General features: G+C 36.0%; 2 protein-coding genes across 2 annotated transcripts; both read left to right on the top strand.

The window, feature by feature from the left end:
- Window positions 1–37,198: 37,198 nt before the first annotated feature.
- On the top strand, window positions 37,199–42,658 carry LOC110442606 (orexin receptor type 2-like). The gene is made up of 3 exons (XM_021486289.1): window positions 37,199–37,371; window positions 39,448–39,542; window positions 40,265–42,658. The coding sequence occupies exons 2-3, from the start codon at window positions 39,491–39,493 to the stop codon at window positions 41,659–41,661; spliced, it is 1,449 nt and encodes a 482-aa protein (XP_021341964.1). The 5' UTR covers window positions 37,199–37,371; window positions 39,448–39,490; the 3' UTR covers window positions 41,662–42,658.
- A 13,975-nt stretch (window positions 42,659–56,633) lies between these two features.
- LOC110442602 (prolactin-releasing peptide receptor-like) lies at window positions 56,634–58,823 on the top strand. The gene is made up of 2 exons (XM_021486284.1): window positions 56,634–57,072; window positions 57,548–58,823. Exons 1-2 carry the CDS (start codon window positions 57,065–57,067, stop codon window positions 58,764–58,766), a joined length of 1,227 nt encoding a protein of 408 aa, XP_021341959.1. The 5' UTR covers window positions 56,634–57,064; the 3' UTR covers window positions 58,767–58,823.
- The last annotated feature ends 13,266 nt before the right edge of the window (window positions 58,824–72,089 follow it).

Genomic DNA, 72,089 nt, shown 5'->3' with positions numbered 1-72,089 from the left:
AATGACATCTATATGCTTCGATGTTTAAAGAGTTTTAAAACATATCTGGTGAACCTTACTATGATTTTCATAATCTCAAATTTGTCATCCACATAAACATACGCCCTTGTTACATCAATAGCATGTTTTAACTTTAAGTGACGAGAATAAGATCTGATATGATAATTGTCAAATATTTTCTTCTTAATTCTTAATGTGGTTGTTATGGCTGTAGTTTGCAAGGAATCTGAATGACATCTATGTGCTTCGATGTTTAAAGAGCTTTACAACATATCAGGTGAAACTTACTATGATTTTCATGTCCTCAAATTTATCATCCACATAAAAATACGCCCTTGTTACATCAATAGCATGTTTTAACTTTAAGTGACGAGAATAAGATCTGATATGATAATTGTCAAATATGTTCTTTTTAATGTGGTTGTTATGGCTGTAGTTTGCAAGGAATCTGAATGACATCTATATGCTTCGATGTTTAAAGAGCTTTACAACATATCAGGTGAATCTAACTATGACGATGCAGTCACGTTTTCAGACATTTGTTAGCTGAAACTCAAATTTCATCTTCACTGACATATATATCAAATTTGAGTGTCACCACAGGTAAATTTCCAAGTCATTCCACTTCATAAAGGTGGAGCAATGACTGACATTTTTAATTATAGACCAGTGTCTATTTTACCAGTTTTATCAAAATTTTGAGAAAGACATATTCATAATAGTTTTTCTAAGTATATTAATGAGCATAATCTTCTTGTTTCCTCACAGTCAGGGTTCCGTAAGCATCATTCTTGCGAGACTGCCTTACTCAGTATTGTTAATAAGTGGGAAAAGAAAATTGACAAAGGAAATGTCAATGGTGTTATTTTTATAGATTTAAAAAAAGCATTTGACATGGTAGATCATGATATTTTAATTCAAAAGTTAGCCATATATCAATGTGACAAATTATCTTTGAGCTTGTTTCAATCTTATCTCTCTCATCGGTTTCAAAAAGTGACAGTATCTAATCATATTTCTAAGAGTAATCAAATTACTCATGGTGTTCCAAAGGGTTCCATAATAGGTCCCCTGATGTTTCTTATTTTTATCAATGATTTACCTCTTGGGCTAAAATCAGGTACAGATATGTATGCTGATGACTCGACTCTGAGTGCATCTGGAAGTTCTATTTCTATTGTACAGGATGAGTTACAAACTGATCTGAGTAAAGTCCAAGACTGGTGTAATGAGAATAAAATGATTCTAAATAGGAATAAAACGAAATGTATGGTTATTGCCACAAAACAGAAACTTAACAGAATAGATGATGCTCTAAGCCTAATATTAGATCAGGAATGTATTGAACAAGTAAAGAGTGAAAAACTCCTTGGTGTAAAAATTGACAACAGTTTATCTTGGTTAGATCACATAGCATCTGTTGTTTCAAAGATTAACAGTGGTTTNCTTCATGTACGGTAGCACAGTATGGAGCGGATGCTCTTTAAATCTTCTGCAAAAACTGTCAAAAGCGCAGAAACAAGCTGCAAGATTACTGTTGGATGCTCCATTTGATACACCATCACTAGAAATGTTTTCTTCATTAAGGTGGTTACCAATTGGCGAATATTTGAAATTCAAAAGAGGTGTTATGGTGACAAATGTATAAATAATCTAGTTCCAGGATATCTTTCTGATCAATTTAATTTGTCTTCCAACAGCTTTTGCTACATTAGCTTTTGCTACATTAGCATATATGTAAATTAGAAAATTTGTCTTTTAATGAAAACCATAATGGGTTAAGCACTGAATATATTTCGTTGCTTCTGTGATAATATTATTGTAATTGTATTGAACGACCGTTTGAATTATGAAATAACTGTGATATGAATTGCTGTTTTAGACCAACAATTATGTCTTAGTAGCAATGGTGATAATTATTTTATGTACATTTATTTGCTGTGATACTACTTTGTCTTTTTACTAACCAATTTACTAACGCAAACAAATGATGCCGAAATACAAAATATGTGGGATTATTCCGTCAGAATAAAAAACGGCCAAGAAAAAAAGGAATGTTATTATCGCCAATATATTACCGAACATGCGGGAAAATTCATCGTCAAAGTCAATCTTATTTGTTTTAAATGCCGGAAGACTGCAGCACAAAGTAAGGAGCGCAATACCCGTGTAAGACATGCTATTCGAAAATTATGTGTAATTTTACCATTTCAAGCTGCAGGAAAACGAAATCGAGATGTGTGTTTTGTACGATAGTGTGTTACATACAGCATAACGCGAAACAAGAATTGTGTGGAGTCTTTATCGTAAAACGCATGTATTAATAGTTATGGCCTTACGTTCGACTGTTAACAATAAACTATTCTCAGACACGGGATTCTATGGTGACTTATATAGGACATTTCGTCTTTACGCTAAGTCGCCTGCGAAATAACGCCAAGAGAAAAAACGAAATAACAAAAAAACGAAAACCCACCAAACCTAAATAACGAAATAACGCCAAAGCGCCAAGCTAAATTCAATATACATGTACATATAGATGTAAATTGAAGAATCTCGTCGGTATCACCTTGGACAGATTTTGAGTACAATTTAGTTTTTAGGTTTTTTCAATGTTAATCGTTTTTTAATATATAAAGCATTACTTGTACAATGGAAACATAGTAAATTTGATGCTAATAATTATTTCACTATGATTAACAATACAGTCAAACCTCACTCCGGACATTAACTCGAGTTGACATTTCCTGTTGTCTGCAATATTAGTGAGGAAATATAGACAACACGAAACTTTTGGATCCCACCGTTGTTTCCGGGATGAGTTCCTATTTCAATGTTAATGAAACTCGGTGTGAATGCTGTCATTGGCACCCCCTGGGACCCTATACCCGAAAATTGTCGGGGGGGGGGGAGCGAAAGTAAAGTTGGACAGTTATTCGTTATTCCGAATAACGAATGACGAAACTGTCCAACTTTACCTTGCCCGAGACCTTGGGTCGTAAGTTTATCCGTCAGCAGTAGACATCCATCACGGAAGTTTTGTTCACATTGTATGAAAATGTATTCCTATAATATAATATATAAATAATAAAATCCGAGATATGATTCAATAGTACATTTAGTATTTTCAGCACGCTTATGTGGTTATCTATTATGTTCGGTATGATAGCTCAATGCAGTGAGAAAAAAATTAGGTGACAGTTAACACCGTGTGTAATATATGATACATTTTTTTGTATATACATGTTTATAATTCCTAACTACATTTATATGTAATACGAGTAATTCTTATATGTAACCCATGTGCTGTGTGCCGCTTTGATCAAAACAGATAAATAACTGATAGATGTAATTGTTTCAAACTTAATTATAAAGTTGATCATCTGACGGGAAAATAACGTCGTGTTTCTTTCTCAGGCTCAAGTGTCGCCTGGTCAAATTTCGCACCATACCTGCCTCTCTACAGCAAATGAGTACGCGACATCTAGCCGGAGTTCTGAATGACTGAAGCAGAGGATTTTTTTTTACAATTGTGTCATTTCACTTCGGTAAAAGAAGTTATTAATTGCTCATATGGGAGAGAAATATGATTCTTAGTCTCCTCACCCGTGATAAGTCATGTTTTATTCTGACTTTACACCCTCGTGAAAAAGGATCAATTTCGGGAGTAACACAATCATTTTCCCTACCACAAGGATTTGTTTTATTTTTTCTTCTTCCTTCTGTTTTCATCACGACTGTCCTGTGTATTTTATGTTTCCGTGACTTTGGAACTCGTCTATATTGGCAAAGAACTGTATGCATTATACAAAATGTATATATATGTTTATATATCTGGATGCAGGTCAGAGAATTGGGTTAGCCACCTGTATTGACAAAAAAATAATTCAAAATAGCTTTGAATAATTACATCAACACTGATCTTGCCTTATTTCAATGAAGCTCCCTAAATAATGTCTTTAATAGAGACTCGTTATTGGATCCGGAGTTCGTACGTTTAGTAAAGCTCTCCTATGGAAATGTTACGAGGAGATCCACATACAGAATTAAGTTCGTTTCACATATTACCGTCTACTATTTTGGAAAACATGCTTGTTAAATGTTGTTTAGTAAACGATGTTAGCTTTTGTTTTCAAATTCTCATGAGTGTAAGAGCTTCCACGGCACGCTTCATAGTCAAAATGCAAGTCAACCAAATCAGTGGAAACCTTCATCTCGTCAATATAAGCAATAGATATATGTGTTATATAAAAATTATATGATTTCTGCAGGCATGTCAGATTACATGTACCTCTGTATTCAGTCGACTGTTGGGTTAGTCACTTGTATTGAAAACAAGTTAATTCAAAATAGCCTTGAATAATTTCATCAGCACTGACTTTGTGTAAAAGTTTACCGCCAATGGTTTGAAAGAATATAACGCTATAGTGCTAATCTGCAGCGGTATTGATGAAAGTTTAAACTTCTACCTTTCGTTCCTGTTCATTGAAGTTGTAGAAAGATTTGGCTTTATTTGGGTCAGTTGTGTTTCACTTGAATGACATACCCGCTTAATCTCTTAATCTGATCATGTATTGACTGTATTCAGGTATTTAACCTTTCTGTGCTCATACATAAATAGTTGAATTCCTGTTCTTGTATGACGCCCCTACTTCGTACAATTTCTGGATGTTGTTTATGTTTTAACATGTGGAGTTCCCAACATTTCCGCTATTATCCAGGAGGGATCTTAGCACTGTTAGTATTTTTACAGGAAGAAAAACACGTACATATAGGTTTTATCTCGTCTGGTGATTTCCATTTTTCCATTTTTGTTGTTGATTCCGGTATTAGCGAAGTAAGTTTAAGTAAGCCTATTATGTGTGATGATATATTCCAAGATTTTGTTTTCTTGTTCAATAAATACTGATTCAACGATGATTCTGCCCTCCAGTATTTATAAACTGGTATGTGTAGTAAAGTGGAGACAGTGGAACTTAAACCATTAAAAAAAAGTCCCACAAAAGGACAGGATTCAATCCTTCAATAAACTCAACAAAGTTTGCGTTGCAGATAAAACGCATGTACAAATGATCAGAACACTAAATAATTGATATAGGCTCATAACAATACATAAATGGAACGAAACTAATATGTGTATATATTCGAAACTCGTTTGTGCTTTATCTAGAGCTGGTGTAGAATTTATGACCTGTCATTTTGTTTATAGTATAATTGATTTTAAGAAATACGTAAGGCTATTAATGTCTCACACACTTACTGGGCTATATCAAGACTACATACTTGGTTCACCATTGTTGAAGGTATTTTATCGTACAAAGTGTAATGAAGTAAGATAGTTAAAAAACTCAATTCATTAATTATAATTTTACATACAGTTGTGGGATCGCACAACGTACGTCACACGATGTGCGGTGTGCGCACGATGTGTGAACGGTGTGTGTGAACGGTGTGTGCACGATGGGCGAACGATAAAAAGCTGGACGATCATTGCTTGCGCACATCTGTGCGCACGATGGACGGACGTTGTGCGATAACTGTAAATGGTGTAAATTGAGGAATGCCTTAGCAATTTATACGATTTCGTGTTTAAACATATAAACTTGATGTTAACGTGTATGTTTCTATATTCTAGCAACATCTATAAACTTATCTTTCTGTCCATACATTCTTGTATTTAGAAATAGTGTTTTCTGTGTTTTTTAACAAACTTAATCGACACATGTAAAATTACAACACAATCCCGTATACAGGTAAACATAACCACTTTGTACATGTACCTTGACCGTAGTTTTCTCCCTGCCTGGGGCACTTACGTAACTCGTCGGGTAAGGCCGGGGGCTGAAAATCCAGGTAAAGGGGAGCTATAGGCAAACGAATGCAAATAACAATTACTATTCATTACGGTCAAACGGTATCGCATACTCCGAACACTCATCAAATTGTTATTTACCTGTTCTGTTACCTTGGAGCCGAACCCATTCTTGACAGCCTAACGGTCGCTGTAATACTGTGTAACACGCATTGTGAAATAGTGGAGTCTGTCCCGTAGCTCTCAATTCACTCTGAAGGTAAAGTGAGAGACAGGATGGAATCTGCCCCATAGCTCTCAATTCACTCTGAAGGTAAAGTGAGGGACAGGGTGGAGTCTACCCAATAGCTCTCAATTCACTCTGAAGATAAACTGAGGGACAGGGTGGAGTCTACCCCATAGCTCTCAATTCACTCTGAAGGTAAACTGAGGGACAGGGTGGAGTCTACCCAATAGCTCTCAATTCACTCTGAAGGTAAACTGAGGGACAGGATGGCGTCTGTCCCATAGCTCTCACTTCACTCTGAGGGTAAAGTGAGAGACAGGATGGAGTTTGTCCCATAGCTCTTAATTCTCTCTGAGGGTAAAGTGAGGGAAAGGACGGAGTCTGCCCCATAGCTCTCAATTCGCTCTGAAGGTAAAGTGAGGGAAAGGACGGAGTCTGTCCCATAGATCTCAATTCACTCTGAAGGCAAAGTGGGGGAAAGGATGGGGTCTGTCCCATAGCTCTCAATGCACTCTGAAGGTAAAGTGAGTGACAGGATGGAGTCTGTCCCTTAGCTCTCAATTCACTCTGTAGGTAAAGTGAGGGACAGGGTGGATTCTACCCAATAGCTCTCAATTCCCTCTGAAGGTAAACTGAGGGACAGGATGGCGTCTGTCCCATAGCTCTCAAATCACTCTGAAGGTAAAGTGAGTGACATGATGGAGTCTACCCCATAGCTCTCAATGCACTCTGAAGGTAAAGTGACAGACACGCTGGTGTCTGCCCCATAGCTCTCAATTCGCTCTGAAGGTAAAGTGAGGGACATGGTGGAGTCTACCCAATAGCCCTCAATTCACTCTGAAGATACCCTGAGGGACAGAGTGGAGGCTACCCCATAGCTCTCAATTCCCTCTGAAGGTAAACTGAGGGACAGGATGGCGTCTGTCCCATAGCTCTCACTTCACTCTGAGGGTAAAGTGAGGTCCAGGATGGAGTCTGCCCCATATCTCTTAATTCACTCTGAGGGTAAAGCGAGGGACAGGATGGAGTCTACCCCATAGCTCTCAATTCCCTCTGAAGGTAAACTGAGGGACAGGGTGGAGTCTACCCAATAGCCCTCAATTCACTCTGAAGATAAAGTGAGGGAAAGGACGGAGTCTGCCCCATAGCTCTCAATTCCCTCTGAAGGTAAACTGAGGGACAGGATGGCGTCTGTCCCATAGCTCTCAACTCACTCTGAAGGTAAAGTGGGGGACAGGATGGAGTCTGTCACATAGCTCTCAATTCACTCCGAAGGTAAAGTGGGGGAAAGATGGAGTCTGTCCCATAACTCTTAATTCACTCTGAGGGTAAAGTGAGAGACAGGATGGAATCTGCCCCATAGCTCTCCATTCACTCTGAAGGTAAAGGGAGAGACAGGGTGGAGTCTGCCCCATAGCTCTCAATACACTCTGAAGGTAAAGTGGGAGAAGGGATGGAGTCTGTCCCATAGCTCTTAATTCCCTCTGAGGGTAAAGTGAGGGAGAGGATGGAGTCTGTCCCATATAGCTCTCAATTCACTCTGGAGGTAAAGTGGGGGAAAGGATTGAGTCTGTCCCATAGCTCTAAATTCACTCTGAAGGTAAAGGGAGAGACAGGGTGGAGTCTGCCCAATAGCTCTCAATTCCCTCTGAAGGTAAACTGAGGGACAGGATGGCGTCTGTCCCATAGCTATCAATTCACTCTGAGGGTAAAGTGAGAGACAGGATGGAATCTGCCCCATAGCTCTCCATTCACTCTGAAGGTAAAGTTAGGGAAAGGATGGAGTCTGTCCCCTAGCTCTTAATTCACTCTGAGGGTAAAGTGAGAGACAGGATGGAGTCTTTCCCATAGCTCTCAATTCACGCTGAAGGTAAAGTGAGAGACAGGCTGGAATCTGCCCCATAGCTCTCCATTCACTCTGAAGGTAAAGTTGGGGAAAGGATGGAGTCTGTCCCATGGCTCTTAATTCACTCTGAGGGCAAAGTGAGAGACAGGGAGGAGTCTGTCCCATAGCTCTCAAATCACTCTGAAGGTAAAGTGAAAGACAGGATGGAGTCTGTCCCCTAGCTCTCAATTCACTCTGCAGGTAAAGTGAGAGACAGGCTGGAATCTGCCCCATAGCTCTCAATTCGCTCTGAAGGAAAAGTGAGAGACAGGGTGGCGTCTGTCCCGTAACTCTTAATTCACTCTGAGGGCAAAGTGAGGGACAGGATGGAGTCTACCCCAGAGCTCTTAATTCACTCTGAAGGTGAAGTGAGGGACAGGGTGGAGTCGGTCCCATAGCTCTCAATTCTCTCTGAAGGTAAAGTGAGGGACATGGTGGAGTCTACCCAATAGCCCTCAATTCACTCTGAAGATACCCTGAGGGACAGAGTGGAGGCTACCCCATAGCTCTCAATTAACTCTGAAGGTAAACTGAGGGACAGGATGGCGTCTGTCCCATAGCTCTCAAATCACTCTGAAGGTAAAGTGAGGGACAGGGTGGAGTCGGTCCCATAACTCACAATTCACTCTGAGGGTAAAGTGAGAGACAGGATGGAGTCTGTACCATAGCTCTCAATTCACTATGAAGGTAAAGTGAGAGACAGGATGGAATCTGCCCCATAGCTCTCAATACACTCTGAAGGTAAAGTGAGGGACAGGGTGGAGTCTGTCCCATAACTCACAATTCACTCTGAGGGTAAAGTGAGGGACAGGATGGAGTCTGTCCCATAGCTCTTAATTCACTCTGAAGGTAAAGTGAGGGACAGGGGGGAGTCTGTCCCATAACTCACAATTCACTCTGAGGGTAAAGTTAGGGACAGGATGGAGTCTGTCCCATAGCTCTTAATTCACTCTGAAGGTAAAGTGAGGGACAGGATGGAGTCTGACCCATAGCTCTCAATTCACTCTGAGGGTAAAGTGTGGGAAAGGATGGAGTCTGCCCCATAGCTCTTAATTCACACTGAGGGTAAAGTGGGGGAAAGGATGGAGTCTGCCCCATAGCTCTCATTTTTTGTGTGTTTCATAATGTTTACATACAGTTGTGAAATGAGGATTAAAGTGAGAGACAGAATGGAGTATGTCTCATAGGTCTTATTTCACTGTCATTCCCTTTATAATGGTCTTACTGTCATAACATGTATAATTATTTCATTATCATTCGTTTCATAATGATTATTTATTTCGTAATTGTAGAACATGTATAACTGATACAATATCACCGTAACACATTGACTTTAGCATTATGCTAATTCCGACATTTTTGTCTGTCAAATCACTGACATTCCTGGCTAAAATAAACATTATTGGATATATATATTGGTCAAATTCCTCAGCAATGTTGTTTCTAAAATTACAATGTCTTTAATCCCTTCTGAACCCCTTTTCCAATTTGTCATATCATGTTCGTTGGCTGAAGGCCTAAAGAGTATCAGCATCCACATCTTAATGGCGCATAGGATCAAAGTTAGTGACGTGTGTATTGTGACAGTATTTGATTAATGTAATACCCTACAGTTACCGTAAAGTTGTTTATGGCCCGTGTTGTTGATATTGAATGTATACAAATTACTACGTAAAGAGATATTTTGTCCATTTAAATGTTTATATATCTATAGGTCAATCGATGTTATTGTCTATATAACTACGTTCGTGACATTTCACACCTGACTAATTTAATGGCTATTGTAACAGTTTCATATTGTTTATGGTTAATGAAATAACAAACAAATAGGAAACATCAATGCTGCTAAATACCATCTATTCTGATCATGTTCGAGTATGTTCTCACTTAACTTATCTAGGTATTTTCAAATCGTAAGTATACTCTATTTTTGATAACACCTTTACGGAGAGGTTAACACTCATAAATAATTTTACTTGTCTTCCGTTCCGCCCATTGATGTGTTAAATAATAACAAAAACACACATACTACAACAAATTACTACATTTAAATGTAAGTAAAGAACATGAACCCATGTACCATGAGAATAATTAGTTTATGCTTAACACAGGGCATACACGTTGTGTGAAACGAGACTATTTATATCAAAGATTACATCCCTACATTGAGCAACGTATGACTGTATTTAATGAAAGGTAGCCAAATGCCTCAACTGTGAAAGTGTGTGAGACAGCATATGACAATGTATATTTCATAAACGTTGGTTCAATTTCTGCACTAAGCAAGCATATAGCAACATAGCGCTATTGATTATTTCAAAATAAGAGGTTAAAGTTCATGATGGCATGTGACAGTGTTTATTTCATAATGTATCGTTGTATATTTTATAGATTGGCTGTATCATGTTACATGAAATGCACATGCCCATCAGGAAAATATTCAGTAGTAAAATCGTTTAAACATTAGACTAGACACGTCACTGTATTTGGATAGGAGAAAACAATGACCACTCGTGTCATATCAAACTCATAAAATAATCTTCAAAATCACGTGTCTTACAGTAACATACTTAATTACGTTTTATAAATCAAACATAAGATTTCATAGCGAAAACTAAATGTATATGTTTCTTATGTGATAAATAACTTTTTTTTTGTATCATTCTCCCAAACAAACCAATACGAGTGCATGGATTTATATGGTAAATAACAATGAGCGTTGTTAAGAGTGACATCTATGATGCCCTAACGTATTCTTTTTGTCACGTTGTGATACAGAATTTCTTGAGTAATATCCTTTGTAGGGCAATTGATGAAACCTATGTCTTTATACTCACAGAAAGAAAGACGTAATAAAGAGAATATTCTTAGTTTCCTGATGAAAAAGAGTTATTTTGAACACCATTCAAAAATATCAGAATAACTCACTCATGAAATATCACTGTTATCATCGATGACCGAGGTGTCGAGTAAATATTTTATTTTCAAATTATCTGGTGATCTGTCAGGTTAATCTAATGTCTGACTATTGTTATGTTACAGGACAGCCAGTGTGTTTCTTGTCGTTTGTTTACGATGCTAAACATGAAGGTTTGGACAAGTATTGCATGACGTCTGCGTAGAAACGTAACAACTACTTGAATTCTAATCTCTTCGACTCATTCCATTAGCTGATGATTTCGTCACAGTATATAATAACGCCGCTATCTGCCACCAAAGAGATCAACCTAGAAGGTGTTAGCGAGGTAAAACACCAGTACGGCCGTCCAATGACAGGTATCCACCAATAACAGTTGGACCACAGAATCCGTGAACTTTTCGACACAATCTGCTATGCATGGGAAAAAACAATAATGTCGAGATGTTATCATTATATGGCTGTCTTCTCTACGATCGAATGCATTTTCGTGTATGACATCATTTAGGAAACAACACCTGTCACCTGAAATCTGTTTCTCAGCCGTGTTGTCGTTGAGCGATTGACACGAACTTGATATACGATTTCACTAACGAACATGTCAGAGTCCAATTTTCCCATGGTATATTTGTATTTGTACAGATCATTTCTTCCTGTGTACCAGAATTCCGTGAATGTTTAATTTTGTTTATGATTTCTACAGATATGAAACAAGGAAGCACCTATTTAAGACGTGTAGTTAAGACGTATATAACAACAATATATACGACTAAACAACTTCTGAATCAATAAAGTGCATAAGGACAAAAATAAGCGCTAAATGAAAGTTGCAATGTTTGGGGGTAAAATGTTGTTTAACTTATTTTGTTCAGTAATGTCAATTTTGCTAAATAATTATTAGACATGAAACAAAAAATATGGTATAACAAACAATTTCACGTTTGCATTTTCTCAGTGAGAATTAGATTGAACAAGGACGATAATTTATTCAAGTATCGAACTGCATTTTTCACACATACGTACTGTACATGCATGTTTGCCAACTTATACAGGAAAAAATGTTTTTATTCGAACGTTTTAAAACATGAAAAATGTTCTTAATCAAAAAGACATCCATCATCGCCCTAGATGATTAAAGAAAATTAAGTAAGACCAAGCATAGATTCAAACAAATGAAATATTTACTGTAGTGTAGATATACTTGTCATTTCAAATACCGGATTTCAAAAGTGCTGCGAAACAGAACAGAACTTTAACCCAATCAGCTTTGAAAATGATTAGGTTATTCAGTACCACTTTACATGTTATGGTATTTAGAAGTTGTTTTGCTTTTGTAACTTTGAAGTTGGTCAAAATTGTTCTTCAAAAAACCTTTTTAACACTTCTTATCATCAAGCTAAATTTGTAAAAGGTCATGGTTATAGGTTTTTGGTTTTCCAGAATAATTACGAAATGAAACTACATGTAAAAGAGAAAAACGCGGACAGTAATACACAGCAGTACTAGCGATAAAGGTATTTATAATAAACAGATATGTTCAAAACAAACGATCATTGTCATTAGACTGGTGTTTTCCCTCATTCCATGTGTATCCTTTCCAGATGAGTTGGTATATAAGTGTGAAACATACAACTATTCCTTGTTAATATTGCAAAGTAAATTATGGCCCATCAATTATGTATTATCTTACATAATCACTATCGGTCTTTACAGCTAGGGTCACATCTAATTTCTGAAATGTGACAAGAACTGTGTTGATAGTTGTGTCATGTGGCCATATTAAGAGATTTACATTGTTGGAGTCAGCCATTTACTCGGCGGTTTACAATTTTATTTAAGGATTAACTTGAATTTTTTTTTCATGTTATGGAGATATAACACAAAAAAACGGAGTGTACTCTATGATGAGAGCACACTCCGGTTTTTTGTGTTATAGCTCCATAACATGAAAAATATATTCAAGTTAATCCTTATAATTTAATCTACTATACACAATCCCTGTGGAAACCCACTTTTATTGACGGACTCTTTTCTCTTCGATATTATTGCGCTGCAGTATCAGCCAATACAAAAGCGACGTTACAAACGGCGACGTCTTTTTTACGTTATGGGCTGATAACATACATTTTTAAGCCAATGAAAATGCTTGTTACAAGCAAGATTAAATTATATATCTATATACTATGCCGTGACCACATAACGCCAAACTCAATGAAAAAGTAATAAAGTGGATGTCAAGTTAAGTAATATATTTTAAATTCATATACGTACATTTGTATGGGCGGATTGGTCGAGTGGTTAACACTTCGGCCTTCAACGCAGGCGGCCGTGGTTCGATCCCCGAAGTCGTCGCACGCATGGGATAACAGAGAAAGTGTTTTTCTCCTGCCCACACAACTCCAACAACCCAGGTGGAGTATAAAATGGTCTGGGGTGGATGTTACGTGAAGCGGACGTAAAACCCATCAATCAAATGTTGCGGTATCTGTGATGTAGCATTCAAGTGAGGTGGCACTAGAAGAGATGCCGTTGGAAGCACGGTCCCACTTCAAACAGAACAAAATACATCTCCAGCACACACGCAGGCATACACACATAGGGAGATATTAGCCAGGTGGCATAGGACTAGTAGTTAGCGCCTGGTAAGGCAGCTCCTACGAATTCCTCAAAAATTGTATATGTTAATTGTATTACTTATATATCTATGTACTGTAAATCGCTTTAGAGTGGCTTATATTAGCTAGATAGGGCGCTATATCAAATGTTGTATATTATTATTATAAGTGCATTTTATTTCGTCACCAATGAATACGCCAAACAACATCAATTAATTATAATCACAGAAGTTTATTTGGCAACTTTCTACATACAATATACATAGATATGACATTAACATATATACATACAATATACATAGATATGACATTAACATGTATTTGCTGTTAATTTCTCGTAACAAGTGTAATGGTATTTTATAATACCATATTCTCAATATTAAGGTACACAACATTCTCACGAATAACAAGCAACTTTAACACAATCAGGAGAACGATTTAGGAAAAGTTTTCTGAATGCATCCTTACATTATAGTGTGTATTTCTGGCTTATAGTGTACTAGGTCCTATTGACATAGATCGAATGCCTGGCTAATACATACCAGTTTGTACGGATTACCAACATATTAGAGCAAATGACTGACAGACATACTTTTCTGTTCATGGCATACAAGTTAGTATGGCTACATATCATAAACATACAAAGTAAGACTAGTTAGGTATCAAGCCGAATGATTGGCTATAATAATGCATATCAAGACTGGCTAACAGGTGTCCAACACGGAGTTTGCATGACTGTTCTTACAAACAGTTCGTATGGCTGACTATATAGCTAACACACTGTTGGTATGGCTGACTGTCATACTAGATCTTATGACTGGCTTAAATACAGATCGTATAAGCTTGGTAACCTACTATATCCCATGACTGGCTAATTTACAGCTAGTATGGCAGGCAAACATATTAGATCTCATGACTTGCTAATTTAAAGTTCAGATAAGCTTGCTTACATACTAGATCTTATGACTGTTTAATATACAGATGGTATGGCTGGCTAACATTCTAGATCTTATGACTTGCTAATATACAATTCGTATGGCAGGCTAACATACTAGATCTTATGACTTGCTAATATACAGTTTGTATTACTGGCTAACATATAAGATCTATATGGTTTGCTATATACAGTTTGTATTGCTGGCTAACATATAAGATCTATATGGTTTGCTAATATACAGTTGGTATGGCTGGCTAACATATAAAATCTATATGGTTTGCTATATACAGTTTGTATTGCTGGCTAACATATAAGATCTATATGGTTTGCTATATACAGTTTGTATGGCTGGCTAACATATAAGATCTATATGGTTTTCTAATATACAGTTTGTATGGCTGGCTAACATATAAAATCTATATGGTTTGCTAATATACAGTTTGTATGGCTGGCTAACATATAAGATCTATATGGTTTGCTAATATACAGTTTGTATGGCAGGCTAACATATAACATCTATATGGTTTGCTAATATACAGTTTGTATTGCTGGCTAACATATAATATCTATATGGTTTGCTAATATACAGTTTGTATTGTTGGCTATGTAACATTCAAGATCTTATGACTTGCTAACGTACAGATTCACTCTAAAGAACCAATTTTAGGCAATAAAAGAAATGACTAGCAATCAATATGATAAAGAATATTTCTTTAAAGCTTGTTTTTTTGACACCTTCAAATAAGTTATAAATTGCAAGTTTAATTTTTAAATTGGAATTATCTTAGTGTATTAAAATAGCTGATAAATCTTGATTTTCTTCATATTTTGGCAAATAATACAATGTTAAAAAGATATGCATCATGAAAAAAACCCGATTAAACAACACATGTGCAATGTGCCAGTACAACGAGCTATCAAGCATAACTTCTGAATTGCGGTTCATTGGTTTGGCTGAGGATATTAATAGTACAGCATGAAAAATGTGTTTACATTTTTGAGGTTAATATAACAAGGTGTATGATGATTCAATATCTTGGTAAATTCCTATTTCCTGGTTTGTGTTCGGATGCACATAATGACCCATAATGTTTAATGTGACATGCTTAATAATATCCTTGGTTGCTTAACTGGGAACAATACGATGATGTCACAGGAAAAGTATGATTACGTCACAAACTCATAGTAAATGTAAACCTGGTGTTGTTTTCCTTTGCTTTGGCCGTTCTAAATATTGAAATATGTGTTATTGTGCATGCTTTGGCTGATCACTTTATAAAATGTATATCAAATCCGTTTCCATTTATGTTCCACAATGAAGTTTTTTTCATAAACACTTTCTGTGCATGTAACGGAAATGCTTTTAAGATACTGTTTTTACTAGATTTGGTAAGTTTATGAAACTAAGCTGTGATAGAACTTTTATAAGACAATCTGTGAGACGATTTTAGTATGTATAGAACTCCTCTACTGTCCATATAACCCCATATCAATTACCAGAGCACAAAAAGAAGCGTAATTGTAAGCTTTACTGAGTAGAGGTTAAGAGTAGGGGTCAACTGAGTAGAGGTTAAGAGTAGGGGTCAACTGAGTAGAGGTTAAGAGTAGGGGTCAACTGAGTAGAGGTTAAGAGTAGGGGTCAACTGAGTAGAGGTTAAGAGTAGGGGTCAACTGAGTAGAGGTTAAGAGTAGGGGTCAACTGAGTAGAGGTTAAGAGTAGGGGTCAACTGAGTAGAGGTTAAGAGTAGGGGTCAACTGAGTAGAGGTTAAGAGTAGGGGTCAACTGAGTAGAGGTTAAGAGTAGGGGTCAACTGAGTAGAGGTTAAGAGTAGGGGTCAACTGAGTAGAGGTTAAGAGTAGGGGTCAACTGAGTAGAGGTTAAGAGTAGGGGTCAACTGAGTAGAGGTTAAGAGTAGGGGTCAACTGAGTAGAGGTTAAGAGTAGGGGTCAACTGAGTAGAGGTTAAGAGTAGGGGTCAACTGAGTAGAGGTTAAGAGTAGGGGTCAATTGAGTAGAGGTTAAGAGTAGGGGTCAACTACAACATCTAGCTTCACCACTAATGTTTCTGTTCACTATTTGGCAAACGTTAAGTAAACATAAAATTATATAAAAGATTAAACAAGTTAACAAACACTTAGAGGTACAAGTTTTGACATTTTTATACTAGCATGCCGCTAAAATTTCTGATGAAGAACTACTCCCCTCAAAATTCAAACAATAAAAAAATATCTAATTTGTACTGAAAAAATGTACCACGTATTTTCCTCCATTCATCAAACGCTTAAAAAGACAAATCAACAAAACCAAGCAAACACAACTATGGAGCATGAACGTAAAGGCTGGTTCACATATATAATACAATTACTAAAATATCATTCCTACACATAAATGTGGCCATCGCTATGTAATAAAAGACAGAATGTACAAAAATATTATCTCTATCAGGTTGATGTCACGAATGAAATATGCATGTCCTTTTCTTGCCTATTTTCTTGTTATATGTGTATAACAAATATTTCATCACAACAAACATTTGGCAATTTTTTTCAATTTAAAATTAATTGAATTAAATATGTTTCTATTAGCCCATCAAGCAGTCTGCCACTAATTACACTTTACAAAAATAAACAGAAGAATAACTATACATATATAATGTTACTGTATGATGTTCATATCATATACATGTATCATATAATTACTACTGTACATGTAGTGCAGATATTTTCAAATCGATGATACAGGGGACATAACTCTTGCAAAACACATTTTACTTTGGTTTAATATTAATTTTGAAGAGAGTAAATTAAAATGTGATTTAATCTTTAACGTAAAAATCGTTTATTCAATTAAAAAACAAAAAGATCTTTTAAAATAAGTAAGAAAAGGGTCAACAAAATGTCAGAAGTTTCAAGCATCAAATACATTTTCAGATCATACTTTGAGACAAGACTAATTAGTCTACGCCATTGTCAAGCTTGATGCATGTGGTTTATCCAAGGAGTGAAGACTTACATGCATATAGCTTTTGAAATATTTTTCTTGGACTTCCAATCAGAAAAATATGAAAACTATATGGGTTTAAAAAATAAAATAAAAAGGCAGAATTTGGGGAGAGAAAGAGAGAGTGAGTTTTTTCAAATTTTAAAAACACCCCTGGTTCTGCCAATGAACCAAGGACGGACACTCATGGTAACTTTGAGGACCCTTCTGTAGATGGAATCATACAAAACATCCAGCATGACACAAAAACCAGTGTCTCAAAGAACAAAACAAAATACATTGTATGGATTCACCAGAATAAAGGTTTTACGAGGAATGCTTCACTGTTCTTTGTCTCACATTGATTTCCAGACAATAACAGGGAGGTAACATTTTGTATCTTTTACATTGAGAGCACATGAACTTCACATTGGCCTAGAACAAAATTTAGAAAGATATAATAAAAACCATATTCTCAGAAAAGCACAAATTGATAATTTGGTTATGAAAAATATGTAAGGTATTATTTTTCCAATTAAAAAAATATTGAGTTTATAAAGCTAACACATGGTTCATTTCTCATGAAATGTCTTGACACGTTTTTTAAATGTACAAATGGTGGTCATGTCATAAATGTTAACTGGATTCAGATTTTTAATGAATTAAGAAGCTGTTAATTCAGTACTAAAGGTGTAATAAACATAAATAATTTCAAAAATGTTCGAAAAATAAATCATATAATCCTTGAATAAATATCACCACTTCTAAAAAAATCAACTGAATCATACTGAAAAACAAAAAGTAAAGCATAAATTATTTGCATGTATGTGTAAATTTTTTAATTAATGTATAGATGTTGAGACCAATTTATCGTTGCTCTGTATATAAATATCTCATATAGCACAGAATAATCTGATACATTGTCATGCCTTGGACAATAGTAGAAAAGAGGTTTAATGTGAAACTAATATCTGGCATAAAAGGAGGGGATCTGTAGCCTCATCTAAATCCAACACTGACAAATAAGTGGATCATGTAATATGTAACATTTAAATTCACTTAAAATGGAAAATTGAAAATATCTAAGCGTACATGGATAGTAAATACCAATGTGTCAGAGTAAATATGATTGAATAAATTAGAACCACTTTAGGGCTTAACCCTTAGAGTGCTACATTAAAATAACATACGGTAACCAATCAGTGCTGAATTAATTAGGAAAATTTAATTTTCACTGCAGTTCAAATTTAGATATAACTTCATAAGTCACAATTTTAGTAAAAATATTGCAAAAATAATACTTGTGTTAATATTAAAACATATTAATACCAATGGAAATTGGTTATTTGATATGTTTGATTAAATTTTAATCAACACGATTAGCTGTTGACCATATAAAATACCATTTTAGAGAATGTGCAACTATAGTTGTGACTAGCAGTGGTGGCCACAGACATTGATTTCAAGACTTTTTGAGATTTCACAGATTTTTTTTTTTCACTTATGACGCATGAAGACGGAGTGCAATACGAGTTATTCAAACGTGAATACAAAGGATGGGCAATGGGAATACTTGTTCATGACCCTTCCTTCCCCGTTGTTTTTCTGGGCCCTCAAAAAAAATATTATCAATTATTTTAGACACACAACCAGTGTGAATAAGTGCTTCCCTAAATTCCTCCAAACATTCCTATCAGGGGTAGTTCTCAGGTATTATTGCTCAACATAATTCACTAAAATGATGTAGTACATTAGCAGACAATCTCATTCAAATAAACTGAAAATAGGAAGGAAATTAAACAAATGTAAACAATCATTTTTCCTTTAATTAAGGAACAAATCAAAACCAACATAAAATAATTTGTACATTGCTTGTAAAGAGGAATTCATACAATCTTTGAAATAATTAATTTATACATTGTTTGTTTGTATACTACATGTAAACATGAAATCTCACAATATAAACATAGATCATCAATTATTTCTAAATATTCACTTCTATGTCATTTTAGGTAATCAAAATCTGATATTTACAACCTACACAAACTTACAACTATATCACAGACACACAAACACAGTTTATCAATTCAACAAAATATTGAAATCTGCACAAAAATGTAAATCATTGTTAAACTTTTTTTAAGAATGAAGGCAGACACAAGAACTACTAACCTTTGTAGGGCTAATATTTTCATCTTAATCTGTAAGGCATTAAGAATATTTTTGGCAGATTTTTTATAATTATTTTACGATTATAAAACATTATCACCGTACACACATGGCACATTCTACAAAGAGCACTTGTTCCAAATCTTGTGGAAGGTATCACAGAAGAAAAATTGATATTTAAAAAAAAACAACCTGCAATTACTGTTTAAAAACATTGTATCTTAACACTGTCAGTTTAAACTTCATAATACTGATACAATTTTTTTATCGTCAGGAGCCGTGAAGGTCAACAGTATATATAAGATATTGTTCTTAGTGTTCTTTATTGTTCTAGTACATCTAGGGAGAACCCTCACCACCTGTTTAGTACATCTTGGGAGAACCCTCACCACATGTTTAGTACATCTAGGGAGAACCCTCACCACCTGTTTAGTACATCTAGGGAGAACCCTCACCACATGTTTAGTACATCTTGGGAGAACCCTCACCATGTGTTTAGTACATCTTGGGAGAACCCTCACCACCTGTTCAGTACAACTAGGGAAAAACCTTGGTAACTGTTAGGCACATTCATAGAGAACCCCGTCTACTATACAGCAGTTCACCTTGTGAAAACCCGGGATAACTGCTCAGTTCATCTATGAGGAACCCTTGTTACCTGTTCAGTACATCTAGATAAGGAGGACCCTCACATGATCACTACAACTGGGGGTAATGTTTCTCAATCTATTCAGTATATACAGCGTATTGGAAGAGCTTAGAGGGTACAGGTCTATTTAAAAAGGAGCATACCTGCCACTATGCTGATACCTGACAATAAACTTAGTCCTGGTAAAATGTATTGGTTAATTACTAGTCAAAATGAAACACTAAATGATATTGTGTAGTTCAACAAACCCCTCAATTCTCATTCATATCATTTCCTTTGCATAACTGACTACAAAACTGAAAGTTGAAATACGATAAATTAAGCATTACAAATGTTCAAAGGCCAACTCGAAAAAGCTGACCAATCCAATATAGAGATATGAATAATTTACAACACAGGTAATGGTCATACTCTCTGGGGGAGGGATACAAAATGTATGTATAACATTGGATAGGATGACTGTTAATACCTAAACTTCCTGGAAGACAGGATCTATCACAGATTATTTCTACTTTGGTTGTCGACTGTAAATGCATTGTGCATGTGTGTTTATCATTGTACAAAGAGCACCATTTTGTGTTTGGTCACTGTCATCTATATATCTTAATCTAGTGTGAAGTCTAACAAGTGATCTCACCCTCACCAACAAAGTGTCACAGACAAACAACTGTTCTATATCCGCATCCTAAACGAGCGCCGCAACACATTCCGCCTGCCTGTTACCGCAAACACATTATAATTCTATATAACTGTCTCTAAGAAGCTATTGTCATCATTTCTTTTTCTTCTTTCCTCCTCCTTTCTTTCCTTTCTTCTTTGGTGCATCAGCCCATCCAAATCCACGTTTATCAAGAGCGTCTGGTGCATCGTGTGCTATGTAATATAAGTTTTCCATGGCAGGACCACTCATTATATCGACTTCAGTCTTTTCTGCCTTAGCAGATTTGGCAGACGATGCCTTTGACTTCTTTCCTGATTTCTTGCCAGATTTCTTTCCTCCCTTTTTAGCAGACTTCTTACCACTCTTCTTTTTTCCAGGCTGAAAAATGATGGTGGTTTTTTTTTCAAATTCAGTGAGGAACATAGAATATATATATACACTTACAAAGTGACCGGTATACAAGCAGATTATATATTTTTGTGACAGAAAATGAAAAAAACAACCTATTCTTATCTTTCCCCACTTTGGGTGTAAATGATTGACTCAAAGTAAATTTCGTCTACAAAGATTTTAAATAGGAAGAAACTGTGACTTGTCAGTCATTATGCCCCTTAGATATACATGTCTGGACATCAAAAACTATTTCTTCAAATTCCAGTACCCAGAGTTACCTCAGAAACTTTGAATGGCTGCCATTTTGAAAATATCAACTTTTTTCCTAGATGTGTATTTCATTGAGATTCCACCAAATTGTTTGCTCAGAAATGTTAACCCAAAATATAGACAAGTTTATAGGGTTAATACATTATTCTAGTTTTCATCAGTTTCGTCATGTCGTCACTTTCAGATTTTGTGACATCATGTCACTATACTGTCATATCTATAGTTATAAATCTATATAAATATAAAGTAAAAAAACAATATAAATTAACACATGTTTTTCCTTACCATATTCTCCTAATTGTCGCGTGGTTGTAAGTTGTATTCCTCGTGCGTTAGCAACATGGATCACAGCCTTGGTATAGAAACACACTCCATTCACCGAGCTACAGGGTTAACTCTGCCATTTTTAATTCATTACGACTTCCAGTCAAAATAATGTCTTTTTGTTCTTTATGTCCCTGATATATCGATTTTGTCAAAATGCTGCTGCCCTTTGAAGTAGTGATTGCTGAAAGAATAATTTTCTACATTAGTGATATGTTATCATTATGATATAGGTTAAAGGTATACTTAAAATCATCATTTCATTCAAAATGTCACTTGTATAGGTTGTAATTACATGGATTCAATTTCAAGGTAGGTAAAATGATTTTAAAATCACCTATAGATCCGTATACAAGTGTTGCTCTTTATACACATAGTATAAAGGCCTTAGAACTCGGATAAAGCCTGCAATTCTTCTTTTTAAATATACTTATACTGGTATCACCATGTAACAACTGAAACCCATTAACATTACATGGGTCGCTATTAAGAAATGTTTTTACTACCCTGAGGTTTGATTTTGTTTGGTATATATTACATTTAAAACTCTTATACACTTTGTATGAGAAACTTATTTTCCATTTGTGCTTTAAACATATTTGTACGAAGTATTTACAACAATTGCCCCTCTGTTCTACTCTTGCTACATGTACTTGAGAGTGCTGCACTTATATACATATATATAAAGATATCATTATAGTAGAGGTAAATGAATATGTTTCATGAAATCTGACATCAAGTTTTCTGTTGACAACAAAAATACATTTTACTTATTTGAGTATACAGCTTTCACACATGATATAACATTTTGTTTTGGTTACATTTAGCAATACAGATAAATTATGACAAAACTATACACTATTGTAAAATAGAACAATTTGTCTTTTGTAAAAGAGACTGAAAAACCTTCAGTTTTTTGTTTAAGGATTATACATGATATATTACAATACCTGTGTGTTACATAATGACAGCTATCTTGAAATCTGACAATTAGCACACTATAATAATCTAAGTTTAAGAAACCATTCATAGCAATTAAAGCCATTTTATAAAATTAGATTTCTTTTGTTTAACTATTTTGGGAAGGAGATAAGTACATTATGGTAATTTTAACATCAACAAAAAATATTTATAATTTCTGAGGATAAAAAGGTAGTTTAGGTAGGTAGGTACAAGGCAAATTATCTTTTTATCATCAACTTTGTTTATCAAGACTGTAACTAGGGGTGTCATAATATGCCAAGAATGTATCAGGATATATTGCAATGCAGAATGAATATTTTGCGATACATACCCCAATATCTTATTCTTGTCATAGGAAGGATGTCCTCAATTTTATAATAAGTTGTTGTCAGAATGTTATCAAACTTAACCATATATAATATGGATTACATAGATTTTAGATTTTTTTCAAACCAGTGACCATCGATTACAAAATTTGAACTATTAAAAGCCTACTTTATGCTTATTGGCATATCTGTTAGAATTTGTTGTAATTTGCAAAGTTAAAACACCAAGCAGATACATAAAAATATGCTTTTGAAAAATACTGCATTAGAGCAATATTTCATCTCTGCATTGTGGTACGATACGATATATACATACCCTTGTATTGCGATATACCTGTTTTCTGATATATTTTGACAGCCCTAACTGTAACAGTGCTAATTATTGAAAATTGACTACAATACTTCTAGCATTACACATAGTAATCAGAATCTAGATTGGGTGTGGTTACCAAAAAAAACAGATATCTTCATTAAGGCTTTACGTATAAAATGTAACTTAATCATAATAATATATTAACTACCTGTTAGTCTGGCCTTTATAAAAAGGTTATAAATACAAACAGTAATTGAATTTGTTTTAAAGTGATTGCTAATTACCTCAGACATTTGCTTTCCTAAATGTATCACCAAATGATATAGCAGTGTATGGTGGGAAAAGACAAAACTGATGTTAATTCACTTATTACATTCGAAAGAGGAAACCAATGAAATGATCCGATATATATATATATATATATATACAAAGATGTACAAGAATGATTTATATGGATGACTGGATGTATATATATATATACAAAATAAGAACAAATACACACCTTTTTATCGTGTAGTGATTGCCTTCTTTTAAAATTCATCTTATTAAAACATATAGATTCTTTTCATCATATCTTAAATCAAATAACATAACGTTTGTACATGTTACTGTATTTTATACCTGGCTTAGATCTATTTACACCTGATAGCCTTCTCTTATGTTAAGTAAACAAGTAATGTCCACATAAAGGTGGCATGGACTGGTAAAGAACTTGAGTAAGAAGTTATTGAAGTGGTAAAAGTTCAAGTACTACACAGTCATAGCTGTCAAACTCACTCATTAGGAGGGAGACTCCCTAATTTTGACCAAAATTTACCTAGTTACTGTAGGGTGTGTGTAATGACCAGAACAGGTTTGTCTGAATCAAATGAATGCTTTTTTGGTGTAATTTTGATGAATGTAAAAGGAAAGATAAATTGAGCAAAGCAGTTTCAGTTGTGTTTCACACACTTTCTCCCTCATTGGAAATGTTGAATGAGGAAGATCTCCCTCATTAAAGGTTTCAGAGATAGACAACTGTTTTGCTGGGCCTGACTGACTGCATATGAAATATGATAATGTAATTCTGTCTTGATGTAGTTGTGGAAAGAAGTGACTTGAGTACTTTTATAGATTCTAGTTAGCTTAATTAAGTTATAGCTGAACCAAAATATAGAAGTTAGAACAGGCATATGATTTTGATACTTGATATTCAATATTACGCCAAGGCAATACATTCTATACATTGATTAGAGCGTCCGTCTAGAGTTCGTAGGGTCCTGGGTTTAAACCCGGCCAGTCTGGCCTTGCATTTTTCCTCTTGTGTTACAGTGATGCCTCTCGATTTGTAAATGTGAGTAGTTATTGATAAATTAAAATGAGAGTTAGCGATATCATAGCCTGATTATTGTTTCTGCAGCATTACTATAGCCAATACTACAAACCTGGTTTTCACTTTAACACTTTATGAGTTGTCTTTTTAGAGTTCAGCTAATCGATACACACCTATTTTTGCCATACATACTGTACTTCAGATTGTATTTATGAAATAACAGCAATAAACCTTGACTGTAAAATATATGTTTGTACATTTTGTGTAGATAGTGCAGTCTGAATATAGAACTATGGAGTCAGGACAAAGTAAACAAGCCAGCCCAGTGATACATTGTTATCATGTTCACAACAAATAGGCAGTAATCTAAAAAACAAAATAGCTAATAATGCCTCAAACCTCTTTTTATGAAATTATTTTTATATTACTTATCCTTATTTCTAACTGTTAATTTCCCCCAATCACAAGTTTTTCCTCCAAGAGGAAAGCATAATCATCCATGAAATGAAAAATAAACTACTACGAGATTGTTATGATTGGAGAATAGGTGGTGAGTGTGAGCAATGCGTTTGTTTTCATTGCGTGTCGGGATAAAAAATGCCAAATAACAAGATAACGATCTTGTTCTTCTTTTATACTGCCATGTATTGATCGTGTCGCATGACCGTAACCATTAGTGGATAATTACTCAAAGATACACGAATATGTAATCGATTAATATACATAAAGCGCCATGAAGACACGAGAAGTACTTAAGAACTTCAGCAGTTTTGGTCGAATGCGATGTAAACTTACGAGTAAATCCTCCCTGACCCTCACAGCTCGTGTATATTTAATTGTCTATAGGAATCTATTACAATACGAAAGCTACATGACAGTAACACAACTCTATTTGTTAAAGCCATCACACTTACCATTCTTTAAATATAAAGTAATCCAAACGAAGACGAGCACAGCAGTAGCTTCCCAGTAGCAGTAGATAATGCTGTCGCCATGGTATCCAAACGGAAGCTCTTCCGGTTAGGGACCGTCCCTTGTTACTCTAGTTAGAATACTGCTATACATTTGATGTGAATTGCATTGTTGTTACATCAGTGACATCAGCTATGTGTGAATAATAAACATTGACATTAATGGTATATAAACATTATCTTTTACCAACGTATTAAGCTGTTCAAAATAGATTTAGCCTACTTTGTAGAGATTATGTACACATTACTTACAGAAGCGGACACGGTAGCTGAAATACGGATTATGCTTTGACGTGATGGAAAATGCATGCTTGCGACTACATTACACATTAAACGCACAAGAAATGTTTGGCCTTTCACCTTTTTTTACTTTTACCTTATGAAAAAAATGAGTAATTTTTCAGATTTATGTTCGGTATCAACTCGAGTAGCCTCCCTTCATATGCACTAGTCAAGTAAATTTTTTTGACACTTGTTGTAAATAAGTTAACAAAGAATTTGACATCCATTTCAATTAAACCAGAGTCCTCGGGCTTAGATACAGATTTATTACCGTGAACGGTATATGTTAAAAGCTAGAGTGAGGGTTCCTGAAATGGAACACTTTAAAAAGATTTTAACTGAAATGAACCAATACATGCCCTAAGCCTTTATTTGATGTATTTCTTGGGTATCAACAGGCGTGTGTCTTTGTATAGAGCTCATTAAATTAAGTCAGATTCACTTGGAATTTCAAGCTGGTCGAGTACCCTAAGCTTATTATATATGAAAATAACTTACAGCATTTAAAACATTTTTTTTTTCAATTCAGAAAAGTTTTGACAATATCTGACAATTTAAGGTATTTATTCCCTAAAATATTTGTTTGATTTAACAGTTTCCGTGGAATTTTACACATCATTCATATTTATTGCAAGATTAAAAAAATCCTGCATCATGTATATTTGGGTACCCTTATCCTAGTCTAGAAAATTGCAGTAGATCTACCTGAATGTTTAACAGAAACTCTGTAATATAACATATGGATGTCGTTAGTCCGTGGTAGCTAATACAGCACTTAATGCAAATAACATGTTGACGAGTCGATATCACTTTCTACTTGCACAGTTCTCAAACGATACCAAACATTTATGCATTTTTTTGAAAGTACAAAGAAAAAATCTTTAGGGAAAAACTATTACGCACAAAATATAATTTTAAAGGCATCAAGTACAGTTAATCAAGAAGGAACTCGTTAACTATGTTTATAATTACAGGGCCGAACTTTTAATATGAACTTTACTCTAAATTTAACGGAACTTAACTGTCTATAATATTTATATTACATTGAACATTTTGTCTATATCATTATTATTATTATGTACTATATATTGTATGATTTTGAGCCTGGTGAAGAGGATTGTTCAAATCCTGCACCGAAATAAACTTAACATGAAGTTTTGTGTTAAGCTATATAGTACCGACCAGACACCACAGCACAAATGGGTCAGTGGTTGGGGAGATCGTACCAGCCTTTCCCGGATATTATGAAAGTCCGTTTCCGACTGCCTCTACATAATTCCATATAAAAATATCAAACCGGAATCAATGACATACACTGCACGGTACCTAACACTGCACACATGCATGGGTACATACTTGCAGCTAAAGCCGTCCCGATAGCTGTAATAATAATGATACATTTATGTGTAATATAGTATATGGAATTTATGACATTTTACAGTTGTATATGAAATATCATTTTCTCTTTTGTTGTCGAATACTTGGAGTGTTAACAATCCAATATTTTTAATCAATAAAGTGCTACGCTTGGGTAAGATCAAATCGTCAGAATAGTGATGTATTGACAATTTTCATTAAAATAGCCATATACATCAAACCATATCAACTGTCTTAATAATGCCCCCCCCCTCCCCTCCCCTCACACACACACACACACACACACACACACAAAGAAACAAACAAATATTTGACAAAATACATGCATATTTCAGGTAGGTAAACTATTCAACGTATATATGCTAATCATAATACATGTCATTATATGTTATTTCAATAGTTAAAGCTAAAGGTCTGTTTGTTATAATGCATATTTCTAATATCTTGCTCATTAGATCTAGAAGTGTCATTGATCAATGCACCTGGTTTTGTTTTTGGGATTGTAGTAAACTAAACAGAGTTCATTTCGGCCACCACTTTTGCAATGAACTCGAAATGTTTAACACAACTGGTATCAATACACAATTGCGTTGCCTAGAGCGTTCTCAGAATAAAATAAATCAGTATTGTATGAATTATTTGAACGTAATCGTGCAAAGTATGGTCCTTTCTATTTCATATTGGGTCATTCCGGCCACCATTTTTGAATGCTAAACTGTATACGTGGTACTGTGCTTACCTTTATTTATGAAGAAGTTGTTTGTTTGCGCGCAAGCAAATGTCACAGTCATGTAAACCAGCACTTCACTGATTGTGTCGAGAAGACCTTCCTTCAATGTTGCTACCCGAAGGTTGATACCACCAACAACGTTGTGTTTAGATGTTTTACTGTATAAAACAAAAACAATAATTAATTATCTTCCGTTTTGCATTATTTTTTTGACAACGCGTTTAAACCGTATTTCCTCTTCAGTGACTTAAGCAAAAAGCCAAGAAAAAATAACAGCTGACACTAACTATTACACGAAACTAAAAGTTCATACTTTTGTTTATAAAATTTCGAATTCATGTTTTTTTTCTTCAGCATCACATCTTTTTGTTATTTAAGTCGGGCGGTTATGTAGTTGTGTAAGAAAGCTATACTGCCTAAACTTCTTCCTCTGTATCCCACTTTGACTGCATCGGTAGTTGTAACCGAATTTCAAGCCAATAGAAAGTGGTTCTAAACATTATGAGAAGTTCCTTTTACACAACCAATACAATTTTCTATGTGACTTTTCGATGACTAGAACGATACATACACTGTCACCTTCATCAGACAAATGACAAGTGAAGCGTATGCACACAAAGGTGTAAAATGTGTACGAGTTGTCCATAAAATCGATATCGATTTCGGCTACGCTAGAAACGTATGTACAATAGTTGTTTTATATGTACCGAAACGACTCAATTCAGCTACGCTTTGTTAATACTTGGTCATAGATGTGCGAGAGTCTTTGAGCCCCCTCGTCTCGATTTAGAACTGGCCCACTGCGGCGTATTCTGATGGCTTCCTTTATCTGTCGCTTGCTCTCTCTGTCCAAAACTTTGGAGTTATCCCAGTCAATCACATGGTTTTTCTGTGTGGTATGGTCTGTGATTGCCGATTTATTTATCTTGGACTCCGAATGTTTTCTCTCTGATCTTATGATTTGTTTTGGGTTTTTCTGTGTCTTTCCGGTGTTCAACAAAGCATACCCCAAATCGTCTTCCAATTTCTCCAATATACGACGCGTCGCAGTTTTTGCATCCGAATTTGCATACGCATTCTGCGACATTTTCTTTATGTGTTTTATCCTTTGGGTGTACTAGGATATTGCGAAGCGTCTTGTGGGGCTGCATGGCTGTGCCATGACAGCGATATATCCTCTGGATGGTTTCGGATATACCCTATATATACGGGATGACCACTTGACCTTTGGTTTTTGTTCTAATCCTTGATTGGACTTTTCTTGTTCTTCTCTTTACTTTGAAACTGTTTTTTACCCGTTTTAGGGCCCATTCCGGATATGCACATGTTCTTATTGCCCTAGCGATGTGATTCTGCTCTTGTGTTTTGTCCTGTTGTTCTGTGACTATTGTATCACATCTGTTGAGCAATGTGCGTATGACGCCTAACTTCTGGTGTAAAGGATGGTGGTATTTGATGTTCAGGTATTGGTCTGTATAGGCCTTTTTCTTTAGACCAATACCTTCACGGTTCCGTCTTCTTTCTTTACCAGTAGAGTGTCTAGGAAGGGCATAGTGTCGTTGGTGTCTTCCTCACATGTACATTTGATGTTGTTAATGGCATCTATGGTGTTGATATGTGTGGTCAAATCCTTCTGTGACCCCTTCTTGATTATCTCAGGTATGTCGTCAACATATCGTTTCCATAAGCTAGGCTTGCATTCTATGGGGGCAGTGGCTATTGCCTCTTGCTCCAAATGTTCCATGAACAAATTTGCAACACTGGACTACCCATAGCAGTGACGAAGCGTTGTTGATATATGTTGTTCCGGAAACTAAAATATGTTGTTGTGAGCACAAACTCTAGCAAATCCATGCTGTCCTGAATCTGAAGGTTTGTGCTTTTGCGCCAGGATCTGTCTAATTCGAAGCGTTTCCGAATGATTCTAAGTGCGTCGTCAATGGGTGTGTTAGTAAAGAGAAAGACAACATCATGTGTCGCACATCTATGACCAAGTGTTAACAAAGCTTAGCTGAATTGAGTCATTTCGGTACATATATAACAACTATTGTACATGTACATACGTTTCCAGCGTAGCCGAAATCGACATCGATTGCATTGACAACTGGTACACATTTTACACCTTTGTGTCCACACACTTCACTGGGGTGACAGTGTACATATCGTACTAGTCATCGAAAAGTCACATAGAAAATTGTATTGGTTGTGTAAAAAGAACGTCTCACAATCATACTTACCAACATGAAGAAAATGTTTAGAAATATGGTTCTAAGCATTTTGGTTCTTTGACAAATAACCTCGAAGCGTGTTGTAACCAATAAATTAAAGTTAAGATCGCACGCATTGACAGAATCAATAGATGATACCAGTTTCTAGACACCTCCTAAGGCACCCGGGCCTGTATTCATGAAACCGTTCTCATCCTCAAGCATGGATTCTGTGTTTAAACCCACTCTCTTGTAACTCACTTAAATCATGTCAATTTTCTTTTTCAAATAGTTGACATAATAAGATTTTTTACTGCATTGCACTAGAAACATGTAAAAAACATCAATATATAGGTCGTTGGTTTTAATTATGTACATTAGTGTGGGACGTTGTTCCATTGTCACTACATGCAACCCAGCTCTTGTTATGAGGGATACCTCATTACTTATTTACATGGTAAGTATTTTTTATTTAGCAGAAGACGTGTACCCTTCCAACAAAACCTGGTCTGGATTCTACTTGTACTTTTTCAAAGGTTTCCCTAGTTTCAATGATTTTAACTTCGAATTCGTTGACACTTTTGTATTCACGGGTTGTAATTGTTTTTGTTATCGACAAACAAGAGGTCCACTAACAAATGTGCAGTTAGTGCGTTTACATATATATTTTGCTAATGCTTAGGAATTTGCGTGTGGAGAACTACAGTCATTTTGAATAATGTCACATATATTGTTTTTAACGGTAACAAAGGTTTCCCCAGGTGTTGTTTACAAAATGTATTTTATAATGCTTCATTGACAACTATTTCTAAGAATATCACACGTTTTATGGATGCTTTCAGTACATGTATCACGAAAATATACACACGTGAATATGCACTTGTTGGCCCGTGTTGTTTAGGTTACAAACAAAAGAGGGGCGATACACGTCTGTCCTGAGTTTGTGAGAAGTATGTTAAGTACCTTAACCCTGTTTCGTGTTGAGGTCAATGACGTTGAATATTGTTTCCCTCACTTTAGAAATACGCATTGTTTCCCTAATGATGACGTAGAGAAGAGGTATGGGAGTATGATGAACAAGATGAGTTTGGGGAGGGGGCGATGGATGGGAGGAAGGGGAGAAACAGTTGTAAGGAACGGGGTCCACTGAATGGATGGTGTATGAGACACTTGAAACCCGTCAACACACTAAGTAGTCATTGTGATGGACTACTTCTCTCTAACACTCAGACACGTTGAGAGCTTGGGATAGATATGTGACATCTTCCTTCATTGTCATGAGAATTTAGACAATATAACATACTATCGGATAGTTAACAATTTAAGTATGAGCTTGATGAGTAAAGCGCAAGTGTCTGGTCAAGGGAAAACAGAGACTTTTCGTAATATTATCCGAAAATACCAAACTTTAACTGAATATTGCACCAATACGACACGCAAAACCGACACGGAGACTTTGTTCAAAAGTTATGTTCTAATCACAATGTGTTTGTTCCCGGTGCTCCCTAACCCCTGACCCTTACATCCACATACGTTTCTATAATATGAAAAGGCAAAGCCTAAAAAGAGGTTGTTGCTGATCTCTGATATTTACTGATTCAGAATGAGATAATGCTGATTTAGAATGAGATCGGATAATCTTTATTCGAGGAATTGTAATGAAACACAAGCTCTAGTGAGATTTTAAGACCGACAAAACAATTGGGGGAGACCGAGGTAAGTTCGGCCCCTTTTTATTAAAATCCGTTCTGGGAAGTATTGCAGCACGTCCGTTTTTGAAGAATTGTTTAATTTTTCCTGTCGGAAGATCGGATGGCCAAGCGAGCCCTGCCATAGGGTAAGTTCGGACAGGTATTCGGGCAAGTTCGGCCCCTGTTAGAATCAACTTGATATCATGACGTCACAAGTCATGCAACGTCATATTTCCCACCAATTTTGCTACTTTTTATGTGTTGTATTGGCCGAACTGCCCCCGGTATCATCGGCCGAACCTGTCCGGGCCTAAATTGATATTTCAATATCTTTTTAGTAAAGCAATATGACAGTAAGTGCTTGGCTACGCTTTTATATGTCTATCATTTGAAGCTTTCAGTGTGTACGATAAAAAGTAGCAATTCCGGTTACAGAAAGTTCGCATAACTAGAAAGAAGCGAGGTCATGATTTTCTTTCCACCCTCTCAAAAGTAACTTTCTCCTGTTTAGTAAGTTTACATTAGAGTTTTCCTCGCCATTTTTTTCGTGTGAATGCCCAGCCAACTAAACTGTTAAGACCCTTAAAGTTGTAAATATAAGCTCAAGAAATAAATATATTGGGGGTGGCCATACTTTCCCCGGTCTCCGTATGTAGTTTTTTTTGTATCATTGATGATTGATAAAAATGCATTCACAATATATATATTTTGTATCAATGACGCCGTTCTCTTCTAGTGAAGTCGGTATTTGTTCTCGTGTGTAACTTATATGCGGGTCGGGGGCGCAGTGGCCGTGTTCGATCCCGGTCACCTGCCCGATCACGCGGATTTTCGCCGGATACTCCGGCTTCCTCTCACCTTAAGAATTAAATCCTCTGTGTTCTTTCGTCAGGACACAACTAATGTATGCAGATATTAGTTACAAAAAATAAGATTGTAATACTTTGATGGAACTGAGATTGTCGTTATATCGATATAGGTCTCAAATCCTATTCCATCCTGAAACACCGGTTGAATTTCAAATTTTGTTCGAAATTCGAAAATTTAAAACTGTTAAAAAATCATGTCCGAGCTATCGAAGGTGGCAGACGTGTTTTAATTCTAAAGCGAAACTATCCAATTAATACTTTCGTGAAAGTTTGATACATAGGTCAACCGGCTAATACACCTTTATCGTTATTCTTAGTAACATACTTACAAACCCAATGTATGGACGTATCGTAGTATGGTCGTCGTACTTATTTTCTATAAACTACATATCTAAACATATCACTGACATTTTGCATCAAATACTTCCTGTCCCAGTTTTCCTTACTAACTTTGCTTGAAGTCAAATCGGTCAACAACGAAAATTCGTATGCTGATCACCTATCAATTATTGATGTTATTAGAACATTTTCCAACGGTCAAATATGTTGTAATTTTTCATACCTTATGGATCAGTGATATAACCTGTTTTAAGAAGGCTGTATCATCCCAGTTGCCAGCACGTGTTATCGAGTGATCAAATCGACAAATTGAATACAGAATGGTTTCCGAACATGCCAATGCCATTTGCGTTATGGTAACGTGACGTCATTATTCCGTTCTCGTCGTCGTTTTGTCTGACATTGTTGTTCTGATCAAGTTTTCGGAAAACAAATTGCACATTAAAACGCGGTACTGATGAGTAATGTTTCACAGAAAATGTAATAAGAATATAAGTTTATGCATTTACCAAAACAATATCACACATGTGTATTTAGAAGAAGTTTCAGATTGTACTCGTTTATAGGCCGAATGGATAAAGTTCACGAGGGCTAAAACCCTGCACAAGCGTAATGTGCTCGTGCAATCTGAAATGTCCGTGTAATTTTGCGTTTGTATCGAGGGGTATGTAACGTAGGGTATTCCACATTTTTTCGCTAGACGAACGTATTCCTCCGTAGATTCTAAATTTTATATCAAAATATAATATACCTATCGAGTATAATCGGGTACAGGAATTGTGGAGGTGAATTGAAACCTTCTCCTAAATAAGTGTCATTACAATGACAGCGCCACGTGCCAAACTGCGGACAACCGGAAACATGGGATGTAAATTTAGGGAGGTCATCCTTCCGGTATGTATATGACCGGATATACTCTCATCCATCGAACTGACATGTAAATATTGAGTGTGTATCACTAATCACTTCCGACCTGATGGCGAGGAATTACCTGCGTACTATACGAGACAGAGTACTGCGCCGCAGGATTGTTATCTACAAATAGATGTATCATTAAGATGATACCCTAGCAAGAATTCATCTACAACAACACCAGAAACAAAAAATAAAAACGGAAACAAAAACAACCATAGACACAATAGCAATAGAAAAATAAAAAAACAAAAACATCCATAGACACAATAGCAATAGAAAAATAAAAAACAAAAACATCAAAGATAGCAACAAACAAAACCAAGATGAATGTTGCGACCATCCTATTGTGTGTATTTACTATCATTAAAGCATCCCATCTCCTCCCCTTTTGGAGAGAGTTATAATATATATTAAAATGAGCGTGTTTTCCATCCCTTTCTTAATACAATATTATATAAAGCGTTGGTTTAACTAAACGCAATATACAAAGAGGCGACTTATGTATATCCCACCCAAATATTAAATACTCTTTCTCCAATCAAGAAATTGATTGTCTACAATCTGTCATCATTTCGCGATCCAGTTTCTTAACCTAGAAATTGACAATAAAATAACAAAAACAACATAGTGATCCTCCAGCGTTTAATTGATACACAAATGTAGCACATACAATCAAGTGACAGTGTCTTAGCGTGGTTGATCAAATGTCCTTGTGAGCGACTGGATTTGATAGATCAGACAAATATGATTATACAAGAGTGATGAACATATAAAAAACATCTTTGGGCACGACTATATGACAAAATAATTATTGTTAACAGACAAAATCGTAACAATGTGACTCTTTAAAATGTTCCTACCGGGTGAAAATTAATATTCTTTTACACAGGTTAAAACTAGTAGGAGCATTGCAGTTTGTTTCATCTCTTATGTGGGTTTTGTGTCAGTGTATCCACGACATGAATAAAAGGTTAACGTTGATGATTACCATAAAGATAACGTGCAACGAACTTGTGCATTTGGTTGTTTTGACAAACTACAGATCAAAATCAGAACATGAAATGGTTTCATTAAAATATACACTTGCCATCCCTTTTCAAGTAAACGAGACAATAATATTACAAAAAATAGTACAAACAGTCGTATTTTCCGGATCGTAGGCGATCAAACTAGTGTGCCACAAATCGTGTCCTTTTAAATGCAACTTTGCAGGTCGGGGATCGAAAACGTATTACGCCTGCTGCTACCCACTGTATGTACCTGTATCAAAGTATCATAGGAGGTAACTTGTGGTGCGGGACCCCCCTCCCCTGCCGAAATTGGCATTTGATTTTGTGCCCTCTACTTCGGAATATGAAAACGACCAAAATAAATCTGCTGCACCCATTGCAATGCTATATTTCAAAGTACCTTTTCTTTCCTAGCGCCTTGCTTGGCAACACCTCTCTATTGGTTTTAATATTGAAATTTCGCGAAGGTGAGGAAGGCACTTGGTTTTTGCCTCAGGCCGGGACATACCAAAGTCCTTAATATCAGTGGTTGTTATTCTCTACTTAACGTTCAGCATATAGGAGAATGGCGACAAATTGTTCACCCGTTGTCAGTACAATGAGACCGGGCAGAATGCTGTGCTGGTAGCCTTCAGCATGGTATTTCAGTGAGATAGCGTTATAAAGTCGTCATTAGATCCGCGCTATTACAAGGAGGAAAGTACACCAACATACCCTGCCTCAGGGACACATGCCGGATGCACGCATACACATCACACATGGCGGATGCACGCATACACATCACACATGGCGGCACATCCTTAATTGACCTTAGCTGTTGATAGGACGTTAAAGAAAATGAAACCAAAACCAACGCCTTTTAAATGTTTAGCTTTTTAACCGTACAATATAATAATTTTGTATACGTTGTTTTTTTATCTCTCGTATTGCCGGGAAGGTTAATTTTTACAATGATTTTCTATTTGTATCTTCGACTATTTAGGAGTTGCTCAAGTGATAAATATCACTTAAAATTAAATAAAAATACAAAAATGTAAAAAAAATATTATTATAACATAACATTGTGTTAAAATGAATAAGAAAGCACTTAAAAGTCCTTTATTCTTACTTCGGGTACATTTTTCAACATTGTTCTAGTAAATTGTCCGGAAAGAACCGGAGTAAGTGAAGCGATCATACGCGTTGCAAGATGTCACCAACATGTACATGTAAATATAAGTGAGTCTACCGGAAATACAGGTTGTTTATTTCTTACATCCATGTTTGATACCACTACTTTTAAACAGAAGACAGATTTTATTGCGTTATCTTGACCAACTTGAATTATTTCCAAACTTTTAACTTTTAATTGTCCCTGAAATTCAAATGAAGAAATTTGATGTATGGTGATAAAGGCGAACACTAAATGGCGTCAAAACTGTTCAATTGTTGAATAATTATCTCTCTTAAAACGAAATTCAAAAAAACATTGTTCTGTCTACGCACAATGAAGTCATACATGCATATTATGTTCAAAACATAGTGTTGCTTATGAAGACGCTTGAAATCAGAATCTAAAATGCATAGTTAAGAATCATAGTTTGTGCATTATGTCGTTGAAATTTCCCATTTGTCAAAAACGTTTCTGGAATAACAAGATTTTAAGATAACTTTAATTTAATGCCTTTTTTTTTGAATTCCTCGAAGCGGGTTAAATTGAGAATATACACCTCGAAGCATATATTTCTTTGCACTGACGGCTTACATAAGTAAGATGAAAATGAAGGAAATAAAAGGAAGTCTGTGTTTATGGCAAACAAGATGAAAATATATTTGTATACAGTATTTTCATTTAAAAAGCAGTTTTGTGTAAAAAATGAAATGGATAAATTATCCATTTATTTGTAGTATCATGCAATGTCCCCCGTGTAAGTTAGCGATATTATAACCAGAGGAAATCATAGCACACGCTCTATGTAGAATATAAAATTTTGAGAATTTTATATTTATTGTCAGTAGTTGAAGTAATGTGGTATATACACAATTTTATGTGTCGGAAGTCACATAAGGACTTGTTCTCCGGAGGTAAACATCTCACTAAAACCCACCATACGTACGATCCTCATCTTGTTAAGGAAGTTATCAACCCTCCAACATATGTACCGAGTCATTATCGAACTGTAGACAAGCTGGTTGCCCCAAGGTCTGGATCTCTCCACATCTAACTTGATATGCTTAACAGCTCTGCCGGTAAGTACTAACCAACATTACGTTATACTTAACATGAAAATATCTTTAGTGTCCTTTTATATGATATATTACATTTAATAAAGCAAGTATTTAGTGTTGTTATATGATACATGTATACTCCCTTGGATAAGCTAAATTTTAGTGTCGTTTTATATGCTATATTCCATATAAAAAGATAAATATTTAGTGTTGTTTATCTGATATACTCGTTTGGATAAATTAATTTTAGTTTTGTTTAACATTACATATTCCATTTAATAAGTTGAGTATTTAGTGTATGCTTTATATGATATACTACATTAAATTAGTGAAGTGTTTAGTGTGGTTTGTATGATAAACGTCATTTATTAAGTGTGATGCGTATAATGCTTACTCCATTTAATAGGTTTATTGTCTAGCGTTGTTTAATATGATAGACACTTTTTACCTATAAGGCTACCATTTGTTGCTCTTTGATATGATATATACTCCTTCTAATAAGTTAATTATTTAGTTTTGTGTAAAGTATCATTATTTCATCGTGATATCAAATACCATTTATCAAGTGTTGTTTTGTTAGCGTATACTTCATTCAAATAGTTAATCCATATAAAATGTTAACTATCCGGACTAATTTTATCAAGAGCTGTATTGTTTAATGTACTCGTCCCTCTTTCATAGTTTACAATTTAGTTGAGATAATCTTATTGCACTTTAATAGCAACGCGTAGCATCCCCTTGTCTAAGATATTGAAATAACCGATTGTGGTAGGTTGAAATGAGACATACATATGCAATATGACATTATGTAAGTTTCTCAGATACAATGTCACTGCATACATTTTAACACACTATTTTCACTGAAAACGTCGACACCCATTTCAGCAAACATCAGCACCCAGTACAAAAAAGTAGTTTAAATCAATAAATAAGGAGTTGGCTAACTACAATGTTACGTGAAATCATATATTTTCTCGAAAACGGTAATTGACTGATGTGTGATACTACACATGTGCGGTACGTTATGCTATGCTGAACCTTACATGTCAAGTGACTCTGAAACTCCAGAATATTTGTTATTTGTATTTTACCTGTTTATTTATCACAAATAATCATACCTTTATACTTTTTGTTCAGATTGTTATCGACTATGTATGAATATTATTATATATTCCCGAAGAAGTCACCAACAACAATAACATATATATTATATACATAGTAACTAGTGAGAACTGACACTATGTCCTCACCACACTGTGTCTGCACATGCGGTCCCGTTCGATACAAAAGGCACAATGCACGGCAATTAGAATGACAAAAACACACACTGTTCCTGTAACTAAATATCACTATTTTTATATTCCTATTGTAATAATTAGTTTTCCTTATGTTTCAATTTGTTTTTATCAATTTATCGACACATATGTCAGCTTTCTACTGAAATAGATAAGATAAAACTTCGCTTACGGAAGTATTTCATACCGCAATCGAAACAGTGAATCATTCCAATTGTAATTTGTTCAATAACTAGAGCGAAAACATGGATCGTGTAATAGATACTGCGTTCATGTTTTATAGGTTTCAAGAAAATCAATTGCATATGGTATTGAACGAGATCGGATCATCTCAGTCTCGGGCTATGAGTCTGTAACATACCAACCACCATCAAATAAATACATATAACGACAAAACAGAATATTTAAAATGCGGATTGTCAATTTTCGAACTGTTAACGCGCGGATGAATACATCACAGTGTAAAAATTTCGCGAAATGTCACGTTAAGGTACCAGACAGATCAAACGAGATCGACAAATCTAACATGGTGTATGTTGAATTTTCTGTCTGAGGTACGAGAATAATATGGTTTGTTTCTTGTTTTTTTTTCCAAATCCAGTTTCAATAAGTATTTAAATTCATATTAGATTAAAAATGACAAAACTAAACAAAAATGAAATGAACTTTAAAATTAAGTTTTATTGTCATGTGACCTAGTTTAAATTATAAATAATCTACAATTTTACAGCATTACTACGTTTTGATACGTGGTGTTGTTTCGAGTATTATTATTTACAGTTTCCTCCCTTTTTTATTACAGTTACAACGGATAAAAAGATACATCAGATTCCCCAAAGAGCAAAATGGAGAATATTACCACAGATACATCTTTATACACCACCAGCATCTGGAAAGGTAAACATCAATGTGATTATACCATGAGTAGGGATTTTTTTTTAAAACAAACTCAATCACTGTATCACAGTGAAAATACTATACTTCGATTAATAATGTGTCAGGGGCGATAATACATCTAATGGTGTTTTTTTTTGAAAAATATAATATTTACTGATCTTATAAGGTTTATGCGTAGGTTATACAGAAATTGTTATATTTAGTGCTGAACTTGAAAGTCGTTCATTATGTAGGTATAGTAACGTGGATATAGGTACTCTACTCTCTGGTGTAGAACATAGGGCAGATACTACAGCAAAGCCTCGGTTCTGACTCTAGTTCTAAACCATCGGTGGAATTTCCATACCCTCTTTAAATATTTATGACATAATGTATTAGTTATTTACGAAGTTGATCGAAACAAACAAATATAGACGTAGTGTTTGATAGCAATACACATGCAATCACTCCGTGTGGATGAGTTTGAATTGTAATATTGAGATGCTTACATTAAATTAAAACCTTTGTTTAATTATTCGTAAACTATTTAGACACTATTTGTACGCTACGATAATAAATCATTGATTGTTTCATTAAAATTTGTTGAATAAAAAATATATCACTTGAACGATCTGAGAATGTTTGACATCGGATACACTTCCGGTCTACTCATTTTGTACAACTATGCACGGTTAACATTAGAAATACTGTTGATAAATAACCTATTGTTCCTGCTATGACAGGGACAACGGATATGCACCTAATGACCTCATCAGATGATGAAATGGAGAGCACCAAGATAAATCAATCATCCTTCAACGAAAGTAGCGTGTGGATGTCAACATCAGGACAACAGATTCCGATCGGAAACATGACCACCACTACATTCCCACCTGGACTTCTGGAGACACTGAACGACGATAAAGCTTTTCTATTCCTTCCTGTCATCATCTTCGTCGGTTTCCTGATGATTGCAGGTGTCATTGGGAATATTCTTGTCATTTATGTTTTCTGCTTTAGATACAAAAGTCGATCGTCGAACCATTTCATCATTGCCATGGCAGTGTTTGACTTATTGTCCAGTCTGATCTGCATGCCCATTGACATCTATGACGTCAGGTTTCACTACACGTTTTACAACGTCCTAGCCTGCAAGCTCTTCCGCTACTCACAAAACGTAACCACATTTGGCTCAGTCATCATCCTGATCGAAATTGCGTTTGACCGCTACGTAAAGATCTGCAGGCCTCTGCGGATTGTAACGGCACTAAAGACAAAGATCCTGTGCGCTGTGGCAGGGATTTTGGCTTTCATTTTGTCGGTGCCAGCCCTGGTTTTGTTCGGCATCACCAGGGCTCCAACACACGTGACTGGCCTGTTCGGACACGATTGTTCGGTATCAGAGGAATACAAAGATAGCCTGTTTCGCGATATTTTCTATAAATATTTCATCCCATTATTGTTTGGCGTGTCGTTTATACTGCTTGCCGGACTATATTTCCGTATTTGGTTTGAGATCAGATGCAGGAAAAATCTCATCATAGGCGAAAAGCCAACTCCATCAAATCGGCCTAGTGACGAACACACTGAAGGAGGACACTACATTGTTAAAAGGACCCGATATAACTCTAGTGTCAGTGACGACGATTCAAGTGTCTTCACAAATAATAAAAGATCTTTCAAAAGATCTTTTTCTAATACATCACGGAAACTAAGGTTAGAAAGCATAACCGAAGCTCTCTCGAAAGTAAAAGTCTCCAAGACGACGAAGATATTTATAGCAGTTACCGTTGCGTTCGTTCTGAGTTATCTCCCCACAATGGTGGTACAGGTGCTCGTGTCTCGTCAGAAAGGCTCTGTGATAAAGCATTCGGAGGTGCAACAGCTTATTCTTAAAATCTTTGCTCGCTCTTACTACATCAACAATGTGATTAACCCCGTAATCTACAGCTTTCTAAACGTAAACTTCCGCACACATTGTTCTAAACTGTTCACAATGGCCGTCAGTGGGTGTAAAGGATCGTTCCATCGCCGTACAACTCCTTTCAGGGGATCTTTCCGGAAGGTAAATGCAACACGATCTGATTCCAATAAAAGCAATCCTACCAATGACTTTGAAATGGACCAGCTCAAGTCTTGAGGTTCGGCACTTGCAACAAAACGTAGGTTTTACACATTATAAGACTTATAGAACTGCTGAAGGACTTAAATGCGACGAAATCTATTACACAGTATCGTAAATTATGGTGATTACATTCTTACTACGAGGGAATCAAGTCATCATGTTACCTCGGAGGCACAAGGAACCACGACCTCTTTAAAGGGGTGGGATTATCTCTCTATTTCCTACATATACAAGAACCATCAGACATGATTGAAGATATCTTTAACGCTGGTATATATATACCATGGGTTCCTGTACTCGCATTGCCAATTGTACTTTGTATTTCATTATAAACTTGCATGTATTCAAGTAAAATTCCACAGTGAAGTACAGAAAGGATATACCACGCGATATGACTGGTTGTTATTTATAACTATTCACGTGGGTTAGATATAAGCTCTCTCGTTCATTCTTACGTCACTTTGTCTGTTTCTTAAAGCTTAGGGTCCCGTCGTTCAAAAGGTGATGAGCTTAATCAGTGATAGGCGCAGATTTTATTTTGTGTGCAACTTAAAAGCAAAACCATTGAATTAGTTACAATTTTTAGATAACAATTTTTTAGTATAGTGAATTTACATGCAAACATGTGAGATCTTACCTAATATATTGACGAAATTATCAAAGGTTGAAAAATGTCGTTAAACAGTGATTAACCTAACCACCTTTTAAACAACTGGGCCAGGGCTTTTTCTTGTTATCTGTCATCTGACAATGTCTCCCATTTTCCAGTTATTCCTTATCGTTATCAAGTGTTACTATTTTTATTTGTTATTTTTGTCGTTTGCTGTATAAATGATACATGTCATTATATTTGATCACACCTCTTATAATCACCTGTGTGCTTATTAATTTAGAATTATATACGTCAGGGAAACAAAATCATACCCTGGTAAAAATTGTTTACTATCTTCTTTGTAAATATTGACATTTGTAAATAACCATACTTTACTGGACAATAAATCAGATAATTGCATGTTCTGTCCTAGTTATATTTTTCCAACTTTTCTTAGATACAGTATAAAAAGAATATTTACAAACTAAAATAACGTGTCAACAAACTCCGATATTCGAACTAAAAAAGTATTTAACTAGGAAAAAATATGAACAAATGGAAGATTTACACGGAAATCCTTGTTAATGTTCAAACATAATACAGTGTGGGACGATTTATTCCGGGACGACATGTACACCCGCCATATACATATTGGTTAGATCAAAAGTATCACGTCCTCATAGCAGGAAGTCATTAAATGTAGAAGTTCCAAGTTGAATTGTAACATGTACGCTGTCTTATTCACATCCTGCCACGATATGTATGCCAGTTACCCTTTCTGACTACCACACAGTCGACCAGTGACCACAGTTTGTCTTTGGAATTAAACAAATTTCACATTTTGTTGTGATACATAAAACATGCACGTTTAAATGTATCCGTATATATCCCCCTTTTATGCACGTGTGAATCACTTCTGTGTTTCCGCAGTTGTCGTTAAGTACACTAAGAATTTAGGTCACAAAAATATGAAATAGTATTTCATCATACGATCTATTTTTTTTCCACACATGTGATGTGCCACTACACAATAGAAGACACTGTGCCTATCAAGGTTAAAGCAAACCTCGGGGACTAAGAATCCATCAGCAAAGTCTACTATCTTGTATATAGAAAGATGGACGTGCATGTACGTACATGTAAGACGCAAGCATGTCAGTGCACCTTACAATGTCAGTGCACCTTACATTGTCAGTGCACCTTACAATGTCAGTGCACCTTACATTTGGTTCGTTTGTTTGTGTTTATTTAAGAATATGTTAGGTTTTGGAGGAAAGCTGCAGTGCCCGGGGGGAAAACCACCGACCTACGGCACGTACCTGGCGAGTGCCCCACGTAGGTCTCGAACCCGCGACCCAGTAGTGGAGGGCTAGTGGTAACAGAATGTCAGACGCCTTGACCACTTGGCCACAGCGGCCCCTCATTAAATGTGGTATTAGATACAGTAGTCCGAACATAACACCATCTACAACTGCTTCGTCCGTCCAGGACTAATCGGTGACGCCAGGGAATGAAACATGTCAATTTCAAACGGATAATGAGTAAATTGTGCATAATATATACCGGGGCCACTACATGTACCAATGGTACAAGATTGATTTTTTTTTTTTTTTAACATGAATCCATCAAACTTACATATTTATTGATTATATTTTAATGTTTGTATAGGGAATGGGATGGAGTAGGAGGTAGGGTGGGGCGGTGATGCCAATACAACTTCGAAACAGGCAAGGTCAGCAATCTAATTGTTTAGCAAGTTTAAGTTCATGTGTGCATGTATCACGTTGAGCTATACAGCTCATCAGTTGTGCATCTCAGTATATTCACTAACACATGATAGTTATCAACTCCTCGAAGTGTAGGAAGAGATAATGCACAATTAGAAATACCGACTTAGTGATAGTTATATTATTACATTTTAAAACGAAGACATTTGAATATGTTGCTGACAAACACTATATATAATAAACTTAATTCAATACATTGTGTCGTTTTCTACAAGAAAAAAGGATATTTTGCCAGATTGGCAATTTATTTGTTCATTTTCTGTGGATAACAACTTAATCAGTTTATTCCGTCTTTGCGTATTGCAGAGTTATCTTCTCTTGGGAGCAGGTATTGATTGTTACGTCATTGGTTTGTGCGAGAAAATTGCGTCGTTTTCTCAAAAATTGATGACGTTACTCTCACAAATAAATGACGTACCAATCAATACCTGAGAAGATAACTCTGCAATACGCTAAGACGGAATACATACTTGTGTATCTGATATAGTATGGGTTGATAAATAACTTCCGTTAATCGATAAAAAGGGACATTTAAGAACAAAATAAAATCCATCTTCTTTATCAAGTATGACAACCAACAAACAAATCCTGTTTCTGTTTTCAATACCAGATCTACTAGTCTCTTTATTTGATTTACGGGAAGACGTTCCAATCCTTACCAACACTTTCAGATATTGAGGATTAATATACACTTTAGGTAACTTTGTAGACCTGTCTCGTCATAAAGACATCTGTATAGACTACATTTTGAAGAAGTATTATTTTCTTCCAAACATCCTAACCAATTCATTTTTATACTCCATACCAACTATCTTCACAATCAGACAATTCTTTATATTATGTCTGTAGTAAACGATTATCTGCATAACGTAATTGTATCTAATACATTCTAAATACGACTGGTTTCGATGGGATATCTTCCATATTCAAAAATATATCATACAGTTTTGAGTACAGCTGTAGTTTACGAACATCAAGCAAAATTTTACAGAAATTCAAATGCAACGTTTTGATATCCGCTGCCACATGATACTCCCTTATTTCAGACCCATAGTTTAAAATACTAGCGAGATATGTATTGAATACAGACAATACTGTTTTAGAATGTATATAAAGTTTCTGAAACAATGTGAATTTATCGACAAACAGCATTATCAAAAGTAGGTTTACACCAATCTTCCACAATGTAAACAGGTCTGCTGTATTCATTTCACGTCCTAAGGGAACGCTTCATTGTTATTATTTTTCTAACTCTATAACTTCTATATAACGGTATGAGTGACATGAACGTGTAAAGAAAAAACTTCATCCATGTTATACATGTAGCAAACAAACCCAGGATATTTAAAGCATAGTCAACTTAATGTCAACTTATCGTAAAAGCAATCATTACAAACTAAAACATGTTTTAAAAATTCAGTTGTATACATGGATATTCGAATTTGCAATCTACGGGAATAAAACAAAATAAAACATGTTTATTGTAAAATATTTATAAAACTCTATATATTATAATAATTAGACTTCGGATAACTTGACCAAGTTATCGGACTGACCATACGCTGGCCATGGTCTTGAATACCCTTATGTTTGCTTATAGTGATGGACTTTTAGGACAAATCGGTCAAGTGGTTGACCAGGAGAAATCTGGACTAAATGACACGTATGGATGGTTATAAATAGATATATACGATTGATTCAGTTATTTTTAACTCATGCTTAATTGTTATTTCTAACAAAAATGTTTATTTTTTGTTTCTGAATCTTTTGGAATGTAATGATACCAATCTGTCTGAGCAGAATTTAAGTATTAAGTTATATGAATAAGAATGTATATCATAACTATTTTTCACTTATAATTACAGTTCACACTCGACGATACTTCGAAAATCGTAATACTTATAGTTTGGTTTGGTTTGGTATAATTTTGTTTAATGTCCTATTAACAGCTGAGGTCATTGAAGGACGTGCCTCAATGTGTGTAGTGTATGCGTGCTTGCGTGACTGTGTGTGTGTGTGCGTGTGCTATCGTGTATAAGCAGGAGACAGGGTAGGTTGCCGACTTTACAATGCTTTCTCACTGAAATGCCATGCCGAAGGCCCCCAGCACAGCATTCCGCCCGGTCACATTATACTGACAACGGGTGAACCAATTGTTGCCATTACCCTTAACTCTGAATGTGAAGCTGGGAATAACAACTACAATTTTAAGGACTTCGGTATTTCCTGGCTTTGGGACAGAACCCAATGCCTTTCAAACCTGGGCGAACGATTAACAGTAAGGCCAAACGTGAGGTGTTGTCAAGCAAGGCGCTAGGTAAAGGTGGTTAGAGGTAGAAAGTTGATAAAGATTCGAAATATTGCAATGGGTGCCGCAGATTTATTTTGGTCGCTTTTGTGTCCCCCAAGAAAGGACACCAAAGCGAATCCCCAATTATGCAGGTGGTTACCACATTAGTCGCCTCCTACGATACATGCAGGATTAAACCCATTTTATTTTGCTGTGTCCAGTTTCCTCGGACCTTAGAACCAAATATATTAAACCCTATAATTTCCGTCGTCCGTCCGTCTATAAATTAATACAAATATTCGCCTGCAAAAATGTAAAACAACTGAGAAACCTTAGTAACTATCTAATTCAGGCTACTCCTAAAAGAAAGTCTATACTTAATATCTGAGCAATCGTGTATGTTCCAGCTTTGTGCCACTGACAATGATTATATATTTTCTTTTGTATGTTGTCAACATTGCTATGATGTCATCTTGTATTTTACTCTATGTTCTCCGCCATCTTACATAAAGGGATTGTAATATTTACTTGTACATGTATGTGCATGTATATATTGTAACTCCTATATGCTATCTGTTGCATTTGAAAATAAAGAAATTGAAAATTGACATACATGTATATTCAAAAATAGCAGGTGTATTCTTTTCCCGATCCCCCACCTGCAGGGTTGGTAATACTTATAGGAAAATGTTTCAATGATAATACCACTCTGACGGTCAATATTGTTACATGAATTTAACTGTTTATCACCGTTTGTTAAACCATCATGTGTAATTTATTGTTTGTTTACGTATGAGGTTAAAAATAATGTTGAAGAACTTGTGTCCAATCTAACTTTGTAATCATTTACCAATATAAAACGCTGACACAAATTATAATCATCGCATATTATTATCAACAGGGGAAAATCTTAAATATTGACGTCATAGTTTCGATAACTTGTTGACATTACCGTATCTTTAACCCTTGGCCTTGAACTGACAATGTTAGTTTCGGAGAACTCTCCTCTTTAAGAAACTCAAAAATAGTCGAATAAAGCCGTTGAGTTGAGAGGGGACGCGGCTTACCGTTAAATAAACACTGATCACGACACGATCTGAAGATAGGGGCATGTGTGCGACCAATGTTATAAAGTACAGCTGTATTAACTTCTTCCATGGTTTAAAGAGGGCTTATCGACACGCATTTCCGGTCATTTTATGTATTTATAGTATTCCATACTTGACTGATTTTACTCTTCACTTATCTTAATTATAACATCCTGGTTTATTTATTTTCTACAATTGGAAGATTTTATATTCGTACAACAGTGTTTTTTTTTTAAGTAGTCCAGCACATCATCACAATAGTTTGGTGCCCTTTATGTTTTCTCTTTCTAAATAGCCCCCGAGTTCTATGTGTTTTATTGTATTATATTGTATTTATTATACCTGTGATGCTACCTGTATACACTACCTGTGTGCATGCATCAATCCCATATAAAGACGATATTCATGTAGGAATTTGTTTTGGTCAACAGATCAGTGTTCGAAACCACGCTATACACATTAAAAGTCTTTCAATGAAATCCTTAATAAGCGAAAACGTAAAAATATCGCATTTTCGTTCCTATGCATGAAACTTCCTACTTAGTCGAGTTGGTAGAAACATGTTTTTTTGGTTTGAATTGTACTCCTAAACACTACAGTAATTCAACAAAATATACTACACAGAGACATCTAACCGCACATGCTCTATAATAATGCACCTTACCACACGTGAAGTGCACGAATATTATTTAAACCACACACGTACGGGCTACAAAATGCGCGTTACTATAGATGCATAACAATGGTTGGTCTAGCCATGTTCCCTTTCTTACCCTAAAATAACCACATACAAATGAGGACTTTTTGTGGTGCGTACAGGATTAGTTTATATGTAAACCATCACAATGAATTCCCACGGTTCCTGTTCACGATATAACACACACGTCCTATATTTCTGTATATATTAAGGTCCCATGTAAGTACAGGAAACTTCGTGGTGGTATCCACAATCTGTTTCATTATACCTCTTATTCTGGTATTTAGTCCACAGTATGTAGCTTGACGTCTTATACAACACAACGTAACAGTTAACGGGATATTCTCTCCATCCTCGAAATATAGAGAAATGTTTTAGAAAATACATTCCTTTATACTATAGAAAAATCCCTCTCAAATTTGAAATGAGTGGTCTTTTGTTATTTTGTAACAAGAAAGCATTAAATGGAATTTGCCTTTTGTTGGAAACAAATAACAAAATGTTGTAAACATATACATGTATCATCTATTGATAATGTATCACGCAACCTGTTTTGTGTACTTGCCATCCAAAACATTTTGTCTTTACGAATGTGTATTATTATACTCTGATACCTCATGTCGTATATTGTAATGTATCTGAGGAAACCAATTAACTTGTAAACTTGAAATTCCAGGGGTTGCGCTCACTTTCTTTCATTCCCCAATGGAAGTGCTTACTTACGTTCTCTGAAGAGAATTGATGTGAGAGTAAACCCTGGAATTTTGAGGACGTCTTTACTTCCAACGTTTTGTTTAATCACCACCAGTTGCATCTTTATGTTTATAAAGACAGTCGTCTTGTAGATATCCCTCTCGATAAATTAAACACACGTGTAGGATTGAAAATATTAATGATAAATGTTTCAATACGAGAAACAACAAAACATTTTTAACAATTCATATATACTCCTATAACTTTCCAAGGGTAATGCATCGGCATGCGAACTTGGCATATCATTGTGAATATTTGTTGTTGTTTAGCTGAATAAGAGGTAAAATAGTTCACATAATGAGTATATAATAATATCCATTCAGATAATGAGGTATGCATGTATAAAAAGTCGGAAAATACGCTGACATGACTGATGGAATGAGTTGAATATTTGATTAGTTAATCTATTTGGAGTTGACCTGGGATAACAATCTGTCTACGAAGGTTTTTGAAGAGTTGTTGCTATGCCTTAGAAGTACAATTACACCTACATCTGTAAGTAAATATCCTTTCGGTAGCACAGAGATCAGGTTATAAGGTCAGATCTGTAAAGCCTAGCGCTCTAGACTACCACGACGCATTTCATTATGATCTTTTAAAATATAATAAAATGTGAAAATAATTAAACAGAAATCACAATAATAGACGAAGATAAAGCTGGGCAAACATTAAACAGGTTTAATTGGCATTAAAAACTCAATAAGAAATGGAAGGCAGCAGTAATCATGTGATAACGACTAGAAACTAGGCAGTATATGTGAGGAACGCTCTAGTTATATATACATAATGTATATATTTATTTTTTCGAAACTTTCAAACTGTGTTTAAGTTTAAACACATACCATACAGTAGATCATGCATACAAAGGCGTGTTTAGAATTGAAGTGGAGACTTTTTGAAATAACGCCACTATCATCTTTAAGTTAAACATGTATAAATTCTATCGACAAAGCAAGTTTCATAAGTATTACTAAGCGGAAACAAGTACTTTTTATTGTCGATATGATAGTTTCAGTTAAGAAGTACATAACAAAATCAGAGAAGTTTAAAATTTCAACGATGTTACAAGATAGGACGTTTTTAATAGATTCCTAAATAGCTTTGTAAAATAATCTCTCTTACAACAATTGCGATATTTGAAATATGTATTGTCAAATCAAATTCAAAGTACAAATAATCTCTTATTTTAATTTGAATACTAAAGAAACATATGTAAAAGTACCGTTTACATGATGTGTATATATACTGTTATGTTTTGTAAGGAGAATGCTTATATAGGCTATGCCTGTTGCCCAATTCCTTTTGTACATACGATCAGTAAAATCAAATATTCTGAAATGAAATAGGACTACATCATATTTATTAATACACACATCCGATGTTTAAACATTTCAAGGACTCTCGGAAACATCCCGTATAATATATACACACCCAATATCTTACACAGGATAGCATGTAGTCAATATCTAGCCGGCCGCGGTCGTGTACCAAAAACAGACTAAATAATCCAATCAAATGTAACACAACACATATACACTATGCTGATTGGCTATCTATCTATGTATTTTTCCATTTAAAATCATTTTTATTGCATCAAAGATACAATAGGATTAGACACAGGCATTGTCTATTAAAGCCCTTTCCAGAGGAAGCAAATACACGCATTTACATTCATATATACATATACATATATAGATAGTATTATAGAGAAGATGTAATATATGTTCAAATGAAAAGAAGAATACTAGAACCAATTAATACATGTCCACAGAAATAATAATTATAATATCATATATTTCAACAGAGTACTATAGTCTAGTGTTTGGTTAGAGGCACTTCACAGTCACTGTCACTATACACAGTGCTACAGGATATATGTCTACGGAAAACCATGACCAAAGCTTTAGTTTAGTGAAACACTGGGTACGTAACAACAGTGAAATGCTGCTTCATAATGTTGTAAAATATTTTACACGACAATTTTTTTTATCACGCACCAAATATAATATACACGATCACAAAACAAGGAAAATTAAAACTATCAATTGACACAAACCACACTATCGCTTAATAGACACAAACCGCTAAAATTAAACACAGAAAAACATCACTTCCATTTAATAAATCATTCTAACTAAGCACAGACAAAAAATAACTATCACTTCCCCAGAACATCTCACCAATTAACAAAAGCATCAGTATCACATAACACAATTATCACTATCACTTAAGGATGTACACCTCTGAATGTCAAAACATTCCTGTATTAAACTTGTTCTTGTATGGATTTTTGGAAAAAGGAGTTAATGGCATAGTAGAAAATGCAAAAAAAACCCGATATGTCGGTGTGTTCGTTTTTGTGCTATGATCGGTCAAAGATACCAATTTAACACAACCTGTGTGATTTTAGGTGATTTTTTTGGTTTTGACCATTTGCGGAACAAATTTATACAATTTCTTTCAAGTGTTATCTGATATGTATGAATGTTTGTAGAATTGATAAAAATATTATTTTCTTTTCAATTATGGAAGTAAAATTTCTTAATCTTTTTCTTTTAACTCAGAAAGCCGATTTTAGTTACCCCTACCCCCTATTTTTTAATGAAAAAATACTCATTTTTTTACCATTTTTTGCAGATTAAATGCTTGATATAAAAAAGTTCTGGTATTAAACTTTTTTTTATATTTAATGAATTAAAAGAAAATGTGTTTCTTTTTCTAAAACATGCATAAAAATGGGGGGTCGGTGTGCTTCTTTTTTTGTCCCATTATCATTTGTGTATTTTTTTTACCTTTTTCGCGGTCAAAAATTAAAAGTGCTTCAGTTACACTAAATGTGTATTTTTTTTTATCAATAATGAATAATTTTCCAGTTTGTTGCATGTTATTTTTATCATATTAAACATTATAAAGTTGTACAGCAAGATTGAACCTGCTATAATTTAAAATGGCGACACAATGACAACTTAAGTGATCAATCTAGTGTCAGAAAAGGTGATTTTTTTGCCTTTTTTGGAGCCCAAGAAATACACATTAATACTCATTTTCAAAATGGCCGCCGAATTCGTATATTTTTAAAATTCTTGTAAAAAAAGTTCTACATACAACAGACATCTAGTTTTTTGACATATTTTGTCAGATACGTGTTTGCTAATAAACTTGATCATAATTTGTTAACCCGTTACACCAGATCAAAACGAGACTTGAACGTGATTGAACCTCAGAAGAGTACATCCTTAACACAAACATATTTTAATAACTAAACACAAACGTCATTATCATTTAACACAAACCACACTATCACTTAACAATAACATATTTTAATAACTTTGTCGCTTAACACAGACATCACAATCACTAACACAAGCATCACTATTACTTAACAAAATATTACGATCACTTAACACAAACAACACTATCACTAAAAACATATTACTATCACTTAACACAAACATCACTATCACTTAACACAAACATCATTATCACTAAACACAAACATTTCTATTACATAACACAAACACCACTATTAATTAACACAAACATTACTATCATTTAACACAAACATTACTATCACTTAACACAAACATCACTCTCACTTAACACTAACATCACTTTCACTTAACACAAACATTACGATCACTAAACACAAACATCACTATCACTTAACACAAACATTACTATCACTTAACACAGACATCACTATCAATTAACACAAACGCTGATATAACTTAACACAGACATCACTATCACTAAACACAAACACTACTATCTCTTAACAAAAACATTGCTATTATTTAACAAAACATTACTATTACTTAACACAGACATCACTATTACTTAACACAAACATCACTATCACTTAACGCAAACATTACTATCAATAAACACAAATACAACTATCACTTAAGACAATCATCACTATCATTTAAAACAAAGACCACTATCACTCAACACAAATATTACTATCACTTAACACAAACATTACTATCAATAAACACCAATACAACTATCACTTAAGACAATCATCACTATCATTTAAAACAAAGACCACTATCACTCAACACAAATATTACTATCACTTAACACAAACATTACTATCACTTAACACGAACATCACTATTATTTAACACAAACATTACTATCACTTAACACAAACATCACTATCACTTAACACAAATATCACTATTATTTAACACAAACATTACTATCAATAAACACAAATATCACTATCACTTAACACAAACATCACTATCACCTAACAAAAACATAACTATTACTTAACACAAACATCACTATCACTTAACACAGTCATTACTATCACTAAACACAGTCATTACTATTACTTAACACAAACATCACTATTACTTAACACAAACATCACTATCACTTAACACAAACATTACTATCACGTAACAAAAACATTACTATCACTTAACACAAACATCACTATTATTTAACACAAACATTACTATCACTTAACACAAACACCACTATCACTTAACACAAGCATTGCTATTACTTAACACAAACATCACTATTCTTTAACACAAACATTACTATCACTTAACACAAACACCACTATCACTTAACACAAGCATTGCTATTACTTAACAAAACATTACTATTACTTAACACAGACATCACTATTACTTAACACAAACATCACTATCACTTAACGCAAACATCACTATCAATAAACACAAATACAACTATCACTTAAGACAATCATCACTATCATTTAAAACAAAGACCACTATCACTCAACACAAACATTACTATCACTTAACACAAACATTACTATCACTTAACACAAACATCACTATTATTTAACACAAACATTACTATCACTTAACACAAACATCACTATCACTTAACACAAATATCACTATTATTTAACACAAACATTACTATCAATTAACACAAATATCACTTTCACTTAACACAAACATCACTATCACTTAACACAGTCATTACTATCACTAAACACAGTCATTACTAATACTTAACACAAACATTATTATATTACTTAACACAAACATCACTATCACTAAACACAGTCATTACTATTACTTAACACAAACATCACTATCACTAAACACAGTTATTACTATTACTTAACACAAACATTACTATCACTAAACACAGTCATTACTATCATTTAAAACAAAGACCACTATCACTTAACACAAACATTACTATAACTTAACACAAACATCACTATTACTTAACACAAACATCACTATCACTAAACACAATAATTACTATTACTTAACACAAACATCACTCACTAAACACAGTCATTACTATTACTTAACACAAACATTACTATCACTAAACACAATCATTACTATCATTTAAAACAAAGACCACTATCACTCAACACAAACATTACTATTACTTAACACAAACATTACTATATTACTTAAAACAAACGTTACTATCACTTAACACAAACATCACTATCACTAAACACAAACATTACTATCAATAAACACAAATATCACTATCACTTAACACAAACATCACTATCACTTAACACAAACATCACTATCACTTAACAAAAACATCACTATTACTTAACACAAACATCACTATCACTTAACACAGTCATTACTATCACTAAACACAGTCATTACTATTACTTAACACAAACATCACTATTACTCAACACAAACATCACTATCACTAAACACAGTCATTACTATTACTTAAGACAAATATTACTATCACTTAACACAGTCATTACTATTACTTAAGACAAACATTACTATTACTTAACGCAAACATCACTATCAATAAACACAAATACAACTATCACTTAAGACAATCATCACTATCATTTAAAACAAAGACCACTATCACTCAACACAAACATTACTATCACTTAACACAAACGTTACTATCACTTAATACAAACAACACTATCACTTAACAAAAACATCACTATCACCTAACACAAACATCACTATCACTTAATACAAACAACACTATCACTTAACACAAACATCACTATCACTTAACATAAACACTACTCTCACTTAACACAAACATTACTATCACTTAACACAAACGTTACTATCACTTAATACAAACAACACTATCACTTAACACAAACATCACTATCACTTAACATAAACACTACTCTCACTTAACACAAACATTACTATCACTTAACACAAACATCATTATCAATTAATACAAACAGTACTATCACTTAACACAAACATCACTATCACTTAACATTACTATAACTTAACACAAATATCACTATCACTTAACACAAACATTAATATCACTTAGCATAAACATTACTATTACTTAGCACAAATATCAATATCACTTAACACAAACATTAATATCACTTAGCATAAACATTACTATTACTTAACACAAACATTACTATCACTTAACACAAACATCACTATCACTTAACACAAACATCACTATCACATAACACAAACATCACTATCACTTAACACAAATATCACTATCACTAAACACAAACATTACTATCACTTAACATAAACATCACTATCACTTAACACAAACATTACTATCACTTAACACAAACATTACCCTATCACTTAACACAAACATTACTATCACTTAACACAAACATTACTATCACTTAACATTACTATAGCTTAACACAAACATCACTATCACTTAACACAAACATCACTATCACTTAGCACAAACATCACTATCACTTAACATAAACATCACTATCACTTTACACAAACATTACTATCACTTAACATTATTATAACTTAACACAAACATCACTATCACTTAACACAAACATCACTATCACTTAGCACAAACATCACTATCACTTAACATAAACATCACTATCACTTAACATAAACATCACTATCACTTAACACAAACATCACTATCACTTAACACAAACATTATCATCACCGATACTTACGATCCATCGACAACTACGATAATGTACCAGAGGATCATCCCTTTGAACTTTTTTGACAAAGACAAACATCTGTATCAATTACCACAAACAATCCCTGTATCACATTACATGGACCCGTCGTCTCATTGATTTTAATCTGACAGACACATATGTTTCCTAATCGATCTGCCAGACGTATCACAGACATTCACATCTCGTTATATCCCTTTACACTGTTTTCACAAAGTTACACAAACGATAAATTGTTCAAAGTAATAACTCATAAATAGGTTTGTTAATGATAACGTCAGTTGATAAATTAACTCTTAAATTGGTACCAATTGCTTAATATACATGTTGTAACAGATAATGATCTTTTAACGATAACACTGATCCCTTCTGATGTCATTCAACTCATCTACAACATATGTGTATGTCGGTACTGCATGGCTTCGTTACATATCTATATTATAATTACGAATACAGAGTTTATGTTTTCTTTCCGATTTAGCAACAGCATCCTTTTATTTTGTGAAGTGATGGATAACGTTAATTGATAATGGTGTTAGTTACGATATTGACCCTATATCCGATACATATAAGTCCGGAAAAACAAATGGTACATCTCGAATTATGTCGTTAAACATATTTTTCATCATATCATATTTTTTATGATTTATATTGATAGTGTGTCAGCGTGGTTCGTATTCCCTCAGCACATGTTACAATGTATATATGTGTGTGTGTAACATTAGCACTTTGTCCCGCGCCTATAATCAGTGTAGTAACGGCATTAACCCACGTGCGGCCTCAATCAATTCGCCGTAACACCAATAATGTTTCCATTACATGACCGTGTCCATCCATTAACAAAGCGACTGCCACAGCAGTTCACTTCATCATAGTCAGTCGCCGCTGAAACAGAATCATTGTTTACGGTCGTGAGAATTATACGCTTAGACAAAACAAGGATTTTGTGATGGGGTAACAGTGTTATAAATACACAATATTGTTTCTGTTTTTCACGCCCTGCACCGGAAGTGTTTAGCGCTACCTGCGGTCAGCAGACCGTGGGTATTGCTACTGATCCGCATGCGCGCTGTCGCGTCCCACCTTGTCACTTGGAGCTTTGTGGTAGCGAGGACAGTGGACGTATGTAAACAGACTTTGGTCACCGGATATCTAAGCAGCTTTTTGTAGTAGTTGTTTAAATCGGGAACTCTTCTGATAACTCGTCATTTAAGGAGATGGTTCAACAAGGTTAGGACGCGATTTGTCTACAAAATCACTATATCATCATGACCAGGTAGGTGGCCAATAATTTTATAACATCCGTAAATATTGACGTTTATGAAACAAAATACTATTAGGAATTATTATCTACATTGGTAGAGAGATTGGTGTCAAATCGTTGCTCATTTTCCAATTTCGTGGTAAAATCAGATATGTATGTAAACCTAACTAAGAGACCCTTTGAATACACATGTAACTAGTCAAACCTGCCACAGAGATAAACTGATTTTAGCTACACTTCACTACAAATATACAGTCAAATCTGCCTCAAACTTTAACTCTCTGTAGCTGCTTTTTAATTAATTTGCGATTTCTTGTTACATTGTATTAATCATTTGTAATCAAATTCAGAGTACACGGGTAGTAAGCCTGTCTATACTATTGACTATTACTTCCCTCCTGATTTAATGCAATTGTCAAATATAATGATGTCTTGTACAGTGTATCAACAAACCTCATCATTACATATTTCTATTGTGTTCCCTTAGCTCTGATCACCTGTGGTGCGGACCCACCAACCATACGGTGGACACGAACACATCTTACGGATGGGCATTGCTCAACAAACTCAACGACGAGAAGGCCACTCTTTATCTTCCGGTCATCGTCTCTGTGGCCGTACTTATGGTCATTGGTACCGTCGGAAACATTCTTGTCATCTACATCTACAACTGGAGATTAAAACGGCGGTCTGCCAATCTCTTCATCGGCACCATGGCCATCTTTGACCTTTTGAGTTGTGTGATCGCCATGCCAGTTGAGATACTGGACCTAAGCAATCCTTACATGTTCTACAGCGGCCCAATCTGTAAGCTCTTCAGGTTCGCCGAGTCTGTCACTGTGTATGGCTCAGCCATTATACTGGTGCTGATAGCGTTTGATAGATATTTCAAAATTTGCAAGCCGCTGAGAATACTACCATTTTCTCGAATCAAACTTATGTGTGGCGTAGCGGGATTTCTAGCAGTCATCTTCTCTATCCCGACCCTCGTGCTGTTTGGGATCACGTGCTCGGACACGCCTGTGATTGGTTTGCGCGGTTACGATTGTTCCATTGATGAGGACTACAAGGGCCGTCCTTTCCAACAGGTCTACTTTACCGTACTCATAGTCATGTTCATCACAGCGCTTTCGTGTATGATCGGGTTCTATGTAAGACTATGGATAGAAATTAAACGTCGTCGTGACACAGTTATATCTGATCACGTGACTTCTCCAAAGTCACCAGCAGTAAAAAGGAAGTTCAAGGTCAGCAGGCATAGCACGAGTGATGACGAGTCAGGTTCAAATAGTCAAACTAATACGGAAATGTTCAAAAAATCTAAAAGACTGGCCAGTATCGGAGAAACACCTCCTCAAATAAAACTGAGCCGTACTACTCTCATTTTTTTTTCTGTTAGCATAGTTTTTATTGTGAGTTATCTCCCCGGAATAGTAATCAACATCTTCAGAGCGGTGAAGCCAGATTACAACTCGTCCATGACACCGCGCGAGGAGGTCGTGATGAAATTATTAACCAGGACTTACCTAATCTCTAACTCTGCTAACCCTTTTGTGTATAGTTTTCTCAATACAAACTTTCGCTCACAGTGCAAAAGACTATTCACTTCGGGTGTGTATTGCTGTAAGCAGTCAATGGAGAGAGAAACTTTTCCTGGTCTAAGTAAGAAGTGTAAAGAGTCTCAACAGAGTGGATCAGAGAGATGATAACCGAACTCTGTAACATTTTGTCATATATTGCTTCATTTTTAATAAAAGGTAAATGATTCCCAATAGATCTACTGTTTTTTATGAAAGATTGTGTCATTCAAATTGAGGGATCCTTTATGATAAAAACCCAGGGGCCTGGACCGCGTATTGTTCGTACGGCAAGAACTGATTATCTTATGTCTATGTGTTGTTTAAAGCACCATGTTTTACTTATGTGAGTTGTTTTTGTGTAAATAATGAGAAATGAATCAAATGACATCACGTACTGATCTGGTTTAAGCGTTTACAACACAGGCCATACCAGTCATATAGGTGTTTATCATATAGACCAGGTCAGTCATGTAGGTGTTTATCATACAGACCAAGTTAGTCAAGTAGGTCTTTATCATACAGACCAGGTCAGTCATGTGGGTGTTTATTATATAGACCACGTTAGTCATGTTAGTGTTTATCATACAGACCAGGTCAGTCATGTAGTTGTTTATCATACAGACTAGGTCAGTCATGTAGTTGTTTATCACACAGACCAGGTCAGTCATGTAGGTGTTCATCATACAGACCATGATCAGTCATGTAGGTGTTTATCATATATACCAGATTAGTCATGTAGGTGTTTATCATATAAACAAGGTCAGTCATGTAGGCGTTTATAATACAGACCAGTTCAGTCATGTAGGTGTTTATCATACAGACCAAGTTAGTCAAGTAGGTGTTTATCATATATACCAGGTCAGTCATGTAGTTGTTTATCATATAGACCAGGCCAGTCATGTAGTTGTTTATCATATAGACAACGTTAGTCATGTTAGTGTTTATCATAAAGACCTGGTCAGTCATGTAGGTGTTTATCATGCAGACCAAATCAGTCATTTAGGTGTTAATCATATAGATCAGGTCAGTCCTGTAGTTGTTTATCATATATACAAGGTCAGTCATGTAGTTGTTTATTATATAGGCTAGGCTAGTCATGTAGGTCTTTATGCAGACCAGGTCAGTCATGTAGGTCTTAATGTAGACCAGGTCAGTCATGTAGGTGTTTATCATACAGACCAGGTCAGTCATGTAGGTGTTTACCATATAGACTAAGTTAGTCATGTTAGTGTTTATCATACAGACAAGGTCCGTCATGTAGTTGTTTATCATACAGACCAGGTCAGTCATGTAGGTGTTTATCATACAGACCAGATCCGTCATGTAGATGTTTATCATATAGACTAAGTTAGTCATGTTAGTGTTTATCATACAGACCAGGTCAGTCATGTAGTTGTTTATCATAAAGACAAGGTCCGTCATGTAGTTGTTTATCATAAAGACCAAGCTAGTCATGTAAGTGTTTATCATACAGACCAGGTCAGTCATGTAGTTGTTAATCATACAGACCAGTTCAGTCATGTAGGTGTTGATCATATAGACAAACTCAGTCATGAAGGTGTTTAGCATTTAGACCAGGTCAGTCCTGTAGTTGTTTATCATATAGACAAGGTCATTCATGTAGTTGTTTATCATATAGACCAGGTCAGTCATGTAGGCGTTTATCATACAGACCAGATCAGTCATGTTGTTGTTCATCATACAGACCAAGTCAGTCATGTAGGTGTTAATCATACAGACCAGTTCAGTCATGTAGGTGTTGATCATACAGACCAGGTCAGTCATGTCGTTGTTCATCATATAGACCAGGTCAGTCATGTCGTTGTTTGTCATACAGACCAAGTCAGTCAAGTAGATGTTTATCATATTGACCAGGTCAGTCATGTAGGTGTTTATCATACAGACCAAGTTAATCAAGTAGGTGTTTATCACACAGACAAGATCAGTCATGTAGGTGTTGATCATATAAACCAGGTCAGTCATGTAGGTGTTTATCATATATACCAGGTCAGTCATGTAGGTGTTTATCATACAGACCAAGTCAGTCATGTAGTTGCTTATCATACAGACCAGGTCAGTCATGTAGGTGTTGATCATATATACCAGGTCAGTCATGTAGGTGTTGATCATATAGACCAGGTCAGTCATGTGGGTCTTTATGTAGACCAGGTCCGTCATGTAGGTGTTTATCATACAGACCAGGTCAGTCATGTAGGTGTTTATCATATAGATCAGGTCAGTCATGTAGGTGTTAATCATACAGACCAAGTTAGTCAAGTAGGTGTTTATCACACAGACCAGGTCAGTCATGTAGGTGTTTATCATATAGACCAGGTCAGTCATGTAGTTGTTTAACATATAGACCAGGTCAGTCATGTAGTTGTTTATCATATAGACCAAGTCAGTCATGTAGTTGTTTATCATACAGACCAGGTGAGTCATGTAAGTGTTTATCATACAGACCAGGTCAGCCATGTAGGGGTTAATCATACAGACCAAATTAGTCATATAGGTGTTGGTGATATATACCAGGTCAGTCATGTAGGTGTTGATCATATAGACCAGGTCATTCATGTGGGTCTTTATGTAGACCAGGTCCGTCATGTAGGTGTTTATCATACAGACAAGGTCAGTCATGTAGGTGTTTATCATATAGACCAGGTCAGTCATGTAGTTGTTTATCATACAGACCAGGTCAGTCATGTAAGTGTTTATCATACAGACCAGGTCAGTCATGTAGGTGTTAATCATACAGACCAAATTAGTCATATAGGTGTTGATGATATATACCAGGTCAGTCATGTAGGTGTTGATCATACAGACCAAGTTAGTCATATAGGTGTTGATGATATATACCAGGTCAGTCATGTAGGTGTTTATCATATAGACCAGGCCAGTCATGTAGGCGTTTGTCATACAGACCAGGTCAATCATGTAGGTGTTGATCATCCAGACCAAGTTAGTCATATAGGGGTTGATGATATATACCAGGTCAGTAATGTAGGTGTTGATCATATAGATCAGGTCAGTCATCATGTAGTTGTTTATCATCTAGACCAGGTCAGTCATGTCGGTCTTTATCATATAGGCTAGGCTAGTCATGTAGGTCTTTATGTAGACCAGGCCAGTCATGTAGGCGTTTGTCATACAGACCAGGTCAATCATGTAGGTGTTTATCATCCAGACCAAATCAGTCATGTAGGTGTTTATTATATAGACCAGGTCAGTCATGTAGGTGTTGATCATATATACCAGGTCAGTCATGTAGGGGTTGATCATATATACCAGGTCAGTCATGTAGGGGTTGATCATATAGACCAGGTCAGTCATGTAGGTGTTGATCATATAGACCAGGTCAGTCATGTAGGTGTTTATCATATATACCAGGTCAGTCATGTAGGTGTTGATCATATAAACCAGGTCAGTCATGTAGGTGTTTATCATATATACCATCATACAGACCAGGTCAGTCATGTAGGTGTTTATCATATAGATCAGGTCAGTCATGTGGGTGTTTATCACACAGACCAGGTCAGTCATTTAGGTGTTTATCATACAGACCAGGTCAGTCATGTAGGTGTTGATCATACAGACCAGGTCAGTCACGTAGTTTTTATCATATAGACCAGGTCAGTCATGTAGTTGTTTATCACACAGACCAGGTCAGTCATGTAGGTGTTTATCATACAGACCAGGTCAGTCATGTAGGTGTTTATCATACAGACCTGGTCAGTCATGTAGGTGTTTATCACACAGACCAGGTCAGTCATGTAGGTGTTTATCATACAGACCAGGTCAGTCACGTAGTTTTTTTTTATCATATAGACAAGGTCAGTCATGTAGTTGTTTATCATATAGACCAAATCAGTCATTTTGGTGTTAATCATACAGACCATGTGTGTCACGTAGTTTTTTTGTATCATATAGACAAGGTCAGTCATGTAGTTGTTTATCATATAGACCAGGTCAGTCATGTGGGTCTTTATGTAGACCAGGTCAGTCATGTAGGTCATAATGTAGACCAGGTCAGTCATGTAGGTGTTTATCATATAGACCAGGTCAGTCATGTAGATGTTTATCATATAGACTAAGTTAGTTATATAGGTGTTGATCATATATACCAGGTCAGTCATGTAGGTGTTTATCATACAGACCAAGTTAGTCAAGTAGGTGTTTATCATATAGACCAGGTCAGTCATGTAGGTATTAATCATACAGACCAAGTTAGTCATATAGGTGTTGATCATATATACCAGGTCAGTCATGTAGGTGTTTATCATACAGACCAGGTCAGTCATGTAGTTGTTTATCATACAGACCAGGTCAGTCATGTAGGTGTTTATCATACAGACCAAGTTAGTCATATAGGTGTTGATCATATATACCAGGTCAGTCATGTAGGTATTTATCATACAGACCAAGTTAGTCAAGTAGGTGTTTATCACACAGACCAGATCAGTCATGTAGGTGTTTATCATACAGACCATGTCAGTCATGTAGCTGTTTATCATATAGACCAAATCAGTCATTTAGGTGTTAAGCATATAGACCAGGTCAGTCATGTGGGTCTTTATGTAGATCAGGTCAGTCATGTAGGTCATAATGTAGACCAGGTAAGGCATGTAGTTGTTTATCATATAGACCAGGTCAGTCATGTAGTTGTTTATCATATAGACCAGGTCGGTCATGTATGTGTTTATCATACAGACCAGGTCAGTCATTTAGTTGTTTATCATACAGACCAGGTCAGTCATGTAGGCGTTTATCATACAGACCAGGTCAATCATGTAGGTGTTTATCATGCATACCAAATCAGTTATGTAGGTGTTTAATATATAGACCAGGTCAGTCATGTAGTTGTTTATCATATAGACCAGGTCAGTCATGTAGGTCTTTATCATATAGGCTAGGCTAGTCATGTAGGTCTTTATGTAGACCAGGTCAGTCATGTAGGTGTTTATCATGCAGACCAAGTTTGTCATGTTAGTGTTTATCATACAGACCAGATCAGTCATTTAGGTGTTTATCATACAGACCAGGTCAGTCATGTAGTTGTTAATCATACAGACCAGGTCAGTCATGTAGGTGTTTATTATATAGACTAGGTCAGTCATGTAGGTGTTTATCATACAGAAAAGGTCAGTCATGTAGTTGTTTACCATATAGACCAGGTCAGTCATGTAGGTGTTTATTATGCAGACCAAATCAGTTATGTAGTTGTTTATCATACAGACCAGATCAGTCATTTAGGTGTTTATCATACAGACCAGATCAGTCATGTAGTTGTTTATCATACAGACCAGGTCAGTCATGTAGGTGTTTATTATATAGACTAGGTCAGTCATGTAGGTGTTTATCATACAGAAAAGGTCAGTCATGTAGTTGTTTACCATATAGACCAGGTCAGTCATGTAGGTGTTTATTATGCAGACCAAATCAGTTATGTAGGTGTTTAATATATAGACAAGGTCAGTCATGTAGTTGCTTATCATATAGACCAGATCAGTCATGTAGTTGTTTATCATATAGACCAGGTCAGTCATGTAGGTCTTTATCATATAGGCTAGGCTAGTCATGTAGGTCTTTATGTAGACCAGGTCAGTCATGTAGGTGTTTATCATGCAGACCAAATCAGTTATGTAGTTGTTTATCATATAGACAAGGTCAGTCATGTAGTTGTTTATCATATAGACCAGGTCAGTCATGTAGGTCTTTATCATATAGGCTAGGCTAGTCAGGTAGGTCTTAATCATATAAACACAGTTTATCCTGAAAGAGTTAATTAATTATTGAACTGTGTTAACATGCGTGCGCATTATGAAGTTTTTCTGCAAAGCTGTGTCTTTCAGATCGGCTGTAAATATCATACCGATCCAGTATAATGCTTATATTTACCATTTTTGGAGTAATCTAAAATATATTAAAATATGCTTAAGAAAATTAAGAAAACAATTTTAATTGGTTTGTGGATTGCGTACACTTGTTTAATGAATAGAACAGGCATCTTTCATGACAGGTCAGAGATATCTAATTTTACATATGTACAATTATGATGTCATAATAATGATGACGTCAACACATGAGTCATGACATTTAATGTCGAAATGAATGCCATCTGAACTTTGTAAGAATACAGACATGTATGTTGTGGCAGTGTCCCAGAGTTGTAAGTTATATTGACCAATAGACTAGTTTAGCCACACAAAAATCATGTTTGTTTGTTTTTTTAATCAGAGTTTGACTATCTGAAAACAGCTATTCATGTGAAGACGCCCAGATAAGTTAGTTTCGCTATGTCATTTGCATGCATCATCAATGCGTCACACAACCATGACCTTGATATGCTTGGTTAAGGGTCGTCTTCCTATACAATCTTATGTCCATTGTTTTACCAACACGCGAATGTAGGTGACCTATGTAGACAACAATGTCAGACAAGCTTATTTAATAGATTCCGGACGGAGAAGCATCTCTCCACGTATATATTAATATTCACGGTGGTATACAGTGTAGTATTACCATCACATTAATTTTCTAAATTTAGCATGCATGATTAAAATTCTTCAAAAAGATTCATCAGTTTGAAAATATGTGAGACCAACCATCATACCCCACACATAATCGTGAGACAAATCATCATAGCTCACGCATGACTGTGAGACAAACAGTAATATCTCACGCATGACTGTGAGACAAACAGTAATATCAAACACATGACCATAAAACAAACAGTCATATCCCACACATGACCGTAAGACAAATCATCATATCTCACACATGACTGTAAGACAAATCATCATATCTCACACATGACCGTAAGACAAATCATCATATCTCACACATGACTGTGTGACAAACAGTTATATCCAACACATGAACTTGAGACAAACCGTTGTATCCCACACATGACGTGAGACAAACTGTTATATCCCACACATGACTGTGAGACCAACTGGTATATGCCACACATGTATCGACCGGCAATGATACTGACCATCGCTTATAACACTAACATTGGCAGACGGTCGCTCCCTTTGAACCTTTAATAAAGAGGATTTTGCTGATGTTAATACTTGTTTAACTGTCTCTTTAAATATTTGTTATCAAAATATGACAACGACTCATTATTATACTTTATCTGTTACAGAGCAATAATCAATTTGGCTGTGATGATTGTTAAGTTTGTTTGTTATTTGCAGACATTTTACCCTAAGGTTTCACCCTCAGCGAATACGACCACTTCCAAGCATAATTGGATAACTGTGACGTCACAAATGCCTTGCAAAGACATAATTCCATGATTCGTCAAGACCTATTATTTCCATAAGCTATGAGTAATTGTACATGTATTGGTTGAGAATATGACAAATGTAATAATTTCAGGCTTGTTCTTATCTCATCTCAACTTTACAAAACGAACGACAATATATTTACAAAGACATACATGACCATGTGGGTTTCTCCGGGTACTCCGGTGTCTTCCTCCCACATCAAGTCCTTCTGCGCGTTTCCACTGGACCAACAAGAGTGATTAATATAATTACAAAGTTGTTTCATAATTATTGACAAATAAAGTTAATATTTTTATATAAAGGCATTCAATAAAAGAAACAAGTCTATTGAAACAGGATAAATGGCCGCCCCTTTGCGTGAACAAGGAACAGCCTTTATTTTAAGACTGATGCATCTTTAGCCTCCTGTCGAGATATCTATTGCTGGTGCTTTTTTATCAAGCTATCCACTGTTCCTGTTTTTTTTATATCGATTTGATATCCCTATTTTTCTCGTTGCCCTGTTTCCATTGTTCTAATTATTTTCTTTTTGCACCGATATTGATTTAACCTATAAACATAAAATACATGATTTACCACTATACAATAACAGAGTGGTATTTGGAGTAACAACACATAAACGGTATTTAGGTGATGGATATATATTGGTCATCCTCCTCTGTTAATTCAATAACAGACAGGCCTGACCGATGTATCGTGGAGATCGATGCCATGTGTACGTGTCTGTATCGTGATGGTTCCATTAAGTCAAGTGGACATGTAAACGCCGGTTTCAAGCGAACGTTGTAAACACGTAATCACTACATTTGAGTGTTTCCTGTTTACTGTTTTTAACAGTTCCCGCCACCTTATGACGTTTAAATATCTTGTCCATTAATAGAAGAACCTTATCTAAAGCTAAGAGCGTCAGGTGTATAAAGACGCTGATGATGGAACCTCTCTAGAGCTGTATGACGACCCTGTCTGTCCATTGATGAGGGGGATTCTCTAGAGCTGTATGAAGACCCTACCTGTCCATTTATGATGGAACCTCTCTAGAGCTGTATGAAGACCCTACCTGTCCATTGATGAGGGGGATTCTCTAGAGCTGTATGAAGACCCTACCTGTCCATTTATGATGGAACCTCTCTAGAGCTGTATGAAGACCCTACCTGTCCATTTATGATGGAACCTCTCTAGAGCTGTATGAAGACCCTACCTGTCCATTTATGATGGAACCTCTCTAGAGCTGTATGAAGACCCTACCTGTCCATTTATGATGGAACCTCTCTAGAGCTGTATGAAGACCCTACCTGTCCATTTATGATGGAACCTCTCTAGAGCTGTATGAAGACCCTACCTGTCCATTTATGATGGAACCTCTCTAGAGCTGTATGAAGACCCTACCTGTCCATTTATGATGGAACCTCTCTAGAGCTGTATGAAGACCCTACCTGTCCATTTATGATGGAACCTCTCTAGAGCTGTATGAAGACCCTACCTGTCCATTTATGATGGAACCTCTCTAGAGCTGTATGAAGACCCTACCTGTCCATTTATGATGGAACCTCTCTAGAGCTGTATGAAGACCCTACCTGTCCATTTATGATGGAACCTCTCTAGAGCTGTATGAAGACCCTACCTGTCCATTTATGATGGAACCTCTCTAGAGCTGTATGAAGACCCTACCTGTCCATTTATGATGGAACCTCTCTAGAGCTGTATGAAGACCCTACCTGTCCATTTATGATGGAACCTCTCTAGAGCTGTATGAAGACCCTACCTGTCCATTTATGATGGAACCTCTCTAGAGCTGTATGAAGACCCTACCTGTCCATTTATGATGGAACCTCTCTAGAGCTGTATGAAGACCCTACCTGTCCATTTATGATGGAACCTCTCTAGAGCTGTATGAAGACCCTACCTGTCCATTTATGATGGAACCTCTCTAGAGCTGTATGAAGACCCTACCTGTCCATTTATGATGGAACCTCTCTAGAGCTGTATGAAGACCCTACCTGTCCATTTATGATGGAACCTCTCTAGAGCTGTATGAAGACCCTACCTGTCCATTTATGATGGAACCTCTCTAGAGCTGTATGAAGACCCTACCTGTCCATTTATGATGGAACCTCTCTAGAGCTGTATGAAGACCCTACCTGTCCATTTATGATGGAACCTCTCTAGAGCTGTATGAAGACCCTACCTGTCCATTTATGATGGAACCTCTCTAGAGCTGTATGAAGACCCTACCTGTCCATTTATGATGGAACCTCTCTAGAGCTGTATGAAGACCCTACCTGTCCATTTATGATGGAACCTCTCTAGAGCTGTATGAAGACCCTACCTGTCCATTTATGATGGAACCTCTCTAGAGCTGTATGAAGACCCTACCTGTCCATTTATGATGGAACCTCTCTAGAGCTGTATGAAGACCCTACCTGTCCATTTATGATGGAACCTCTCTAGAGCTGTATGAAGACCCTACCTGTCCATTTATGATGGAACCTCTCTAGAGCTGTATGAAGACCCTACCTGTCCATTTATGATGGAACCTCTCTAGAGCTGTATGAAGACCCTACCTGTCCATTTATGATGGAACCTCTCTAGAGCTGTATGAAGACCCTACCTGTCCATTTATGATGGAACCTCTCTAGAGCTGTATGAAGACCCTACCTGTCCATTTATGATGGAACCTCTCTAGAGCTGTATGAAGACCCTACCTGTCCATTTATGATGGAACCTCTCTAGAGCTGTATGAAGACCCTACCTGTCCATTTATGATGGAACCTCTCTAGAGCTGTATGAAGACCCTACCTGTCCATTTATGATGGAACCTCTCTAGAGCTGTATGAAGACCCTACCTGTCCATTTATGATGGAACCTCTCTAGAGCTGTATGAAGACCCTACCTGTCCATTTATGATGGAACCTCTCTAGAGCTGTATGAAGACCCTACCTGTCCATTTATGATGGAACCTCTCTAGAGCTGTATGAAGACCCTACCTGTCCATTTATGATGGAACCTCTCTAGAGCTGTATGAAGACCCTACCTGTCCATTTATGATGGAACCTCTCTAGAGCTGTATGAAGACCCTACCTGTCCATTTATGATGGAACCTCTCTAGAGCTGTATGAAGACCCTACCTGTCCATTTATGATGGAACCTCTCTAGAGCTGTATGAAGACCCTACCTGTCCATTTATGATGGAACCTCTCTAGAGCTGTATGAAGACCCTACCTGTCCATTTATGATGGAACCTCTCTAGAGCTGTATGAAGACCCTACCTGTCCATTTATGATGGAACCTCTCTAGAGCTGTATGAAGACCCTACCTGTCCATTTATGATGGAACCTCTCTAGAGCTGTATGAAGACCCTACCTGTCCATTTATGATGGAACCTCTCTAGAGCTGTATGAAGACCCTACCTGTCCATTTATGATGGAACCTCTCTAGAGCTCTATGAAGACCCTACCTGTCCATTTATGATGGAACCTCTCTAGAGCTGTATGAAGACCCTACCTGTCCATTTATGATGGAACCTCTCTAGAGCTGTATGAAGACCCTACCTGTCCATTTATGATGGAACCTCTCTAGAGCTGTATGAAGACCCTACCTGTCCATTTATGATGGAACCTCTCTAGAGCTGTATGAAGACCCTACCTGTCCATTTATGATGGAACCTCTCTAGAGCTGTATGAAGACCCTACCTGTCCATTTATGATGGAACCTCTCTAGAGCTGTATGAAGACCCTACCTGTCCATTTATGATGGAACCTCTCTAGAGCTGTATGAAGACCCTACCTGTCCATTTATGATGGAACCTCTCTAGAGCTGTATGAAGACCCTACCTGTCCATTTATGATGGAACCTCTCTAGAGCTGTATGAAGACCCTACCTGTCCATTTATGATGGAACCTCTCTAGAGCTGTATGAAGACCCTACCTGTCCATTTATGATGGAACCTCTCTAGAGCTGTATGAAGACCCTACCTGTCCATTTATGATGGAACCTCTCTAGAGCTGTATGAAGACCCTACCTGTCCATTTATGATGGAACCTCTCTAGAGCTGTATGAAGACCCTACCTGTCCATTTATGATGGAACCTCTCTAGAGCTGTATGAAGACCCTACCTGTCCATTTATGATGGAACCTCTCTAGAGCTGTATGAAGACCCTACCTGTCCATTTATGATGGAACCTCTCTAGAGCTGTATGAAGACCCTACCTGTCCATTTATGATGGAACCTCTCTAGAGCTGTATGAAGACCCTACCTGTCCATTTATGATGGAACCTCTCTAGAGCTGTATGAAGACCCTACCTGTCCATTTATGATGGAACCTCTCTAGAGCTGTATGAAGACCCTACCTGTCCATTTATGATGGAACCTCTCTAGAGCTGTATGAAGACCCTACCTGTCCATTTATGATGGAACCTCTCTAGAGCTGTATGAAGACCCTACCTGTCCATTTATGATGGAACCTCTCTAGAGCTGTATGAAGACCCTACCTGTCCATTTATGATGGAACCTCTCTAGAGCTGTATGAAGACCCTACCTGTCCATTTATGATGGAACCTCTCTAGAGCTGTATGAAGACCCTACCTGTCCATTTATGATGGAACCTCTCTAGAGCTGTATGAAGACCCTACCTGTCCATTTATGATGGAACCTCTCTAGAGCTGTATGAAGACCCTACCTGTCCATTTATGATGGAACCTCTCTAGAGCTGTATGAAGACCCTACCTGTCCATTTATGATGGAACCTCTCTAGAGCTGTATGAAGACCCTACCTGTCCATTTATGATGGAACCTCTCTAGAGCTGTATGAAGACCCTACCTGTCCATTTATGATGGAACCTCTCTAGAGCTGTATGAAGACCCTACCTGTCCATTTATGATGGAACCTCTCTAGAGCTGTATGAAGACCCTACCTGTCCATTTATGATGGAACCTCTCTAGAGCTGTATGAAGACCCTACCTGTCCATTTATGATGGAACCTCTCTAGAGCTGTATGAAGACCCTACCTGTCCATTTATGATGGAACCTCTCTAGAGCTGTATGAAGACCCTACCTGTCCATTTATGATGGAACCTCTCTAGAGCTGTATGAAGACCCTACCTGTCCATTTATGATGGAACCTCTCTAGAGCTGTATGAAGACCCTACCTGTCCATTTATGATGGAACCTCTCTAGAGCTGTATGAAGACCCTACCTGTCCATTTATGATGGAACCTCTCTAGAGCTGTATGAAGACCCTACCTGTCCATTTATGATGGAACCTCTCTAGAGCTGTATGAAGACCCTACCTGTCCATTTATGATGGAACCTCTCTAGAGCTGTATGAAGACCCTACCTGTCCATTTATGATGGAACCTCTCTAGAGCTGTATGAAGACCCTACCTGTCCATTTATGATGGAACCTCTCTAGAGCTGTATGAAGACCCTACCTGTCCATTTATGATGGAACCTCTCTAGAGCTGTATGAAGACCCTACCTGTCCATTTATGATGGAACCTCTCTAGAGCTGTATGAAGACCCTACCTGTCCATTTATGATGGAACCTCTCTAGAGCTGTATGAAGACCCTACCTGTCCATTTATGATGGAACCTCTCTAGAACTGTATGAAGACCCTGTCTGTCCATTGATGAGGGGGATTCTCTGGAGCTATATGAAGACCCTACCTGTCCATTTATGATGGAACCTCTCTACAGCTGTATGAAGACCCTACCTGTCCATTTATGATGGAACCTATATAGAGCGGTATGAAGACCCTACCTGTCCATTTATGATGGAACCTATATAGAGCTGTATGAAGACTCTACCTGTCCATTTATGATGGAACCTCTCTAGAGATATATGAAGACCATGTCTGTCCATTGATGATGGGAGTTCTCTAGAGCTGTATGAAGACCCTACCTGTCCATTTATGATGGAACCTCTCTAGAGCTGTATGAAGACCCTACCTGTCCATTGATGATGGCGGTTCTCTAGAGCTGTATGGCGGTTCTTTACATATATTGTCTTCCGTTTATTAGTGGTGTTTGTCATGGTTTCATATACATTGTCTCCGTTAATATTGGGGTTTGTCATGGTTTCATATACATTGTCTTCTGTTAATATTGGGGTTTGTCCTGGTTTCATATACATTGTCTTCTGTTAATATTGGGGTTTGTCA

The sequence above is a fragment of the Mizuhopecten yessoensis genome, unplaced genomic scaffold (assembly GCF_002113885.1).
Source record: "Mizuhopecten yessoensis strain PY_sf001 unplaced genomic scaffold, ASM211388v2 scaffold716283, whole genome shotgun sequence".
NCBI lineage: Eukaryota > Metazoa > Mollusca > Bivalvia > Pectinida > Pectinidae > Mizuhopecten > Mizuhopecten yessoensis.
The sequence above is the reverse complement of the archived record's forward strand: the minus strand, read 5'-3'. Positions and strand labels throughout refer to the sequence as shown.

Coding starts and splice junctions, on each gene's coding strand:
- LOC110442606 (XM_021486289.1), top strand. CDS start 39,491: ATGGAGAATATTACCACAGATACATCTTTATACACCACCAGCATCTGG. Junction 39,543..40,264: donor CACCACCAGCATCTGGAAAG/GTAAACATCAAT, acceptor CTGCTATGACAG/GGACAACGGATATGCACCTA.